General features: G+C 34.6%; 2 protein-coding genes across 5 annotated transcripts; both read left to right on the forward strand.

Annotated features, from left to right (window-relative positions):
- Window positions 1–4,491: 4,491 nt before the first annotated feature.
- LOC147393251 (uncharacterized) lies at window positions 4,492–25,850 on the forward strand. 4 transcript variants are annotated; one of them, XM_086457171.1, is made up of 5 exons: window positions 4,492–4,681; window positions 11,496–12,622; window positions 17,193–17,272; window positions 17,353–17,389; window positions 25,464–25,850. In XM_086457171.1, exons 2-5 carry the CDS (start codon window positions 11,715–11,717, stop codon window positions 25,561–25,563), a joined length of 1,125 nt encoding a protein of 374 aa, XP_086313297.1. In that variant the 5' UTR covers window positions 4,492–4,681; window positions 11,496–11,714; the 3' UTR covers window positions 25,564–25,850. The 4 variants fall into 4 exon arrangements, with proteins under 4 accessions (XP_086313297.1, XP_086313299.1, XP_086313298.1 ...); XM_086457173.1 differs by lacking the exon at window positions 17,193–17,272; XM_086457172.1 differs by lacking the exons at window positions 17,193–17,272; window positions 17,353–17,389.
- Window positions 25,851–38,852: 13,002 nt separating this feature from the next.
- LOC147393252 (P-loop containing nucleoside triphosphate hydrolases superfamily protein) lies at window positions 38,853–54,969 on the forward strand. Its single transcript, XM_086455089.1, has 8 exons — window positions 38,853–40,070; window positions 40,522–40,696; window positions 45,293–45,386; window positions 45,699–45,788; window positions 49,380–50,492; window positions 51,391–51,559; window positions 53,366–53,523; window positions 54,477–54,969. Exons 1-8 carry the CDS (start codon window positions 39,050–39,052, stop codon window positions 54,717–54,719), a joined length of 3,063 nt encoding a protein of 1,020 aa, XP_086311215.1. The 5' UTR covers window positions 38,853–39,049; the 3' UTR covers window positions 54,720–54,969.
- The last annotated feature ends 17,120 nt before the right edge of the window (window positions 54,970–72,089 follow it).

Here is a 72,089-nt window from a genome sequence, read left to right on the forward strand (position 1 = left end):
CTACTGATTGTTTACCATTAATAGTTGATAGAATCATATTGATTTTGTGTGAAAAGAAATAATGGGAACCTACAGCAATAAACATTTTCATTAAAATTATTTATTTGGTAAGTTTATATCAAAATTTGTCGACCCAATCACATATCTTTTTATCGTAGTTTGGTTCACAAATTCGATAAGAACATACCAAACAATAAATATCTGTAACTTGAACGTTTATGCTTAATATCTTCCTACTGATATTTTGCATTCATGTTCGATAGAATCATATCGAGTATGTTAAAGGAAATAGTGGAAACCTACTGAAATAAAAGTATTCATTGAAAGACTTTATTTGGTAGGTTTATATCAAAATTTGTTGACCCAATTACATATTTCCTATTGTGAATTTGTTCACAATGTCTATAGGAACATATCGAACAATACTTTTAAATTAAAATATTTCAGTTGTGTTTGATGAACTCGTAATCGAAGAAAACATAAATAATACTTGTATTTTATAACTCATATCAAAACATCATTCAAATATAAATGCAAAAAAAAAAAAAAAAATTATTCCACTAATCCATATGTAAATACAAAAAGTTTTGTCAACATATCATCTATATGAAAATGCAAAAGTTTTCAACTATGGATATGTGATTACAAAAAGATTTTCACATATTATCTATATATAAATATAAAAAATTGTCTTAAGTATGGATATACAATCACAAAACGATTTTCAAATATCAACATTCACTAGTTATATCTAATGGACTTTCTCGTGATGCAACACTATGTCCAATGATATTTCTGAACAGTTCAATCTGTTGATTGTAGAATGTTTTTCAAACTAAGGCAATACTACTTCGTTACGCTTTCTATACCTCGATAATGGAGGTATTGGATATCCTTCCGACATTATTAGTTGAATGAAATGATTGCCCATAAATCCAATAATTATAAACTTATGGGCTATTCTTGATATTAATGACAATCTCAATAGAAGAAAGGTCAAGTATTGATGCAAAGAGATGTGAACTAATACTACGTTATAACGTGATGCTATAATATGGCCCATGTTGGATGTAACCATCCAATTATCCAACAAAGCAGATTGTTTAAAGAAATTCAAAGATCGAAAGAGATTATCAACCTGTGAAGGATAATTATATAATTTGTTATATTCTTCTCAAAAAAAGATTCAACTCGTTCATCAACTCATGTTTAATAGGAGACCATGACAGATCTCAAGTCATACGAAAAAGGTCAACTATTGCTTAATATCACAATGACCATCACCATGAACATTCTTCACATCCATAATATAAGGTGTTATTGTAGAAGAAATGCATGTTAAATACTTTTCAAGTATATTGGAACTCGTGAAGTGAACCAATATTTTTCGATGGATAGAGAGTTTTTGAAAAATTTGATTCAAAACATAAGGTTGATTCTAAGATAATTTATCTTCTAAGGAAATGACAAGTTTAACATGTTCAAATTTGGAAAGATCTCTCTTTGTAGATGAATCAAACTTCACATGTTTCTTATTGACGAATGGTTGAGGTCTTCTTTAATTCAACCTTTTCCAATGATGTAGATTGTGGCCCATGAAGTTTTTTTAATTTTTGTAAAAGACTTCTTTTTAAAGTCTCAATAACACCTTCATATGCATTCCTAAACTTCAACACATCAAGAAAGCAATCAAGTTCATTTATTACAACTGTGGGGGGATATTAGATAATTTCTTTCAACGTCAGTGAATGCACTTTAGAGGAATCGAACAACCCTCAAATTTGTATAATGAAATCTCATGGGTGTATGGAAGCCCATGTGTACGACATAGTATACACCTACAAGCAAATTCATCATCTATCCCAATATATGAAGATCATTTTTCCTCACTAAGTATAATGTCTGGTGCCTTTTTGGATACAAAACCTCTTAGTTACTTGTACAAGTCGGTCTAAAATTATGCATAACTATATTTAAGCTTCTCTCAAATGACGTTTTAATCTCAGTAAATTACAACAAGAGTAAAAAGTTGATTACATCCTATAATGTAACAAATGTACCTTCCGATGACCCGAGTTGTCTCTTCAATCTTGCATGTGGATTTTTTGCTCTATTTGTCGTAGTGTTCCCAAAGTGGAAGCTTTGGTTGATCTATGCTGCTACAAATGACTTTCTATATGGCATAAACTAAGAATCTTTCACATATAGAATAACAGTAGGAAATCTGAAGAAAAAATCACTCTCAAATATTGTCAATTGCACCTCATACTCCCATTCATACTTGGCTAAGACCAATTAGTTCCGCATGCATATGAGTTTTTTTCCAGTCTTCCTTTTCTTAAAACATCTTATTCTATTTCACCAATATATTCCTTGATATGTGGTATCGGCATAAAAAGTTCTGTGTAGTTGGAAAACTCTTTTGATCATATTCTTTAAGGCAAATTCTCAATCTATCATAATAATGGAAGGAAGCACATTCGAATATCATAATGACTTCACACAGTTCAACTCCCATACATAATTATCTTCCTTTTCAGCATCTAAATACAAAAATTCAATGGAGAATGCCATTTCCATAGAGGTAACACCAACAATCCCTGGCAATGACATCTTATATCTATTCATTTTGTAAGTGCAATCCATAAGAAAAATGTTTGGAAAGCACTAGCCAAACTGGATAGACTCCGAATGAGTCCAAAATAAATTTTTAACCCTGTATATACCCTCATTTGCCCTATGCCACTCCACATACGAAGAATCATACACCTTTAAAAACAGAAATTGCATTTGAGATCTTCCAACTTTTTCTATCCTCCTTACTCTTGCAATAACATTATAAATGATCTTCATAGTAAATGCATTATACCCATCTCTTTTCTTGATTGCTTAGAGAACCTCCCTTGGTTTGACACATGCCTTAGACATTTTTGTCATGAATACTTTTTCATTTGGAGTTAGCTTCCCGGCAAAAAAATGACCTTCAAAATATTATGCAATAGGATAGTTGTGCGAACCACAACCCACTTTAACCTTCCATTCATCATCTTTTTTGCATTTTTATACCTCTCAAAGTAAATGGGCACCTACAATTCTTTGTTCCCTTCCGACGAGTTGATGTCTTATCATCTCCGCCCTTTTTAAACCCTTATATTTGCCATCCCTCTCACAACCAAAAAATATTCTAGCAGACTTACACTATTGATTTAAATCAGAATTTGAAACTACAATAATATAACTATCTTGCCAATTTCTCGAACCTAGTTGTGAAATTCATCAAGATTATGAAAGATCTACAATTCAAGAATATATATGAAAAAAAAAAAATCAATTTCTTGTCAATGAGAAACGCATAGAAAAAAGTAAAAAGTAAAAAATAAAAACTTATAGAATGACTACCTCATTAGTAACAAATGCATGCATGAGATCTTGATTTCTACAAATACATGTTAAAACATTTATGATAAATCAATTCATGACATCCATATAAAAAATCCAAACATCAACTAGCAATGGTGAGAAGTTAAATCCAAATAGAACCTAAAAAAGATATAAATCCAATGTAATTTCAATGGAAGAACAAAGAAATTTAATGGTGAGATATTAAATTCAAGTAAGAATAAGAACTAACCTCTATTTAAAAAAGGGATAAGAAGATAGAAATGATTTTGAAAAATCTTAGACAAAATACTAAAAAAATTAATGAGTTCTTCCTTTGTTGGAGTGCTCAAAACCTGATTCGGGTTATTTTTAGGGTTTGAGAATCAGTAGAATGTAAACGAAGTCGATTAGGGGCTTTTCACTCGATATAACTAAAGGTATGCTTGATTGCATGGAAAGTGACTTTCCTTGAAATTTGAAATCCATGAAAAATTAATGATGAAAAATAGGTATGATTGGAAAATCAAATTTCATTATTTGATTTTACTTGGATAAAATCATGGGAAAAATATATGAGGAAGATGAAGAAGAAGAAGAAGAAGAAAAATTAGAACGAGAGGAGGAGGAGAAAGAAGATGAAAGGAGAGGGAGATGCTTGGGGTGGAGAATGAGGGGGGGAGGGAGGACGTGATGGTGGTGGCGATGGAGGTGAGGGAAGGAGAAGGAGAAGAGAGAGAGAGAGAGAGAGAGAGAGAATGTGGTTGGAGATGGTGATGACAACGATGACGATGGCGAAGTTAATGTGATGGTGGCTATGGTGGTAGTGGTGGTAGGAAAGAAGAAGATATGAGTGAGAAAAAAGAAGATGATATTTTAGAGATGAAAAATATGAATTATTTTGATGGACTTTTTTATCCGGATGAAAAATCAATTTTCATGTGGTTGATTATATTTTTTCATGAAAATTAATTTTCCATCGTATTTTTCATGTGCAATCAAACATTCCCTAAGGAGAAACAATTGTACTTTAAATACCAACTTAAGGGTATTTGTGTAATTTCATTTAATTTTTTTCCTTTTTAAGGATTCTATTTAAGGGGGCGCGGAGAGCGTAGATGGTTGGCGCGAGCAGCACGACTCATTTTTTCACAAAACTGTTTGCTACGTCTCTCAGAATCATGGAACACATGACCACTGTTCTCTTCCCTCACCAACCATTTCTAGGGTTCAACTCTCGGTGATAAGAGGTTAATCAGTCGATGAGGCATCCAAGTTTCGATTCTGTAATATTTGATCACAGGTAGATAATCGAATCATCTCTTCTTAAACTTTTGTTCTCTTTCTCGTATTGTTTTGGATTGGATTATTATCTCAAATCAATTTCGATTTTGACTATTTCGATTTTCAAGAAACCCTAACTGTACGGTTCGTGATTCACTTTTATTAGGATAAATGAATTGGGTTATGCAAGTTTCTTGAAGTTAGATCCATGATTTTTTTTTGGTTGATTCAGTTGTCGGGACGAAGGAGATTTGGGTGCTTAAATAATTTCATCTTTGAGTTTAAATTTTTGTGGTTTTCTTTGATTTTGATTTTTTAAATATTATGGATTTGTTTGTGGTTTGATAGAATTAAATTAAATACCAGTTTCATTTGTTTGATGGAATAATAGGCTTTGTGGTTTTGATATTCTTATCAAATTATTACTTTCATTGAGTGATAATACCGATAGACCTAGGTTCAAAATCAAAGCAGAAGAACCATCAAATTTTTGTGGCGATTTTAAGAAACATGAATCAATAGTTTAGTGAGGGATATAAAAGAAGAAGGAAAGCAGACCCATAGCTCAGTTGGTTTGCCACATTGCAAAGGAACTTTGAGGTTGTGGATTAAAATCCAGCTTACCCCCCCCCCCCCCCCCCACAAAAAAAAAAAAAAAAAAAAATTGGCAGTTGAAGTGCCACACTAAGCTACCTGGACACTTGAAAATGGATGCAGCTCATGCAGTTGTGTGAGTGAGTTCACCTTTTAAGGGCACAATGTCCATATCTTTGTTACCTGATTTGTTGGTTAGCTCGGTTCGAATTTAGGTTCATGATTCGTGGTTCGCCACTCTTGAACGAACCCGATTCGTAGTGGAAATGTAAGTCATTTATGTTAATCTCATAGAAGAAGACTTAGGTCATGGGGGCATATCATCAGTTTAAAAACAAAGGGGTATCTTTAATATTAACCAAATATTAGGATTTCCAAATTAAGGGGTTTTCTCTAATATTGACCAAACCATGGGCTTCTCTAAAATTCATCAAAACAAGGGGGGTCGTTCGGTTTGCTGTTTTGATGAACCCACTACGAACCAGACCTCAAACTGGTTTGTACCAGTTCGCGGTACGCTACTATCTTAGGAACCTGGTAACAGAGGTCCATATTGTACACTGGCCATGTCTTTTCTATATTCAGGTAAGATAGGTGGTAAATGCTTACAAGCATATCCAAGACTATGGATTCAAACTTATGCATAAAACTATCGATTCATGTAATATGAAGCAATAAACACAAAAATCATACCACGATTACGTGAGGACTGAGGTCATAAACACATGGAGCCTTGTTTGGCTTGATAGTACCATATCTATCATGAGAGAAATTTTCCACCCAACAAATTATAAAATTTGGATATAAATTTTATTGACCCATTTATGTTAGTATTAGGAAATCTTGAAACATATGGAATGAGTTTTTCATTTCCCACCACTACATATATGTTTTCATACAACAATATATAATGGGAAGTACCATGGCCAAGAACTTTTTTATGTGGCTAAGTCCATTTTTTGTATGGCTAGGAGCCTTTTTTCCATAAGTTGGCCAAGTGCGCATTGAAGCGTTATTGGGAAGAAGAAAGGGGGAAATGTTTAAAATATCATTCAATTCTTTTGACATGCCCAACACATGTTTATAATGTGCATGGCCATCTCACTTCTCTGTAGAAGTATTGTTTTTCAATTTGAAAAGTTAAATTACTTGAGTATCCAGTCCCATGAAAGAAGTTTCCTCATGGTCCAACTGACCAACCACCCCACCTAAAGAAAAAACATGTTGGCATGTTTCCTTACGCCCTTTTTGTTTTCATACCTGTGGAAGTGTTAGCACTTTTTACCAATATATTTTGATTTTTAAAACCATTTCAAGAGTATCCTCACTAACAAAGCCATGCCATGAGTATCATCATTATCATTTGGGTTTGTCAGTCAGAAACACCGTCACAGAGACACCAATGCGTTGAGGTAGACTACATATTAATGATAATTGATATCTAGTATCAAAACCCTCATGTAATTGGCTCATCATCATCATTATCATCCATGCCTTACCCCAAATGTTGGGCTCAACAACCTCATATAAAGGCCTGCTTAAATGAGATGATTTTGCATTTATAGTTCAAGAATGGTTATCGAAGGGAAGAAATATATGTCTCGTAAGATGGCACTTGTTTGCCTTCGTTTTCTTTGCTTGTTTTATACTTTTTTTCCTGTTTCCTTGCTTCTTGGTGTCTTGACCTCCTTTTCTCTTCTTTCTTCTAATAAATTCACATTCATAAAAAAAATAAAATAAAGGAATGTGTCATACACCACTTGCTTTTATAAATGAGAAAAGTAGATTCTTCTAAAGGGTGTTGCTGCTATGCATCTCCAACAATGTGATTCTCAGTAGCATCACTCTACATCTTGCCAACTTTCATCAAGTAACATGAGGTAAAACATGTCAATATACAAAAGGGTTCATTTGTCAACATAAACACAAACACAGGATTTGAAGTTAAGGGTGTGTTTGATTGTAGGGAAAATATTGTTTGGCAAATCCTTTGCTAGGCAAATGATTTGCACAAGAAAATCCTTTTCCATTATTTGAGCACATAAAAAAAAATTTGCAAAAATTATTTTCGCATAATTCAACAATTGAGGGGTATTGTAATTTGACATATATTTCATACTCCCCTTTTCTATATTAATTTATATTATTATTGATTAAAAAAAAAATCCTAGCACATTGTTGAAGATGGTCACCAAGAAAATCAATAAAAGTAAGACTAAGCTTACTAACTTAGTGAGATTTCAAATCTAACTAAGAGTAGTTGAGCTCACCTTGTGGCATCCAAATACATGATCCGAGGTCACAGGGTTGTAGAGGACACAATTCTATGAATTTAAAAAAAACAAAATTCAAAAACAAGTTAATTTTCACCGTTGAATTTTAATTTTAAATTTGTGGGTTTGGTAGACGTCCATTTTCAACTCCTAATTGGATCAAGCCCAAAATAAACTATTTTTGGAGAAAAAGATTGGATCTGACTTGTTCCATGAAATCAAGAGGACTAAGGTGTTGGATTGCCAATGTGGTAAAGCTAAAGGATTGAGGTGTTGGATGCCACAAGGTGACTGGTGAGTTCAACGACCTTACTTACCAATAATATACAACAACCGATCCTAAAAAAAAAAACAAAAAACACAACAGCGTGTAAAGTTGGAAAATCATCAAGTTATAGCAAGAAATATGTAACTTCCAGAAATAGAGACAAGAAACATGTTAATTCCAAAAAAAGAGATAGTGAAAACCATGGCAAATCGTTTTCTTAGGGGAGGGGTTGAGAAAAGATTTTCCACTTGAAGTGGCAAATCTTAAGCATGAGGAAAATCCTTTTCCCCGCCTTTTTCAATTGATTTTGTTGTCAAACACTAGTGCAATCAAACATGCCCTAAGATACAAAGAATCTCATAGTTGAATGACCACCGTCCAAGATGTCCCCATATATAAGCCAAGAGGACAATGGATTTTGGTTTTCACTCACACTCTTAAGTTGCATGGTTATCTTGAACTAAGTGATGTACTAGTGTCGACAAATGTCATATTTCGGTGTCCCACGAGATTTTTTGAGGCTCTCTGGGATTATGTTTTATTTTTCTTTCCTTACTGGCACATCATATAAAAAAGAGTTTTCATAGGTATTAAATAGTTTTAATTTTCGCTACAACCTTTTATGCGACAAATATGACATTTTTTTTACATTCATTATGCTCTTGCCTATAGGCATGGTACAATAACATATCCCATTGTAGGGTTGCTAAATTTACACTTTGTATATGTTGCAAATTTTAATACTCGTGCCCTTATCAATACAACAAAGTTACTTTTAATGTGGCATTGTTGGGTTTATCACCCAAAAAAGCATGTTCATCAACGATCGGTTGGATTGTAAGACTCTCTCATTTTTATTTTTTTTTGGGAATTATTGGCATTGGAAATTTAGAATCGGAGTAAAATGTCCCCATTCTTCAGTACCTAGTAATGTCTAAGACCAACGAAATGCCTCTAACTTGATTCTTTAGTCTATGGCTATACCTTGACCATTGACACCAGCCATCCATTTATCTAGCATTAACAACGTATGCCAACAATCCTCCCCCCCCCACCCACACATACATTAACAATTTCATTGGGTTTCTTTAACAGTCAGACCAATTAGCTAAATTTCAATCTCTCTTTCCCAACAAAATTATCTTGAAGAATTGAGGATTAGTTTAAGGTTCATTTTTTGAAAAGTTAAGATTGACTTCTCTAACGATCACATGTTGATCGATTTCTTTACAAATAGAATGATTTTTCTTATTTTCTTTCAGATATTCTGTAAACTTTCTTGATTATTTGGTAAACTTTGTTATTTCTTGCTTCACTAAGATAGTAAATTGATTTCTTTTGAATGACCTACTCTCTCTCTCTCTCTCTCTTATTAATATGTATTTGATTCCTAGAATCTATATAGCATTTGGTGATGCCTAGATACATTTGGTGGATTGGGGCAATTGATATGTGAGACCCTTGCTATTGGAAAAAATAATGATTAGGGGTTTCATTTTTTTAAGGTTTGGACTTTGCACTTCTAAAGCTTTTAGTTTTTGATGTTAACTAGGCTTCTGACCGTAAGGACCAAGTTTGAAGGTTTCTTAGTTTAATTGAATAGAAAATTCAAGATGTATCAATTTATATGAATGAATAGATTTTTTTTTAAGGAGTTCTTTCTCTTCCCCTCTCTCTTTACATTTTTCTCTTTTTTTTGGTGTTGAGTTAGTTCAAGCAGACTTAAACCTACAAATACCAATTTCCATTGGATGCCTGCTACCTGTCCAACAATGAGTTGGGAATTGTTGTATCTTGAGATGAACTTTCCTATTAATAGTCTCTATTGTCAAAAGCAGTGTTTTTAGAGGCGCTTGAGGCGTAAGCCTCGAAGCGTGCCTTAAGGAGAGGCACACCAAAAGGTGTTGAGACTTTGGGGTGAGGTGACCAAACATCTAAGGCGTGGTTGAGGTGTATGCCTCAATTGAGATGTGATTGAGGTGCAAGTATTTTTGTTGAGACGTAAGCCTCATATGTAAATCAATTTTTTTTTTTTTTTTTAAATCACTATGAATTTCATGCAAATATTTTTATACACATATTCTTTCAATACTACTAAACAGTTTGTTATGGATGTTTTAGAAAACGATACCACATGATCAAATCAAGAAGAAGACGATATGGATGATGTAGAAGCATTTCATATGGTAGAAGACAGAAAGTGATTGGGTCTTGAGATTATTTTTTAGTGGTGGACGTAAACTTTTTAATTTTATTTATTATAATGGTATTGGCTATCAGCTATTAATTATAAGGGATTGAAACTTTAATTCGAGTTGGGGATTGAAACTTGGAATTTTAAAATTAGAAATATATGTTGCTTATCTTATTTTTTATTTAAATTGTTTATATATTTTATACTATTTATTTTGAAAAAAAATCATGCGCAAGAGGCTTATGCCTCGAGGCATTAGAGATCCCAACGCCTTAGCATCTGAAAACATTGGTCAAAAGCCCCGTCTAGACCTCGCTTAGGCCCTGCTTTGCCCACCTAGACCATCCAAGTGCCTAGGCCTTACCCGTTTTTAGCTGGATTTCAAAAACTAGGGTTACAATGATACTTTTATGAAAGAATTTTGTATAAATTATGTTCTAAAGGGTATTTAATCAATTTTAAAACATAAGTGGTGTCTCAAATATTTAACTAAATTTGTGAGGTGTGTCTAAGATTAAAAATACTAGTTGGTGGCATGTGCAAAGGTACATACATTGCAAAATTTAGGATTTATGCATAATTAAAATTACTTCAAAAAATATATTTTTTTCAAATTTAAAATAGATAATCTTATATTTTCTTATTTTATCATTTAATATATTGTAAAAGGTCTTTTTGTAATTTAAAATATTAACTAAGGCTGATTCGAAGATAACATAATAACATAATATTTTATTAAGGATACTAAATGTTAAGTGGCTATAAAGCCGTGCGATTGTAATTTTATTCATTTTTACAAAGATGACCTTGATAATATTAAGTCAGACGTAAAGGTGGGGGCATTTTTGTTCTTCCAAATTTTGGTGTCAACAAACACTTAATTTTTTTTTCTGATCGATAATCAACAAACACTTATTCAACCATCTCTTATTATAACAACAACGATTTGTGAGGGGAATCAAATTACTTCAATATTTCCAGTTACATTGTTTACATTTTTCTTACATATTAGTTGTGTTGACTTTACATGTTTGCTTAGGAGTTGGTAACTTAGTGTTATTTTGGTAAGACATTCACATTTTTTTGCTCTTTTTTGTATTATTACCTTCATACATATAAAACATTGAAACACATTAATTTTTTTTTTGTCGCTTAAGCCCCAGCTGTACCCTGCTTGCACTTAGTCCCCAAGCGGGTCCACCGCTTAGGCCCCGCCTAACGATTTTAACAACCTTGTTAATAGTATCTTTGTTGTTTTGATTTGTTTCCTATTTGTTTTCTTTGGCATTAGGGATAATGATGCTATCAACTATTTAATCATTCAAAGTTGTTAGTTTATTAGTTTTCCATTAGTTGCATTTCTAGTAAGGCTTATTTTCTAGACCTCGCCCTTAGTTAAGATTAGATAAGCATCTCTCTCTCTCTTTCTCTCTCTCTCTCTCTTTGAGCACATCTTTTGTATTTGTCTCCACCCGTACTTTTATAAACAATTTATCATTTGCAGATGAGGTATTTATGCGAATTCCCACACCAAATCAATTGCCTATTCTATTAGCCTAGCTAAGAAGCTCAGTTTCCATACGCTTGATGTTGCACTAATGAGATCTTATGTTCTAAGCCAACTTGTTATGAAAATGAGGGGTAGAACCAACTTTAGGCTTCCAATCTAGGAAGGGGAAGCTGCATCCTATGTTAATAAGAATTTGTATGCAAGTGATTCCACATGGCTTTCAGTATTTTATATGGGAAGGAACTCCAACCCAACTCATCCAACATGGAGCATGATCACCTGAATACCAACTGGGAAGATGTGATTTGTCCCATCTGTTTGGATTACCCTCACAATGGGGTCCTCCTCCAATGCTCATCTTACGATAAAGGATGTCGGCCATTCATGTGTGACACAGACCACACACACGCTAATTGTCTAGATCGCTTCATAAGGGCATATGGGATGTCATCAACAGTGAAGGATCACTCTACATCAGATACAACATCTATAGAAATCATCCAACCCATCGAACTGCATGAAAATGACCGGCCCACTTGCCCATTGTGTAGAGGAGATGTTACAGGGTGGGTGGTGGTTGATGAAGCTCGTGTGCATTTGAACAAAAAGAAACGTTGTTGTGAAGAGGAACAGTGTGCATACATCGGCAACTACTTGGAGCTCCATAATCATGCTTTGCTTAGACACCCTAATTCTTGTCCATCGAACATAGACCCTGTTCGACAACTTGATTGGGATAATTTTCAGCAGTCCTCCGAGATTATTGATGTTTTGAGTACCATTCATTCAGAAATACCGCATGGAGTAGTGTTGGGGGACTATGTCATTGAGTACGGAGAAGATGCACCACAAGATGAGTACGAGAACTTCCGCGGTAACAGAAATTGGTGGACCTGTTGTATCTTGTATCAGGTCTTTGATAATTTTAGGAAATCAAGAAACCGAAGAAGGTCAAGAGTTAGTGGAACAAGGAGAGGACGTCATCACTCGAGTTATGATGCTTCAAACTCTGATGAGGGCTCTGTGACTTCTGTAGAAATTGCAGAATATAGAATTGATGAGACTGGTGATGAGTACATGGGTGCAAGTGACCCCCCTAGGGCGAGTTCCAGTCACCACAGGTCAGTCAGGCATCATTCCCCCTTGGTCATTCTTAGAATGCAAATTGCTTTCTTCTCGCAATAGAAAAATAGTAACATATTAATACCAGTCGTACACTGAGCGCGAGAAGTAAATTAGTACTTTTTAAATGAATCAGGTCAGGTAAAGTGTCCTATTCCTATAGAATAGGAGCAGTGTCTACATGGCACTTTTTAATTGGATATTCCAACACATTGGGCTCCTAAGCAAACTGTTCTTTATGTGCGCGCAGCCCAATATGTTTTAGTCTCCAATTACAACGTGCCATGAGACATAGGAACGGGGCACCTTACCGGAGTGCAACTCTTTTTAAATAACAATAAAAAAAGGTTACCTTTCTTAGCATCTTTTTCACATTAGTTTGCTTTGCTTCGAAACTTACAAAAATAACTTGGGCCTGACTTGCAACTCTTAATGCTCAGGATGCATTAAATTTAGATGACAATTATTAGATCAGACTGACTAGGGCTGTAAATGGATGTTTATCGAATCGAATGTATGAACATTCGAATCCGAATCCAAAAAAATCCACTGACATCTGAATTCGAATTCGAAATCTGACGGATAGTGTAAAACTATAACCGAATTCGATTAGATTTTCAGATATCAGATATTATCCAATTCGATATCTAAATAAAATTTTCATAACATCCGATTTTTTTTTTTTTGATAATTCATGAAGCAAAGAACAAAAAAGAGGAAACGGAAAGCACAAAAGAAGATGAAACATGAAGCAAACTACACACTGATGCTACACACCCAATCCCATTTGGCTATGAAGTCTTCAAAAAAGACCCCCTTAGACTCGACGAAAATATTGCTCCACAAAAAGATTAATCCCAAAATAGAACAAATAATGTTATGGACCGAGGATTCCTTTCCCTCCAAATTTCCCAACAAATGGCAAAGGGGGTAATGCACCAAAGTTTTCTCTAAAATGCCGAAAAGCACGCCCCTATGCCAAACCATTCGTCCACTAAATTCCGACAAGAACCCGGAGCGCACCACAACTCTAAATTCCGATATTTGAATTTAAATTATAATCCGAAATCCAATACCAAATATTCAGACATCCGAAATTCAATTTTAATCCAATATCAGAAATTTGTTGAGACATCAACCATGTAAAATTAACCCTGTAAAAGATCAATTACAACAGAAGCACACAAAATCTAAAATGCAAAATAACATGCAGCCAAATTGTCACCAACGAAATGGAAACTAAAAGAAATAACTCTATTAGAATGACTTATTATAACTAGTCCGAATAAAATATCAATTTAGTTAAAGAGTTTGAAAGAAAGAAACTTAAAATAAAAACTGCAAATTAAAAGGGGGTCTCTAAATATAAAAATGTAGAGAGAAAAAATAAAGAAATAAAGATTGTTTTCGTTTTCATCTTGTAGTCAAAACATGCTCTTTCGTTTTCAACTTTTTGTATCCAACAGTCCATCTCTTTCGTCTCCAACTCATTCATCTAACTTCGCAACATTTAATATACATCAAAATTCAAACAAAAGAAAAATTAATAAGAAAAATAATGCATATTAAAATATGAAATTATCTAGTTAAATATGTATAAATTTACCATGAAGTGATGGCAATCAATCCTGTATACATATTAATGCCTCTACAATATCCATAGACAATGAAGAACGAGATTCTGTAATAATTCTACCAACAACACTAAACGGAGAATCTGATGCTACTGTGGATATTGGAACAACCAAGATATCACGGGCCATCCTTGCAAGTGTTGGAAATTTGGGGCCGTTGTGCTTCCACTGATGCAATATGTCACATCCCTTTTCATTTTCATCCAATGGGAATAAGTCTTCCTCTAAGTACTTGTCCAATTCCGTTTTTTGAACCTGTTGTGAATTTCCAGCACGTTACTTGATGTAGTTCTTGGACCATTATTGCATTTTGGAGCTCCCATGACTAGAAATTCCACCAATAGATGAATTCATGTCATCACCAAAAGAATTGTCACTACACTCCATAAAAAAATCAGGATTCACTACGAATTTAGAGTCTAATCCATTCATCGAATCTCGAGCCTTTTTGACGTATATTTCAGCATCAAAATCATAAATCAAATCAAGGACATACTCAATAAGCATCATCTTGTAACAAGGATCAAGAACAAGCCCAATGCTCATAAATAAATTGCATGTACTCTTAGTATTTTTCATCCGGCGTGCCATAACACATATATAATCATGGTTAGAAGTCTCCCATTCAAGAATACTGTGAACATCACACATGCCCTTGAAATACAAATTTGCAGTTGGATAATTGACCCAAAAAAATGAAGGGTGACATCATTAAAATTTTCTATCAATCACGAATAACCTTTCTCACTTCCCATTCCTCTGAAAATGGCAAACACTTGTAGTCAGTGGCCAACTCTACCAACCGCTCAAATGCTGGACGTACTTTAATAACACTCTCAAGCATTAGACAAGTCAAATTTCATCTTGTTGGCACATCAGAAGAGACCCCTTTATTAGTTAATCCTGTTTGAGCCAATGCGCTTAAAATTTAACTTCGACCTTGAGAGGAATTTATATATGACACTTTTTCAATTTTTTTCTAGAAGATCATCAATCACCTTTAACACTTCTTGCACAATCAAATCAAAATGTGTGCACTTCAACGTAGTTGAAATAAATCACCATTAAGGGCTAATACCCCTTTACCACAAAGCGATTCTTTAAGATCCCCCACCATCATTAGCATAAGCATTATCCATTATTATATCAAATAACTTCTTATCCATATTCCATGACAATGATATAGATTGGATCACACCACTTAGAGCTTCTCCGGTATGTGGAGCAAGTACCATTTGATAAGCGATAATCTTTTTATTCAACTTCCAATCACTATCTATGTAATGACAAGTTACAACACTATACCCCAACAGTTGATGATTAGGTGTCCTCATATTTGTTGTAATATTGACTTTAGAAGTCAACTAGTCCAACTCCTCTTGCACCCCAACTTTCATTATAGATTTTTAAAACCTCAGTCCATACCATATTCCTCGAATTAAACTTGACCATGGGATTAATATTTCTCATATACACTTGATAATATTCATGTTCCACCATATTAAATTAGTAGTCGTGTTTTGCTATAATTCTAGCAAAATCCATTCGACTTCGGAGTGGATCATATTTCTAGTTTGTTAATCCCTTAGTGGGTTCACTAATTGACTTCGTAACAGACAACAATTGTAGACCCACATCCCTATGTGACTTCCTTATACAAATTTTGGCATGATTTGCCAAATGTGTGGTCCCTTTAGCACTAGAACAATCAAATGATTTTTTGCAATCTAAACATATTGCCTCCATTGACGACGTATCAATCAAACTCTTAGGCTCTCTTGTAGTTTCTGTATTCAAGAGTTCATCACTTGGCCCAACAATATTAGGAGAGGGAGCAGATGCAGCACTAGGAACAAAATCTGACATTTTAAAAATCCTACAAAGGCCAAACATTTATAAAAAATCTAAATGTTAATAACCATAATAATCATCCATTAATTGCACCAATAACAAATCATAGAGAATGAAATAATAATAATAATAATAATTTCTAATTTTCTACAGAAACCTATTTCGTTGATTATTCTTTTTCAAATCCTAAAATCCATCAAAGATAAATGAGAGAAGAGAGAGAGAGAGAGAGAGAGAGAGAGAGAGAGAGAGAGAGAGAGAGAGAGAGAGAGAGAGAGAGAGAGAGGTATGAGAAACTTACTTGAATGGCCGGAAGATTGCTGAGAAGTCACCAGAGAAGAGAGAGATATGTGTTAGAAACCCTAACAGCCTAACCTCAAGTGATAGAGAGGTGAAAAACCTTAACCCATGTTGAGTGAGAGAGGGAGGTGTAAGAATAAGGAACTTACCGGAAAAAAAAATCTCGTCGAGAACATAACCAACAAATCATTGGAGAAGATGGCTCCCCCATCTCCATTCTCACTTCTCCAATTCTCCAATAGACCAAAACCTAATTCGTGTGGAGAGGAGGCGTGACTTGTGAGAAAACAAAATATTTGTTTAAAAAATATAAATATTTTAATAAATTTAATAATTAGTAAATAATTTGAATTGAATATTATCGGATCGGATATAGGGACATCCGTATTTGTATTTGAATCTCATTCGAATATTAAAAAACATCGAATTCAAATCCGAACTCCAAAAATTTCGGATTATATTTGAAAATTCGAATTTGAATTCGGATTTTTGACTATCTGTTGACAGGCCTAAGACTGGCAATGGGGCCACTATTGGGATTCCTTATGATATAAATTATCTCAATCTGGTAGTTTTACCCTTCTGATCAATGGATTGCTTGAACTTTTTTTTAACGAGTCAGGGAAGTTGAAAATGGTTCAAAATAAAGTTTAGGGTTCCATGGAGATTGATGTCAGGGTTAACATGTTTTTTTTTTCTCTTATTCATTTATGTAAAGTCTTTGATGTGATTGGTCATTTCACAAATGGTCAGGATCATCTGATTGGGTGAATTTCTTGCTTAGGAGGTCCTCTTGCTGGGATTCATTGAAATTAAATACCCATGTCAACATGACCATCTGGATTTGTCTATTCTATTTTAGTGGTAATATCGTATCTATTTTATTTCTTCATTTTTTTTATACGTATTTGATGTTATTCTTTCTGTTGTGATGCATGCTGCAGTTCTCGGAGGCGCAATTCCCGCTTCTATGATAATTAGGTATGCCTTGTTAGGCTTCTTTTACTGTATGAAATGTTAACCAAGCGCATATGTATAAACATTGCAACTACTCATTTTCAACTCTGGAACAAACATTAAAGTATTAGCTTAGCTATGTTTGCATCAATGTTGTCATTTTTTACTACACATTTTTTTTTTATTAACTCTGTTGAGTTTATTTTGGCTACATGAGGTTTCCTGATAATCAATCCCATAGGTTTGGGTGAACCCTTTTGCTATTAGTCTTGCCTTGTACCTCTCTATGCTACCATCAACTTTACATTTCACAGTAAAGACCTACTTGCAGCCTACTGTTCTTTTCTCCTTAGGTAAATCAACTATCTCCCACGTACCACTTCTTATAAAAGCATTCATCTTTTCCATCACTGCTAATTTCCAATTTGGATCATCAAGAGCTTGCTGAATGTTTCTCGGGACAAACAAGTGTGAGATTTTTGAGGTAAAAGCCTTATGAGTATGAGAGAGTTTTTCATAAGAAAGGTATTTGGCAATGGGATATTTGGTGCAAGTTCGGGTTCCTTTCCTAACAGCTATAGGAATATCAAGGTCTAATGGTTCTTGGTTAGGAGAAGTGACATGAATTGAAAATGAGTTAAGAACATAAGAGTTAGGAACAAAATTATCTGTGATATCTGGAGGTCTCCTGAAGGTCGAGATTGATCATTTCCAAGAGGAATAGCTGACTTTGACTCTTTTGACGAGGTCTTCTCCGAGTATAAACCAGAGGCTCAGTATTGGGATTTTTTGGACCCGGTTGTAATGATTCTCCCCCTGTTTCAGATATAGTAATGTTCGGCACTATATGACTAGGATTCCCTTAATTGTTTTCATTGATTCTATCACATTGTTCCTGACTTTGAATTTCGGGAATAACAGTAGGATGAGAAGAATGAGATGAAGTAGCCAAAATCATATTTGGTAAAGGAGTAAGAGATAAATCCCAAAAATTCCCTTTCATCACCTCATAAAAATTTTCTTCCATCACCTCATTCTCCCCTTGAAGAGAATTTTTGTGAAAATAAGATTTAGTTTCAAAGAAAGAGACATCCATAGTCACATAAAATTTTCTTGTTTGGGGATTATAGCACTTATATCCTTTTTTATTAGAAACATACCCTATAAAAACACATTTTTTAGCCTGAGGATCAAGTTTGGACCGAGTATTATTGGGTATATGAACAAAAGCAATGCAGCCAAAAACCTTGAGAGGTAAATCCAAGTACATTCTTGATAAGGGAATTTTTTTTTTTTTTTTGAAACATTTTAATGGCGTGCTATATTTTAAAATACGTGTAGGCATTCTGTTAATCAGATAAGAGGCTGTTAAAACAGCTTCCCCCCAAAGATATTTTGAAACATTCATTGAAAACATTAAAGCACAAGCCACTTCAAGTAAATGCTTATTTTTTTTTTTAGAAATTTCATTTGTTGAGGGTATCCACACAAGTAGACTGATGATGTATCCCTTTTTCCTTCAAAAAACTTCCCAAAAGTTCATTAAAATACTCGGTTCCATTATCGGTGTGAAGAATACTAATTTTTGTTTGAAACTGAGTTTCAACCATTGTGTAAAATTCCTTAAAAAGCTTTTCAACCTCAGACTTTTTACTCATTCAAATAAACCCAACACAAACGGGTATGATCATCTATAAAAGTAACAAACTATTTTTTCCTAGAGATAGTAGTGACTCTTGAAGGTCCCCAAACATCACTATGTATTAAATAAAATGGTTTTGAAGAAGTATAATGTTTTGACAAATAAGTAGTACGATGACTCTTAGATAAGTGACAACTTTCACAATAGAACGATAAACAATCCCAATTCTTAAATACGGTAGGAAACAAATGTTTAAGATATGGAAAGCTAGGATGTCCTAGTCTTAATTGCTAAAGCATTATTTGTTCATAAACAGAATTAGAACTGACACTACTAAGACCCTGAGCGTTTTTATTACTAGAGAAGTCACCATCAAAGTTGTAAAGTCCATCTATCATCTTAGCATTGCCAATCTTCTTCCCCGAGCTCCGGTCCTGAAAGTCACAGTAAGAATCACAGAAAATTACATGGCAATTAGATTCTTTGGTTAGTTTACTCACAGAAAAAAGGTTACAGGTTAGTTTAGGGACATGGAGAACATATTTAAGATCTATATTCTCGGATAATTTTATCAAACATTTTCCTTTAATGGGTGAGAAACTACCATTTGCAATTCTAATTTTTTCAAGGTTAGAACATGGCGAGTAAGTGCTAAAAAGATTGGAAAGGCTGGTCATATGACCAGAGGCTCCAAAATTGATGATCTATGGAGTAGAATTTAAACAACAAGAAAGGGCATTAGGTGCACTACCTGTTTGTCCAAGATAAACACTAGGAATACTAGATGAGGAATTATATTTCGGCAGCTTCAGAAGGTGATCCATCTGTTCCTTGTTGAAGGGACTTGTCTCAGCTTCATTGGAGGTGGGAACCGCATGGCTGTTTCTGTCACCAGACTTGCTGTTCTTCCAATTTGCTGGTTTTTCGTGGATTTTCCAACAGGTCTCTTGAGTATGGCGCGGTTTGATGCAGTAGACGCACCAGACCCGTGGCTTCTCATCAGGTTTTCGCTAAAAATTGGTTGCTTTATTAGCAGTAGCCTTGACAACAACAAGGGCAGAACTCTCAACAATCCCGGTAGTAGTCTTTTTCCCCAACATTACATGTCTGCGGCTCTCTTCTCTTCGAACTTCAGCAAACACCTCACCAATTGGAAGAAGTGGAGTCCTACCAATGTTCTATCCCCGTACTTCATCAAATTCCACGTTGAGCCCAACAAGGAATTTGTAAATGCGATGAGCCTCCATGGTTCGTTTGTTGTGATTAGCATCTTCAGTGGATTTCCATTCATAATCATTGAACAGATCCAAGTTTTGCCAAAGGCGCTTCAATGAATTGAAATACTTGGTGACCGAGACTTCCCCCTGCCGAATCTCACCAAGTTTCAAAGTCAATTCGTAGACCTGAGACTGATTTCCTAAATCAGAGTACATCTAATTCACATTGTCCCAGAGTTCTTTGGCCGTGGAGTAGCTCATATAGTTGGAGCTAATATCCTCGTCCATGGAGTTCACGAGCCAAGTCATCACCATTGAATTTTTTGCATGCCAGGTCGCAAACGTTGGGTCCTTTAGTGCTGGTGTCTTTTTGTCTCCCGTTAGGTACCCGATCTTTCCCTGTCCTCTGATGTACATCTGAACGGACTGGGACCACCGTAAATAATTGTCACCATTAAGGCGAATAGTGGTGATCTGAATAAAATTGGTTGGCTGGGTTGTGAGAGACAGGATTGACTCGGAGGAAACGTCAGACATGGCTGACCAACAAAGAAATTATGCAGAAAAGAAACTAGGTTTTTTAAAGGGAGGCTTTGATACCATGAAAATTTTGGGGGTCCAACTCAAAATCAATTGGCAATGAGTGGAGAGGCCCAAGATCTTATAAGGAGAGAGACAAGGCAATTTGTGTCCCATGTGGGACTAAACCCCACAAACTTATTTGTTAAACTATGTAGCTTGTTATGTACCATATATGATACTATGTACCTTTAGGTGGCATGTTTTGATGTTGACTACCTTGCTGATATGCAGTAATCTTAATATGTATTTGGGCAATCAATCAACAAAACCTTATACTGTAAAAACCTTAATATATTTCTCAAAAATCTTTTTTTATTTGCTTGAACTGGAAAGTGCACTATATCACTTTCGCAATACACGAGTTCAGACACCATTGAACTGAGGTTTCATAACTTGTTCTGATTGAGTCTTGTCCAGGAAGTATGTTGTGTGCAGTGACATGAGCAGAAGATACGAGGTGTCTAACTCAACACCTTTGAGAAGCCTGAAATACAAACACTTTCATACATGCACTAACATAATTTGGATAGACCACTGAGCTTTAAACTTTTCTCTAAATCCTTGAAAGTGTTAAAGAGTCTTCACTTGGATTGAGAACTGTGACCCTAAGTTAGTGGAAGTTCAACTTCCATTGGCATCCCTTCATCAAAACACTTGAGGGATTACTAACTGTCAGATTGCGATTGCCTAGGATCCAAGCTAATAAGTATTTAGCAGTTTCTTATTTGAATTGTGGATGCATGAATGTTAGATTTATATTTTTATTACTTTATTGGTTCATTTTATATTTCAGATTCGTCATTTTAGGTTAGGCTTCACCGTCTTGCATCACAACTTATTGAGAAAGACCTTGGTTTGGTAGGGATTTCAATGTGATCAGATTCTCTTACAAGAGAACAGTTGGATCTAGGATTACAAAGGGGCATGAGAGTCTTTTATGAGCTTGTGACCTATTATAATACTTGTCCACTGATTCTGGTATATTACATTTCTTTCTCCTCTTTTTGGTTTTCACCCCTCCCCTGAGCCACATAAGCTTTAGGAAACACATCTGGTCTGCATCGGTGACTAGAGTTTGCCATACCATCTTCATGGCTTCTTTGTCGACGATGGGAATCCAACATGGAACATCAATCTTACCCCCCCCCCCCCCCCCCCCCCCCCCCCCCCCCTCTCTGCCCTTCATGTTTAGGCAGATTGATCTTGATATCTATAAGGTCCTTGGTGCTTTTGTCCCCTTCCGTATAACTGTTGCAGTTGCTGGTAAAAGCTTTGAACACTCCCTAGTTATTGATCCCTAGGTACCGAACATACCTTAACCTTTAGAGCTTCTTCTAAAAGCGCATTAACAGTTGACCACGACTTGAATTCTGGTAAGGCTGAAGGGTGAATGAGGTGGATCACCTTTAAGAACCTTAATGCTTCCACAAGTAGGTGACTTGGTGTATATATTTTTTTTTTCCAGGCAAGCAAAATTAGTGGTCGGTAATTTGTAAGGCGGGTTATGAACCCCGGTCGTGCTATTAACACTTGTAGACTTTAACCAACTTGACAAGCTGGCACCTTTCACTTGGTGTAGCTTTTTTATTAAAAAAAAAGGTAAAGAGAATTATTAATTAGAAAAAAGCGGAGGCCAAGGTGGCTACCTAAAGGAGAATACTGTTAATCAACCAACTACTCCAAAAGACCGATCTGTTGGAGGAGGGGAAAACTATGAATAGAAGAGGGTCAAGGGGCTTTACTGGGTATGACACACCCGGGAGTGGAGGAAAATATGCACTCAACATTCCCCCTCACCCATAAGGGTGGAAAGGTTTGAATCCGTGACCTATACGAACCTAATGCTCTGATACCATGTTAACCAATCTACTTCTCCAAAAGATCGATCTGTTGGAGAAGGGGAGAACTATGAATATAAGAGGGTCACGGGGCTTTATTGGGGTATGATACGCGTGGGAGTGGAGGAAAATATACACTCAACAAATACAAGAAAACAAAAACATCCTCCTTAGTCCACTTCCCAAACATTTCATTGCTTTCTAAATGGTGAGTTCTCTCTTTCGATACCTCCAATCATATCAAAGCAACCAATGATCTGTTCTCCTGATCCCCATGCCTATCCTCCCTGGTTAGGGGCATGATAATTTGGTTCAATCGGATCATCAAATTATGAAGAAAGAGTGAAGGGTTTCCACCGTAGATGACCAACTGAAATAATTTTATTTTTTGATGGGTAAGCTGGACTTGAACCAATGACCCCAAAGTTGTTTTGCAATGTGTCAAACCAACTGAGCTATGGGTCTAAAGCCCTAACTGAAATATTTCCCACTAACAAAGAGATAATTCTCTCTCTTAATTCCTTGTGAAGAGCCTATCGATACCCTTCTTGAAACACTTTTCTTAGAACTCCTCCGCTGCTTAGAGAAGCTCTCCTTGTTAAATGGTACTCGGCTCCTAAAACTAAAACCCCTCTCAATAATGAACAGGTCTTATTCTGTATACAGTAGATTAGTATTTTGCAGCTAGCAGCTCTTTCATTGAAATATATTTTAGGGAACATTTCATTGTGGTTTTAGTTACCAAATTCAGCGATTTATTTAAAAAGTCGTGATTAAATTGCAATTTTTTTCCTTCATCGATTTAATCATGAATTTTTCAATAAATTGTGACCTTTCATTGTAATTGCGGATTTCACCATTAAAACAAAATTTGAAATAAAACCTAACCCTCGTATCTCTCACCTTCTCCTCTTTGTCTTTTAGTTCTCGTCTTTCAATTTTCCTTCACGGTTGCCACCCCACCCCCCTCTCCTCCTCTCAAGACTCAGCCGTTAACCCTCTATCCACTATACTCTCTTCTATTCGTCTCCTTTCTATTAGTGTCTTAGGTAATAGGTGTTTTATTTTTATTTAATTTTAAAAAAATTGGGAGAAGAAAACTAGGATATTAATATGGAATTTGTTGATTTATTATTGGAGTTTAATAAGAGATTTGATGATATAACATGAGAACACTTTATAGGAACATTTTTTCAGTCCTAATCCTAGCCCAAAATATTCTTGATTTTTACCTGATCTTTCCAAAAATTACCCTTGTCGACTTATTTTTGAACCTTGACTCGGTAATTATTCTAGCAAGGGTGATAAGAAATGCATGGACTTGAAAGATTGAAAAAAAATAAGATTGTTGATGAGTGCATGAAACTTAATATGAGTTTATCGTGAATTGATAATGCGTGGTTATAATTTATTTTTCCTAATATTTTATGCTTTTAGAATTCCGAGTTTAGAAATAGTATCTCAATAGCCCATATTGGATTGCAAGTGTTTTTAGACAACTTTGTAATGACATGATGGGTTATGAAGGACTTGGGCATACTATTATTTTACTTTGTAGGCATATTATTAAATGGGTAGCGTTCAACAGACAACGTTGGGAGACAAAATTTGTCCTATATATCTTAAAAGTTTCGGATTGAGCTGATTTTTTGTGAGGATGATCTCTATGGTGAGGAGATCAACCTCACAAAAAAAATCAGCCCAATCAGAAACTTTTAACTCCATCAAAAGTGATTTACAGATTAATGGTAAAAAATCAACGGTCCACAATTCTATATCACTTTTGATGGGGTTAGAAGTTTCAGATTGGGCTGATTTTTTGTTAAGATGATCAAAATCTCCTCACCATAGAGATCATCCTCACAAAAAATCAGCCCATTCCTAAACTTCTAACCCACCTAGGACAAACGTTGTCTGCCGAATGGGACCCTTACTAAATATTACTTTGTATTTGTTATGAACTTGTTAAAAAAACTCCTATAAATCTTACGATCTGAAAACTTAATTCCTGATTTGATTTGAATCCTACCCTTGCGTTTTTCTATGTGATTTGACTTGTAAAACAATAGTTTGAACTCATTCCTGTAGATGATGCACAACAGCACATCACAACATTGTCATATTTTTTTCTCACACCATTGGCTAGTATGTGTTTTTTTCTATTATTATTCTTGCATCTAAGGTTTGGCTCTCTGAGTGTTTTCTTCTTGCGGGTCACTATTGATTTCTAAATGAATTCTGTACACGATACAAATGTCAGACAAAATGCTAAGCCCCTCTGCCAGCTGAATGCCCAAACCATGTTCTTTTATTTATTTATTTATTGTTAGAACATTTCTCTTGTTTGGAAGGGAAGAAAGAATATATATATATATGTGTGTGTGTTTGGGGGGGGGGGGGGGGGACGTGTTTTGGAAATACCATAGAGATCATCCTCACAAAAAATCAGCCCACTGAAACTTCTAACCCCATCAAAAGTGGTTTACAAATAATTGACGATCCACGATTCTTCAATTTGTAAACTGGTGTTAGAAGTTTCGGAATGGGCTGATTTTTTGAGGTCAACCTCACCAAAAATCTTCCCATTCTGAAACTTCTGATCCATATTTACGAAACGCATTGTCAACATTTTTGTTAAAAATTGCCCTAGAACGGTCTCATGTATATATTTTTCTAGTGGTGGTATTAAGAGAGCTCGTGATGCTTGCTTGTTCTTTAAAAATATGTAGTTATTCATTGTTTTTCTTCCTTCTCTATATGATCTTTTTTTCACTTGCTTTACATTTATCTTATTGAGTTCTTATAAATCTGCTGCCCAGGCATAAAGAGGCAAAGAGAAGTTGGGAAAAAGAAGAGTTGGTCCATGAGAAGCCAGCAACTTCTCAAAATCATGATACCTGTGGTAGTCGTAACTTGTAAGACTCTAGGATGGATGGTGTGTCTTGTCAGGATTGTTCATCTTCATGACTGCAGTTCCTTCTTTGAGTTCAGAAGTTCAATCTTCATCGGCATCAGTTCCTTCTCATGGTAGCTTCTTTGCATTTCTGATGAAAAGAAACTGGGGACTGCAATGGTTCACACATACATTTATTCCCATACTTGCCATTTAGAATGGTATGTAAATATGTTAAACTTTATCTTGTTAGATTGTCTTGCAGCTAGCTATCTCCTTTACTATATTGATATAATCTTTTCTTTTGAATCCAGTAACTACTTTCAATTATATTACTGTTTTTATGAAGCTTTGCTTACTATCATTGGCTATTGAACCATCGGGAATGTGAGCCAATGTAGTGAGAATGATCCCAAGGAGATCAATTAGATCAGCAGCAGCCATTGCTTATGGGTGAACCAGCTTTTGAACAGGCCCGGATGCTGCTCTCTGCTCCTAGTCCCCTTGTTTCATACATATCTTCCCATAAGACTTGTGGGATAAAACCATGGTTTCTGTTAGATTCAATTCCTAAAAATTTCAAAAAGTTAAAGAAATTGGGAAAATCGAAAAATAATAAATCATAATCAGTACTTAAAACAATCTTGAATTAACCTAATACATTTCTCCAATGATATTGATTCATTATTTGGTCTTTTTTTTTTTCTCTATAGTAACAATTTTTACATATATTCTAGAACTTAAAAGGAAGATCCTTGTGTCATCTACCATGGTTGGACCTTTACCAAAGTATGAAGCAATTAACAAAATTTAATTTTTTTTCTTTTACAGTTTGATTTCAATTTGAAATTTGGGAAATCGGTGGCTGTCATCTTCAAGTTCTTCCCTGATAAATTATTTTTAACCTATTTATCCTCTTCTTCCATACCTCTTGTATACAATAATTGATGTCTCTAACCAACAATCCATCATCTTCTACTTCAAAAAAATCCTATATTATTCTTGAAATTAGAATGTTGAAGAAGTTTAGGACCTTGAGAATATGATGCATTGTGCAGAAAAATCAAGGGAGAGCATTTAGATTACTTTCTATTAGTCTTTCCATGCAGACTGAATGTCCTCCGTTTGAAATTACTTGGTTATCTCAAATATTCCCTAAAACATGGAGTGGTATGTTTAAGTCATACTACATTTAACCGTTGGGTCGATGTTTTTTATCCTGAAACCATGATTGAACTAAATATATTTATCAAATTGGTTAGACTCATTTCTACCCCTGGTTCAACTCTGCTGCGATTCGTTGTGCGGGCCTTTTTGGTTATTGAACACGTCCTTAAAGAGAGCCAAACATTTTTCAATATATGGGTTTGAAATTTCTGTTTGGGTGGATTTTTGTGAGGATGATCACGTGAGGAGATCATCCTTACAAAAAAATCACCCCATTTTGAAACTTCTAATCCCATCAAAAGTGATTTACAAATAATTGGTGGTCCATAATTCTTCAACTTATAAACTTGGGTTAGAAGATTTAGAATGGCCTGATTTTTTTTATAAAGATGATCTCTTTATCAAAGAAATCATCCTCACAAAAAATCAACATTCCGAAAGTTTTAACTCATATATTGAAAAATGTTTGGCACAATGTTAGGGCCTCATAATGTTTCCCTAGAGATCATCTAAATTAGAAGTTTCAGATTCGACTATTTTTTTCCGAATTTTTAAGATATATATATATATATATATATTATATGGGTAGCGTTCAATCGCCAATGTTACGGAGCCAGTGCTAGATGTCAAAATTTGTCTTACATGGCTTAAAAGTTTTGGATTGGGCTGATTTTTTGTGAGGATGGTCTCTATGGTGAGGAGATAATCCTCACAACGAAGTCCAATTTGAAACTTCTAACCCCATTAAAAATGGTTAACAAATTAACGGTAAGAAATCAACGATTGACAATTTTAAATCACTATGGTGCTAAACATTTTTCAAAATAGGGGTTAGAAGTTTTGGAATGGGCTGATTTTTTGTGAGGATGATCTCTATGAATTGAAAAAATGTTTGGCACAATGTTTGGCTCTCTTTAAGGCCTCCAAACACCACCTTTTATATATATAAATGCCTAGAGGTCCTAAAGATAGCCAAACATTGTGCCAAACATTTTTCAATATATGGGTTAGAAATTTCAGAATTGGTTGTTTTTTTGTAAGGATGATCTCTGTACTGAGGCAATCATCCTCACAAAAAATCAGCCTACTCTGAAACTTCTAAACCTATCAAAAGTGATTTACAAGTAATTGATGGGTCACGATTCTTCAACTTGTAAACTAGGGTTAGAAATTTCAGAATTGACTAATTTTTTGTGAGGATGATCTCTTCATCGTAGAGATCATCCTCACTCAACCCATTAGGAAATTTCAAACCCATATATTGAAAAATGTATGACTTTCTTTAGGGCCTTCTAACACTCCATATATACATCCTCACCAAAAATCAGCACATTCCAAAATTTCTAACCCCATGTAGGACAAAATGTGGTGGCCAAATAGTTGGCATCCGAATGACCATATATATATATATATATATATATATATATATCAGGTTCAAGGGCCATGTGAGAAAACATGTAAGAAAACTTTCGTTTTTCAAAATAAGGGTTAGAGGTTTTGGATTGAGCTGATTTTTTGCAAGGATGGTCACTATGATGAGAAGATCATCCTCACAAAAAATCAGCTCAATCAGAAACCTCTAAATCCATCAAAAGTGATTTACAAATTAATGATAAAAATTGAAAAAAAATCGACGGTCCACATTCTAAATCACTTTTAATGGGGTTAGAAGTTTCAGATTGGGCTGATTTTTTTTTGGATGATCTTCCCATCATAGAGATCATCCTCACAAAAAATCAGCTCAATCTAAAATTTCTAACCCATATTTTAAAATTTTATTTACCGCCGAAAGTTTTCTTACATGTTTTCTCACATGGCCCTTGAACCTGACCCTATATATATAGGGTCCCGTTCGCCACCCTTAGTTTTACCACACACTTTAACAAACGCGTTTTGTCTTACATGGGTTAGAAGTTTCGGAATGAGCTGATTTTTGGTGAGGATGATCTCTATGGTGAGGAGATCATCTTCACCAAAAATCAGCTCATTCCAAAACTTCTAACCCCATCAAAATTGATTTACAAAAAATGGACGGTCCACGATTTTTCAACGTGTAAACATGGGGCTAAACATTTCGGAATGGGCTGATTTTTGGGGAGGATGATCTTTTAATCATAGAGATCATCCTCACCAAAAATCAGCTCATTCCAAAACTTATAACCCATGTAGGACAAAAAACGTTTGTTAAAGTGTGTGGTAAAACTTAGGGTGCTGAACATTTCCCATATATATATATATATATATATACATATATATAGGGTCCCGTTCAGCAACAAACATTTTGGCAAAACATTTTTCAAAACATGAGATAGAAGTTTTGGAATGGGCTGATTTTTGGTGAGGGTGATCTCTACGGTGAGGAGATCATCCTCACCAAAAATCAGCCCATTCCAAAACTTCTAAACCCATCAAAAATGGTTTACAAAAAATGGACAGTCCATGATTTTTCAACTTGTAAACATGGGGCTAGAAATTTCGGAATGGGCTGATTTTTGGTGAGGATGATCTCCTCACTGTAGAGATCATCCTCACCAAAAATCAGCCCATTCCAAAACCTCTAACCCATGTTTTGAAAAATGTTTTGCCAAAATGTTTGTTACTGAACATTTCCCATATATCTATATATATATATATATATATATAGGGTCCCGTTCGCCACCCTTAGTTTTACCACACACTTTAACAAATGCGTTTTGTCTTACATGGGTTAGAAGTTTCGGAATGAGCTGATTTTTGGTGAGGATGATCTCTATGGTGAGGAGATCATCCTCACCAAAAATCAGCTCATTCCAAAACTTCTAACCCCATCAAAATTGATTTACAAAAAATGGACGGTCCACGATTTTTCAACTTGTAAACATGGGGCTAAACATTTCGGAATGGGCTGATTTTTGGGGAGGATGATCTTCTAATCATAGAGATCATCCTCACCAAAAATTAGCTCATTCCAAAACTTCTAACCCATGTAGGACAAAAAACGTTTGTTAAAGTGTGTGGTAAAACTTAGGGTGCTGAACATTTCCCATATATATATATATATAGGGAGCGGTTTGGCAGCCCTAAAGTTTGTCAAGTTTGGTGCCAAACATTTTTTGTAAATCACTTTTGATGGGGTTAGAAGTTTTGGAATAAACTGATTTTTGGTGAGGTTGATCTCCTCATCATAGAGATCATCCTCACAAAAAATCAGCTCATTCCAAAGCTTCTAACCCATAGTTTGAAAAATGTTTGGCACCAAACTTGGCAAACTTTAGGACTGCTAAACCGTCCCCATATATATATATGGGAAATGTTCAACATCCTAAGCTTTACCCTACACTTTAACAAATGTGTTTTGTCCTACATGGATTAGAAGTTTTGGAATGGGCTGATTTTTGGTGAGGATGATCTCTATGATTAGAAGATCATCCTCACCAAAAATCAACCCATTCCGAAATTTTTAGCCCCATGTTTACAAGTTGAAAAATTGTGGACCGTCCATTTTTTGTGAACCATTTTTTATGGGGTTAGAAGTTTTGGAATGGGCTGATTTTTGGTGAGGATGATCTCCTCACCATAGAAATCATCCTCACAAAAAATCAGCTCATTCCAAAACTTCTAACCCATGTAGGACAAAACACGTTTGTTAAAGTGTAGAGTAAAGCTTAGGGTGGGGAACGGGACCCTATATATATATAGGGTCCCGTTCGCTGGCTAACGGTTTGGCAAACTTATATGGGTCGTTCGATATAACACGATCTGACGGTTTGGATTTAATCTCAGCGAAATATAAATTTATACATATATTTGCAACGCCGTCCCTCAAAGTTTTCTAAATTAGTGCTTACTCCCTTTTCTCTTTAAACAGCACAGAATATAACAGAGAGTTCTCTTCGAACTCTCTCACCCTTTTCTCGTTCAAACCTCTTCATCTTCTCTCGCTGAAACCCTCGTCGTCGCTCTCTCTCGCGAACTCTCTCGGTCTCGCCTGAAACATTCCCTCTCTTGCTCTCGCTCTCGTTCTCGCTCTCTTTCCCAAGTGTTATTAAACAAAAACGAAACCCTCTCTCTCACTCTTTCATTCTCTCTCGCTCTCGATCCCTTTTCCCATTTCTCTTTGAACTTAATCGCAGTCGAACCCTTTCTCCTACTCTCTCATTCTCTCTCACTCTCACCCTCGCTGAAACCCTCTCTCTCTCTCTTTCGTTGCAACGCCCTCTCCCTCTCTCTTCGTAGCTTGAAGTAACTGGGAAGAGGTACAAGATCATGCTTAGGGGTTGTAAAATCAGATCTTATAGGGTCATTGATAAGGCATTCTGGATTTGTTGAGACTCAAGACAAGGCTTTTGATTTGGAGAACATGGAAAATGATGATTTGTTTTGTAAGATGAGTCAAGCTAATTTCTTCATCACATTCTTCTTCTCTATGGCTCTAGCAAACTTAATGATCTTGATGGCTTTGTGTTTTTATTTTTTATTTTTTATGATCGGTAGTTGGCTTCTTGTGTCGTTGGGTTCGAGACGTACTCAACATAAAATGTCGGTGCATGATAATAGGCTTTTTGTTCAACTCTTTTTGATATTTCAGTAGTAGACCTGTTGTTAATAATTTGAATTCTCCGTGTGTTGATAATTAATTGAAAGACTTGATGACTTTCTTTCTAAATCCTATCCTCTTCTTGGTATTTGAATGTTGACAAAATAAAAATTTTGGATGTGAAGGTAAAAGTGTCATCATAGTCCCAAATTGGGAGTCTTCTACGAAATTTTTTAAAAAATTCAGAGAATTGTGTGACTATGCTTTCAATGATTTGGAAATGGGTTTATTTTTTGAGTGATGCATGACTTGGTGTTTGAGTTGATTTAGTTTATACTTTATAGCCTTTAGTCTCAATGTTTTGTATGCTTGCTCTTACACCTAACACATATAGGCACAGAACAATCTTCACACACCAAATGAAGATAACTATCGACATCACAAAACTATGCTGTGTAAGTTTTTACAATTTATGTCTTCATGGTGTGTACATGAGATTTTCATAGCTATGACATGACATGAATAAGTATGATAGATTTAAAATAATGGGGATCATGCATGGGGAACATTGAAACCTTGTGTTTTTAGAGGGCTATTGTAAGTTGGATCTTCCTTTGATGCTTGAGTGCTTTGTATGTTGCTAATTTGTCTTTTGTTGTTTTTTCTTTTAATAAAATGTCTATCTATTCAGAAAAAAATATGTATTGCATGTGTACTTGGACTGGTTGTGTTTTCTTTTTTTTCTTTCCCTCTTGTTTTATTTTGCTTTAGGAATCAGTTTTAGCTTTGCATCAGTGTCGTCAAAGGCACTGGGGTCTCTTAATGTCAATATTAAGCAAAGGGGTCGCTTTATGTAAGAAGTAAAATTACATTGATTTGTCAGCATCTTCATAAGCAAAGTAGGTAGCATTGAAGCTTGATCTCATCACCACACACACACACATTACTTCCCTAAACCCATACATCTTACAAGATCTAACAAATGGAAAACAGACCCATATTTGTTCATAACCTCATGCACACTAAAAACGTCCACTATATCCATTCCATGCATCCATGCGGATGATGCACTGAAGGCTATCGCCGTCCAGCATATACTTGAAGGCCTCATTGATTTCAATGAAAGAGACTTCATGTGTGATAAATTTCTCCACTTCAAGCTCTTGTGCATCACCACAGAAAATAAATAAATTGTTTTTAGATCATTGCACTAATACTCCTGTGCATTCAATGTTGCGGTCCGTACCTCCATCCGTCATCTCAGCGATTACCTGATGATGATGATGAAATCATAAATCAAATATCGATCTTTATAAAATAATTGGATAGAATCACTTCTAATAATGGTTTAAAACTAACCTCTTGAACTGGTTTTTTACATTCTTTAGGGTTCACAAACTAAGTAACACCGAACTTCTTAGCTGTTAGAATGCATAAGCGGGCGATATCAGTCCAAGACCCAAAATACCAATCTCCACATCTATTACAATAAAGTTTTACGAGGTTAAGATTTAAATCCCTGAAAGATGAGATGTTGACATATCAATGTAATTTTACTTCTTACATAAAGCGACCCCTTTGCTTAATATTGACATTAAGAGACCCCAGCGCCTTTGACAACGCTGATGCAAAGCTAAAATTGATTCCTAAAGCAAAATAAAACAAGAGGGAAAAGAAAAAAAAAGAAAACACAACCAGTCCAAGTACACATGCAGTATATATTTTTTTCTGAATAGATAGATATTTTATTAAAAGAAAAAACAACAAAAGACAAATTAGCAACATACAAAGCACTCAAGCATCAAAGGAAGATCCAACTTACAATAGCCCTCTAAAAACACAAGGTTTCAATGTTCCTCATGCATGATCCCCATTATTTTAAATCTATCATACTTATTCATGTCATGTCATAGCTATGAAAATCTCATGTACACACCATGAAGACATAAATTGTAAAAACTTACACAACATAGTTTTGTGATGTCGATAGCTATCTTCATTTGGTGTGTGAAGATTTTTCTGTGCCTATATGTGTTAAGTTTAAGAGCAAGCATACAAAAGATTGAGACTAAAGGCTATAAAGTATAAACTAAATCAACTCAAACACCAAGTCATGCATCACTCAAAAAATAAACCCATTTCCAAATCATTGAAAGCATAGTCACACAATTCTCTGAATTTTTTAAAAAATTTCGTAGAAGACTCCCAATTTGGGACTATGATGACACTTTTACCTTCACATCCAAAATTTTATTTTGTCAACATTCAAATACCAAGAAGAGGATAGGATTTAGAAAGAAAGTCATCAAGTCTTTCAATTAATCATCAACACACGGAGAATTCAAATTATTAACAACAGGTCTACTACTGAAATATCAAAAAGAGTTGAACAAAAAGCCTATTATCATGCACCGACATTTTATGTTGAGTACGTCTCGAACCCAACGACACAAGAAGCCAACTACCGATCATAAAAAATAAAAAATAAAAACACAAAGCCATCAAGATCATTAAGTTTGCTAGAGCCATAGAGAAGAAGAATGTGATGAAGAAATTAGCTTGACTCATCTTACAAAACAAATCATCATTTTCCATGTTCTCCAAATCAAAAGCCTTGTCTTGAGTCTCAACAAATCCAGAATGCCTTATCAATGACCCTATAAGATCTGATTTTACAACCCCTAAGCATGATCTTGTACCTCTTCCCAGTTACTTCAAGCTACGAAGAGAGAGGGAGAGGGCGTTGCAACGAAAGAGAGAGAGAGAGGGTTTCAGCGAGGGTGAGAGTGAGAGAGAATGAGAGAGTGGGAGAGAGGGTTCGGCTACGATTATGTTCGAAGAGAAATGGGAAAAGGGATCGAGAGCGAGAGAGAATGAAAGAGTGAGAGAGAGGGTTTCGTTTCTGTTTAATAACACTTGGGAAAGAGAGTGAGAACAAGAGTGAGAGAGGGAGTGTTTCAGACGAGAGTGAGAGCGAGACCGAGAGAGAGCGACGACAAGGGTTTCAGTGAGAGAAGATGAAGAGGTTTGAACGAGAAAAGGGTGAGAGAGTTCGAAGAGAACTCTTTGTTATGTTCTGTGCTGTTTAAAGAGAAGAAGGAGTAAGCACTAAGTTAGAAAACCTTGAGGGACGGCGCTGCAAATATATGTATAAATTTATATTTCGCTGATATTAAATCCAAATCGTCAGATCGCGTTATATCGAACGACCCATATAAGTTTGCCAAACCGTTTGCTAGCGAACGGGACTCATATATATATAGGGAAATGTTCAACAACAAACATTTTGGCAAAACATTTTTCAAAACATGGGTTAGAGGTTTTGGAATGGGCTGATTTTTCGTGAGGATAATCTCTATGGTGAGGAGATCATCATCACCAAAAATCAGCCCATTCCAAAACTTCTAACCCCATCAAAAATGGTTTACAAAAAGTGGACGGTCCACGAATTTTCAACTTGTAAACTGGGGCTAGATGTTTTTGAATGGGCTGATTTTTGGTGAGGATGATCTCCTCACCAAAAATCAGCCCATTCCAAAATCTCTAACCCATGTTTTGAAAAATGTTTTGCCAAATTGTTTGCTAAAATGTTTGTTGCTGAACGGGACCTATATATATATATATATGGTCCCGTTCACCACCCTACGCTTTACCAAACGTGATTTGTCCTACATGGGTTAGAAGTTTTGGAATAGGCTGATTTTTGGTGAGGAAGATCTCTAACAGCCCATTCCAAAACTTCTAACCCCATAAAAAATGGTTTACAAAAAATGGACGGTCCACAATTTTTCAACTTGTAAACATGGGGCTAAAATTTTTGGAATGGACTGATTTTTGGTGAGGATGATCTCCTCACCATAGAGATCACCCTCACAAAAAATCAGCCCATTCCAAAACTTCTAACCCATGTAGGAAAAACACACATTTGGTAAAGCGTAGGGTAAAGTGTTGTTGAACATTTCCCATATATATATATATATATATATAGGGTCTCGTTCGGCACCCTACGCTTTACCCTATGTGTTTTGTCCTACATGGGTTAGAAGTTTTGGAATAGGCTAATTTTTGGTGAGGATGATCTCTATGGTGGGGAGATCATCCTCACCAAAAATCAGTCCATTCTGAAATTTTTAGCCCCATGTTTACAAGTTGAAAAATCGTGGACCGTCTACTTTTTGTAAACCATTTTTTATGGGTTTAGAAGTTTTAGAATGGGTTGTTAGAGATCATACTCACCAAAAATCAGCCTATTCCAAAACTTCTAACCCATGTAGGACAAAACACGTTTGGTAAAGCGTAGGGTGGTGAACGGGACCCTATATATATATATATATATATATATATATATATATATATATATATATATATAGGTCCCGTTCAGCAACAAACATTTTGGTATACAAAAAATGGAGGGTCCACGATTTTTCAACTTGTAAACATGAGGTTGGAAATTTCAGAATGGGTTGATTTTTGGTGAGGATGATTTTCTAACCATAGAGATCATCCTCACCAAAAATCAGCCCATTCCAAAAATTTTAACCCATGTAGGACAAAACACGTAGGGTTTAGGGTGCTGAACATTTCCCATATATATATATGGGTGGTGTTTGGAGGCCTTAAAGAGAGCCAAATATTTTTTTCAATGTATGGGTTAGAAGTTTTGGAATGGGTTGATTTTTTGTGAGGAAGATCTCTACGATGAGGAGATCATTCTCACCCAAAATTAGCCCATGTCGAAACTTCGAACCCCATCAAAAGTGGTTTATAAAAATCGGACAATCCATGATTCTTCAACTTGTAAATTAGGGTTAGAAATTTTGGAATAAGTTGATTTTTTGTGAGAATGATCTCTTCATCATAGAAATCATCCTCACAAAAAATCAACCAATTCCGAAACTTCTAACTCGTATTTTGAAAAATGTTTAGCATAATGTTTGACTATCTAAGGCCTCCAAACAATTCCTTATATATATATCAAATAGAGTTCAATAGACAACATTCTAGATAAAGTTTTGTCTTATATGACTAAAAAGTTTTAGAATGGGCTGATTTTTTGTGCGAATGATCTTTATGGTGAGGAGATCATCTTCAAAAAAAAAAAAAAAACCAGCCCATTATGAAACTCCAAACCCTATGAAAAGAGGTTACAAACTAATGATAAAAATTAACGATCCACTATTCTTCATCTTATAAACTATGGTTACAAATTCTAGAATGGCCTGTTTTTTGTGAGGATAATTTCCTCACCATAGAGATCATCCTAAAAAAATCAGTCCATTATGAAACTTTTAGACCATATAGGATAAAATACATTGTCTATGGAACTCGACCCATATATATATATATATATATATAATATATATATATATCTATATATATATATATATATATATATGCATTTTTCTTAACTTACCTTTACCACATGAATCAATATGGTTTATTAGTAATTTAAAATATTTACAAGAAGTATATTTTTGTAATTTTGAAAACTAATCATCGTGATTATTGGGTTGTAGATTACAATTTTCTTGATTTTTTTTAAACAAAAAATGGCCTTGAATATATTAAACATAAATATAAAAGTGGGGGCATTATGATCACACAAATTTTGGAGTCGAACCACTTCTACTCCGCCTTCTCACAATATAATAGCAAAGATGAAAGAAGGCAGAGTAGAAGTGGTTTCCATACCAAAATTTGAGTGGTCATAAATGCCCCTACTTTTATATTTAAATTTATTATAAGTAGGATCATTTTAGTGAAATATCAAGAAAATTTCTATTTATGTAGTTCAAAATTACAAAAGTATTCTTTTGCTGTATAATCTTAAGAACCCTTTGCTTACTATCTTAAATTATAAATAAATGCCGATCAGTTTATTTGCACATACCAAATTGGCACAATGCACCCACTTAAGTGACTTTAAGAAAAAAAGAAAATTATATTTTTACCCATTTGTGTTTACTTATTGCACATACTACAACCCACCAAACAAAAAACCCTCTTTTTCTTACCTCTCTCTCTCTCTCTCTCTTTCTCTCTCTTTATATTCATCTCTTTTTGAGTTTTGTGAAATGTTGAATCAATAGAGATTAGGTTTTAAGATTTCTTTTCTTCCAAGTTATCATATTTCTTAGAATTATTTTTAGTGTGCATTTAATCACCAAGAAAGATGAAGAAACCACTATTAAAACATCTAAAACAATGATTTTCAATCAAAGAACTCGAAGATTTTTTGACAAATATATTTGATAGATTATCAGTATGTATCTATCGAACAGTACAAAAATCGATTCGATAGGTACCTACCGAACAAAGCTTTCTCGTGTGAAGGATTTCGACTCGATTGGAAGTGTTAGGATAATAAAAAAAACAAGTAAAATCAAAGCTAAAACCCTCATTGAAACATTTTTAAATGTGAAGAAGAAGAAGAAGATGTATGTAGATAATTATTATAAGGAAAAATTATTGAAGGACTCCCGCGGAGGGATTTCTTTCTAAATAGTTCTTAAATTTTTTATGGTAGCTTGGTAGGACATTTAGTAAACTTTTTCTTTCTAAATGGTCCCTCATTATTGGTGAACACATTGCCTTTTTATTTATTGTCGAGTTCACCACTTTTTATTTATTGTCGAACTAGATTTTTTTAATTTCTATCAAGTTCATAATTTTTACTGTCGAACTCAACACTAGTAAAATCAATCCATTTTCAATTTTTGAATTTTTTTTTACTAAAAATACGTGGAAAGACCAATTAAAAACTTGAGAAAATAATTTATTTAGATGATTTCAATAAAAAAGAATCATTCTTGATCAATTTTCATATAAAACTAAGAAAAATAAGTAAAAAAGTCCTAATATTTTTCATGCATCTTAAAAATCCTTGAAAATGGTTTATTCTTCTTTCTTAAATCATTTCCGACGGAATGGAATCTTCGAAACTCAATTGAGATGTTAAAAATTCAATTTTTTTGACTGAAAATGATGAATTCGAATAGTTAGGACATTCAATTATGAGAAATGTGGGAGATGAAGTCCAGGGTCTACTATTAAAAGACCGTCCAAAACTTATAAATTATTTAGAAAGAAATCCCTTTGTCTGGTCCTCCGACTAATTTTTCCTTATTTTAAAGTTAAAGTAGGTAAACGAGGGGGTAAAATGCCCTATTTTTTTATATGTGTGCAAATAGACTGGTCCCGTTAATGCCACGTTCATAAAAGAAAGATGCTATAGAAAAAAAAAAAATCTCTAAAATCCGGTCCGGTTTTTAAACACGGGTATTCTGTTAACGTCAACGAAAAGGTCATAGTTACATTATTTTAGAATCAAACCCTAATTTTTGGAAGGAAATAAAAAAGGAGGAATCTGTTATATGGATGGGAACTGAACACGTTGCATCTGTACTACCTCTGATACTGTGAGCAAAGTTATTTGGAATCTCTCACTTTTTCCGCCACACAAATGGAGAATCTAGCCACGTAATCCTATCTACCCAATCAAAATCAAGTTTCTCTTCTCATTTCCTTATTCTCTCCTATCTCTCATTCTCTCTCTCCTCTTGTTTTGGAGAAAAATACAAGTAACAAGTTCTCCTCTACTTTTTCTCTCTTTTTTTTTTTTTTTTTTTTTTTTTCAAACAAAATAATTGTTGCCTTATCCACCACCACAAATCTTACTTTTGTTCTAAATCCAAAGTTATAGAAAAAAAAAAAAAAAAAGGGTAAATCTCTCTTAGTTCTACCACCATCACCACCATACCAATCTCTCCGTATCATCTCCCCTTGGAGGTGGTGGGTTGGTGGGTGTGGTTTGAAAAGTGGGGGTGCAAATGGAGGCATCTTCATCTTTCTTCGGTTGTTGTATCATCTCTTCTTCTTCACAGTCCAACTTTCTTCTCCGTAATAAGAACAAAAAGAAAAATGTTCTTCCTTACTTATCTTCTTTCCCCTCAATCAATCATTCTCTCTTCTCGTCCCCATCCTTCTCCTCATCTTCTTCTTCTTCGTACCCTTTTCGATTCCCATTCTTACAATTAATCTGCAACAACACCCTCAACACCAACACCAACACCAATACCCAATCTATATCTATAAAGAACAAGAACAATAAGAAGAAACAACAACAACAACCACCACCACCACCACCACCACCCGTAAGCGTTCGAACTCTCCATCAAAATGGGGACCCATTAGGGTGGAGAGATTTGGGCAAAGATGTTGTCAAATGGATATCCCAAGGAATGAGAACCATGGCTAGTGATTTCGCCTCCGCCGAGATCCAAGGTGAATTCTTGGAGATCAGTCAAAGAATGGGTCCTGGCCTAACCTTTGTAATTCAATCCCAACCTTACTTCAATGCAATTCCGATGCCTCTCGGTCTCGAATCCCTTTGTTTGAAAGCTTGCACCCATTACCCCACACTCTTTGATCACTTCCAGAGAGAATTGAGAGATGTTCTTCAAGACCTTCAACGTAAATCTGTTATTGACGATTGGCGCGAGACAGATTCGTGGAAACTCCTCAAAGAACTTGCCAATTCAGCTCAGCATCGAGCAATTGTGCGAAAGGTTCCCCAGCCGAAGTCCGTGCTTAGGGGATTAGGAATGGATCTCAAGAAGGTGAAGGCGATACAGAGCAGGATCGATGAGTTTGCGAAACACATGTCTGATCTTCTTCGGATTGAGAGGGATGCGGAATTGGAATTTACACAAGAGGAATTGGATGCTGTTCCTATGCCCGATGTGAATTCTGATTCATCGAAACCAATTGAGTACTTGGTTAGTCGTGGTCAGGATCAACAAGAGCTTTGTGACACCATTTGCAATTTGAGTGCAGTTAGCTCTTCTACGGGTAAGAATTCAATTACTCGCTTTGCATTTAGTAGTGGGTTATTAGTTCTTGATTGAGTTAGTGCTCTTCAATTGATGATTATATGAACCCATTACATATGTTTCAGCATAGTGACAGAAATCTGTGATTTTTTTTTAATTTTAAATCACGATGTTAATAGTTGATTAAATATCAATTTTTTCAAAAAATCATAAGTTTTGAATCAAATCTTTGAGTTTTCAAAAATATAATGATTTAATGGAGGATTTTTTTAAAGAAATCACAGATTATTTTTATTTTTAGTTTTTTAAAGTGTTATTTTATCATTAAGTACATGAAATACGTTTTTATACTTATTTTTTTTCTTCTTTTTTTAACTTATCCAATGTTTTCCTGACATTCATCAACTTTTTCCGTGGCTTTCTCTTGCCAAATTATTCCTGAACCCTGACTTTTTTACTATGGTTTACAGGATTAGGGGGGATGCATTTGGTTTTGTTCAAGGTTGAAGGGAGCCATCGATTACCGCCTACCACACTCTCTCCCGGTGACATGGTTTGTGTTAGAACGTGTGATAGTAGGGGTGCTGGTGCAACATCTTGCATGCAGGGATTTGTTAACAATTTAGGAGAGGATGGGTTCCTCACGTAGTATAACAGACGTGTTCTGGTATCCCACATGGCTACAAGTTTCAGACACATTGACCCCCACAAGTCTAGTATGCTTACAAGCCTGTGTGCTTCATTTTATATGTTCAGAGGCATATTTTTTGTATACTTCAGTTCATGTAAGGTATACAATATTGAAAGGATGCATTTTGAAATGTCGTCATACATTAAAACCAAATAAACAGTAACGGAATTAATTATTTCTTTGGTCAGTATTGTTGGTGTGTGTCTAACACATGGGTACAAAATGGAGTGTCCTTGTTTCATATGATGCTTGCTCACTGTTAGTGACAAATCATATATTTTTTTTATAAGTATACTAAAGGAAAAAAAAAAGATTCGTGAAGTATGTTGAGGGCAGTTCCCAATCGGTCCAACCGTTGGCTCAAACTGTTCTGACCCAAAATGTAAACAATGAATATATGCTTCCCAATACCTAACTTCTTCCATCATCTTCAACATCTTGAGTAATTTATTTACCCTAATCTTCAATTCTTACTACTTAAGCTTCAAAATTTTTACCTTCAATCATAAGATTCTATCTACTTTAAACCTCATGAATAGGATAGGATTTTGAAGTAGAAGATGATTGAATTTTGGATTGAAAATCTTAATCTTCAGTCTTAAGATTCTATCTACTTAACCTTCACAAATTTTTTATCATTTTCTTCAATCCTAAGATTCTATCGTCTTCAACCTTCAAACCTCATTAGCATGAGCTTTGGAAATGAGAACGAGGCACTTTGGAGGAAGATAATTGTAGCTAAGTACGGTGAGGATCCAATGGGTTGGGAGAGCAGACCGTGCAGACTTCCTTATGGGTGTAGTGTGTGGAGCTATGTTACTTGGTTTGAGGGTTCAATCAGTTCGAATTCGGGTTCGCGGTTGGTGGTTCATCACTTGAGTATGAACCCAGTTCGTAGGGGTAGACAGAAATGAGGGCATTTGAAGGTTGATGTGATGAATAGGGTAACAAGATGAATGTATTTTGGTCATTTTTCATCAGTTTATAATAAAGACCAAGGTCAAAGGGGTATTCTATCTCTTTAAAATATTTAGGATATCTCAATATATCAACATGTGATGAATAGGGTAACAAGATGAATGTATTTGGTCATTTTTCATCAGTTTATTAATAAAGACCAAGGTCAAAGGGGTATTCTATCTCTTTAAATATTTAGGGGATATCTCAATATATCAACATGTGAAGGGGGTGTGGAGAAATTAAAGAAAAATAAGCAATTCGTTTGGTTTGTTAACTTCCACGTACTAAGAGTGAATTGTACTGTGAACATGTTCGGATCAAACCGGTTCATAGTTCGGTACCACTTTAACGAATTCGATAACCTAGGTGTGGAGAGGTATTTCTAGATTGAGGCCAGCCATGGGAGAGCATATTTGCTATGAAGTGGGGAGAGGATTGTTCGTGTTGTGATACTTCTAGGGCTGTACTCTTTGTCTATAAGGAAAAGAGTGATTGTCTCTGCCTTTTTGATTTCCAACGAAAGGGGTGTATCCTGGGATCTTGGTTTTAGAAGAAGATTTAACGATTGGGAGATAAATGACAAAACTTCTATCATAGGTCTATTATCCTCTTGCATTCTTTCCCTATATACGGACGATCACAAGGTCCAGAAAGGTAATAGTGATGGTCAGTTCTCAGTTAAGTCGTTTCATTCATTCTTTGAAAGTAATCATGACATCAGCTTTCCTTCCTCCTTTATTTGGTCTAGAAAAGTGCCCACAAAAGTGCCTTTTTTCATGTGATTGACGGCTTTGAACAAACTTCCTACTGTCGGTCTTCTTAAGAGTAATGGGTTTTATTGGTGGCTTTGAACAAACTTCCTATGGTAGATCTTCTTAAGAATAATGGGTTTTGTTTGGTGGACTTTTGTTGTATGTGTAAGGTGAACGGGGAACGTGTTGATAATCTTCTCTTACATTGTGGGTTAGGTCCCATTTCCTTTCCTCCTTTCTTTCTTTAGGGTCTCTTGGTGTCATTCTCGTTCAATCAACTCTCTTTTGCGTGGTTGGAAGTCTCCATCCTTTTCTAGCAAGTTAATGATTCTTTGGAAGTTCATCCCCTTTGCTATTTGTGGGGGCTTATGGAAAGAAAGGATTGAGTGCACGTTCGATGGGAAAGAAATTTTTTTGTAGAGTTGATCATTACCACGCTTGGGTTGTTTTTTTTTTTGGTATAAACAACTTAAAGAGTTTAGAGGGTTGTTTTTTGAAGATTTATTGTTTAGGTGGGAAATGTAATTGAGGAGAGAAGTTAGCTTTTATTTTTCTTGATTTGTCCTATTATCAAAAATTTGACTTATTAAAAAAAAAAAATATTGGATGGAAATATTCAAGGGTTTTCTACAAAGGATTATGTTGAAGTTCAAGACGATGGATTGAAGATGAGTTTCAAGAGATTAAAAATACTTTACCTTCGAGCTTGAAAAGCTTGAAAGTGATTTGTTTTGGGAAGAAAAATCAATGATTTTTTTTGTTATAGGTAATAGGTTAAAGATGAGTACATATATATTATTTTTCAGAAGACCTTAGGTCAATGGGGCATGTCATTAGTTTCCAAACATGGGGCATCTCAAATATTAAAAAAAAAACGTGAAAGGGCATGTTTAAACAATAATTTTTTTTAATCTGGGTCTTCATTGACCCGTTTGGGTCAACTAAGTCACCGGTCCAACCAATTAAATAGACCTGTCATTTGGTTTTTTCAAAAATGGTTTTTTTTTAATTTGACTCGATCCATGAAAAGTTACATGTCTGGTTGATGCAGGACGGTGGGGGAAGAAGAGGGAATTTGGGAAATTAGGGAATTTGGTTTAGGATTGGGTTAAGGATTTGGGTTGGATAGCGGAAAATAAGGGGGTTTAGGGAAATCTGATTGGGGATTGAGTTAAGGATTTGGGCTAGGATAGGGTAAACCTAAAAGTAAAATAATTTTTTTTGCAATTACCACATTTTCAGTAGAATAGATAAAAAGGGTTAAAGGTTAAGGTTTGTAAGGTAAGGAAATGATTGAGGGTTAAGATTTGGAAAACAGATTAATGAAATAAGGGTTAAAGAAAATGGGGAAGGATTAAGGGTAAAATAAAATGGGATTCTAGAAATCAAGATCAAGACTTTAAGAATTCAATAATCAAGAGAATCAAGAACAATAAGGATTTAAAGAAAATCAAGAAAATACGATTCTTGATGGATTCAAGAATTCAAAATTTCAAGAAAATCAAGAAAAAAAAGAAAAAAAATGGAAGATGGGAGGAAGATAGAATCTTGGAACCAAGGGTTTCTTGGAATGACACTCAGAATGGTAAAGAACTCATTTCACTCCATGAAAGAAACTCATTCTTGATTCATCAAATTCTTCTTTTTACAAAACCCTAATACAATCTATATGAAGAAAATAAATCTCTGAAAATCTTAATCAAACTAAAATACCAAATAAATAACCTAATTTTCAAAACTTTCTTTCTCCTAATTTTTTCAACCTTAATAAACTTAAATAAAAGACAATCTAAAGTTACTAAACTACCCCTAAATATTTTACTAAGACCATGGGCAATTAAAACATCAAAATAAGCCCCAAAAAATATAAAATTAAAATCCTAAAACAGAAACTAAATAGATAACTAATCTAAAATAATCTCGAACGATAAAACGATAAATCTAGACCCAAATAAGTGACAATCTAAATAATTATTAATTTTTAGTCGGAACCCTTGATCGTTGACTTGATTTGCGTTCCGCATTATAGGTCCAGGTTTTAAAACATTGGATGCTACATAGGCAAAAAAATAAGCCATATCTAAGAATCCTCCCCAATTACAATATCCACCTATAGTGGATATCTTCAAAGAAAAACCTGAAATTCTTTGACAGGGTTATACCAGTGACAAACTTTAAAGAAGTAGTTCTGAAAACAATTTGGTTATATTTAATTTTAGAGCGAGTGTTGGAAACTTTTAAGTAATCCCAAATAGTTCGGACAAGGTTATGATGTTGATAAGTAGTGAATATTTTGGAATTTACAGCATTTTGTAAGAAAATTTGGCTAAATTGTTGGGGATTCAAAAGCTTATAATATATGTGATTCAACAAACACTATTGAAGGCTCCTCTCAATGGCTTTGGGAAAGATTGATGGTTTGCAAGCACTACACTTGAGCTCTTAAAGGGTTTTCAAGAATGGGTGATAATGCATAGATGGAGAAAAGTAAACAAGCCAGCTGATTTTATGTATTTTTTGTTATATGAGTGCTTTTTTGTTTTATATCCTCAATACCCTCATGCATTAGCCAATATTTTTTAGGACAGTGCTAGGGGTTTTAAGTATATCCAATTGTAGAATATCTTGCTTTTGGTGTTATTAGAAACAATTACCTTAAAGTCCTGTGGTTTTCTTGTTTCTTTCTTAACTACATAACATGGAAGGAGTGGGGAGGATTAAGGGTGTTGGAAATGTTGGTCCTGAAAAGCCAGATTCTTGAGCAGCTATTAAATACATATCATATGAAAGATTTGGAAAATGCTAGATGGGAATTATTTACTGGTTGTTTAAATATAGAGAAGTGCTTTTGGCATACCATACTATGTTTCCCATATACAAGAAGGAAACAGAGCTGATAAGTGTGGATACCAAATTTACTTTTGAACTTGAAGTATGCAGTATAAATAGGGCAATCATTTTGATTTGATATATCCAGGTAACATAGGTTTATGTGGTTGATTTATAGAGATCAGACTTAAGGTAATCTTGTATGAAATAAGACTACGGCTGGTTATGCTTTAAGTAGTAGAAAGTTTGTTGCACAAGTGAGAAATAACATGAATGAGCTTTGCTGATATGCAGATGTTGAGGTGGATGAGTAGAAAGACAAGGAAAGAGAGATTAGGAAATGAACACATTTGAGGAATCTGAGAGTAGCTCCAATAGGTATTAAGGTAAATGAACATTGGGTTATATGCAATAGTTGCCTTTTGATGACACCGGTGAAAAGGAGATTGTTGGTGCAATTCAAGGATCTGAAAGAGGAGGGAAGGCCAAAAGAGGGCAGTTTGAGGTAATAGTTGATATTAAGGCATCAAATCGATGTAGGAAATGGCCTTGAACTTAATTGAATGATCTAAAGTTGTGCAAGGCTTTGATGATGATTATGAAGTGTTGGCTAGATCCATAGCAGCATTTACTGGTGGTGTTGGGGATCTTGAGATCCTATAGAAGCACTGAATGAAAAGCAACCTGCTTATAAGCTTCATGGAAGTAAGGTTTGTTAAAAGCAATTTGAGTATTTCCATGGTTTGCAAGTTTAGATATATTTGAAATGTTTTTCCCCTATCATGGTTTCCTTAGGAATTCCTATTTACATCTTCCCTGTCATGCGACTTGGTAGTAGACAAGAATAGTTGGCATAGTCAATGTAAGTTCCCATTGAGGCTTTTAAAAGAAAACTTGCTTTTGGGGGTTGAACAACATATTAGTCTCTTTACATGCATAAAAAAGATGGGCATAGATGTTGTTGATTTTTGAGGAACATAACTTTTTATTCATGTATTTGATTGAGAAGCCGTCATAAGCGTTGGGAAGCTCATTCAAAGCTCTATGACTACTTCATGATTTTCATGGATATTCTAATGTTTTGGGGTAAATAATGTTGAAAGTTTTGCTGTGATAGAAATGATGAAAAATTAGGGTCTTTTTTAGTCATTACTGTATCCATAGAATGATTAATTTTAGTTAATTAAGTTGAATTGAATGAAGGAACATGATTCACTTAGCTGACCCAAAATCTTTTGGATAATGTTTCAATGATGATGACATAGTTAATTAAGTAATGTAGAATCTAGAATGTAGGTTTGTGTAGCAGCTGATACATTTCGAGAGGATGCAATATGTTGAACCATGCATTTTGCCACTCTTCAATGTGTCATACATTATCTTACCCAAAGATGCCTTAAAGCTCATAAGCTCCAAAAGCTCAAGTTCCTCTGAAGTAGACAGAAGAAATTGAGCACCTAGTGGTTGTTGAGACCTTAATGCCCGTTTGCTTTGGAATCTTGCTCCCGCTTCCAGGCATAAAATAGTTCAATTTCTAATTTTTGAGGATGCTCTCACTTCTTAAATAGACCCACTTGTTGACGCTTTGAGTAACTCAAGTTGAGACATTGTAGGCACGTCGTATGTCGAGGATAGTATAAATGATTTTTAGTGAAGTGGAAGAATCATTTAAGTTCACAGAATACACGGGAGAATAAGTACAAGTTACAATGACAATATGATTATAATATTATATGGTAAATTTACATGGTTAGACCAACTTGATGTGGTCGAATTCTTTACAATTGGGGGAGATGATGCATTTAAGACCCATTTCAAGGTCCAGATTCTCAATCTCATTTGGCCTAGATTTCGTTAATGTTTAGGAAACAACTTTTCACTCGTATATTTGATTGAAAAGCCATCAAATATGCAACAACAATTTAAGGACTTTGTGGGGATACTAATGTTTTGGGAGTCAAAAGTAAGTTGAAAGTTTTTGTATGAAAGAAGTGACAAAAAATAAAGGTCTTTTAGTGATTATTGAAAATCTAGTTAAGTAATCTATAAATTCAATTATAAGATTAGTTTAGGTTTATATATATGTTTCGTGTGCTAAAATAGTTTTCTTTTTGACTTCTGTTCCTTATCTCTATTTTATTTTACCTATTTGTATATTTTATTTCATAAAGAGATTTTTTTGTTCCCTTATAGGGGAAATCATTATATTTGTAAGTGGGACCCAACAACGGTGGAGGCTTTTGCTAGTAGGTGGGACTCAAAAATAGTGGAGGCTTTTGCTTAAATGGTTGTGCTAGACTAGTGGATCACCTATTAATTGCAAGATATCAAAGGAATTATGAACTTCATTTCCCTTGTATGATTTGTTGAATAGTGTGGAAAGCACAGAAATTTTGCATCTTTAAAAACAAATGTTGGTCCATGGAGCACCTAAACAAAGTTCAGCAGAGATTAGTGGTAGGGTATACACTTATTTGTAGGAACTTCAGTTGTTAAATGTGGACCTTCAAGCAATTTGGGAGAACATTGTTCAAAGTGTAATATCTCTTAGTACTACTTGGAGAAACTAAGTACGTAAAATTTTAAGATTTTATGAGGCCCAACAGGTGAAGCATATGCTAAGAAGGTGGAAGAGAAAGCGCTTCTTTAATGTCTTAAATCTTGTCAAGGGCTCTTTTATTGAAGGCAGTTCAAAGAATGCATTTAATTGGGAAAAGGATAATAAGGGACTGGTTAGAGGTTGGACTTTATTTTTGACAGACTTCTGGGATGCTAATACGTCCCTAATTCTATAGCTAAAGTTGGTGCATATGGATATTCCATGTACATAAGGAACTCTCTGCCTTATCTTTGCATTTACTTTTCTTTTTTATATATTTTAAGAATTTTTATTTTTTCCCTTTTTTTCCTCCACCTGTTACGGGCTTTTCACCATGATAATTTTTTTGTCGTGATTCTAGAGTGAATTTCTAATTGCTCCTGTTTGTGGGAGTTACATGCATAGTAGATAAAACCCTGGAAATTCAAGGTTGGCGAGGAAGACAGAAATGAAGGGCTCATTCGCTGGTTGAAAGTCCCAAAGTCTGGTCAATTTGTTCCTATTCTGCTTGTACCGTGCACCTACAATATTGGCTCCAATTGGGGAAATCTTCTGCCACAACTAGAAATTAAGTTCAAAATTTCTGTCGTTGAAATTCTTGCTTAAACAAGTACAGAAAATAAGAATGTGCAGAGATAACTTTGAGGAGAAAAGAGCACCAATTCCTTAAAACAGATAATCAAATAGCAAAACCGTTCATGGTCATTATGGTGTTACACTGGATTCATTAGGTAATTCTTGGCCTCCAGTTCACATGATGAGGTTTTCCATTTCTAGAAAATATCTGTCTGACCTTTATATGGTCTTCCATGTGTTAGCAGATCATTTCATCTACTGAATCCTTATGGTAAGAGAAACTTTTACTTTTAATTTTTTGAAGTTTTTCTAGAAGAGAGTTTTTTCCCAAACCACTTTGAACCCCATTCGCTCGGTTAGTTATGTATGATTGTACATATCCAAGGCTTTTGACTGCACTCTCGCCCAACTCACCTAGATGACCAGAAGGTAAAAAAAGGATGGCGTCCAGTTATAAGCCAAACAATTTGTTGACCTCAGCCAACAACGAACCTCTTTCCTTCTAGACTAGTTTCATTTCTGAACCCTTTAAGAAAGTGGATTCACACCAGATATCAAGACCTTGCAACCTGAACTCTATAGAAGCCTAGAGAAAGAAGTCTAGAGAAGTAAAAGTACTAACTAGTGGCCCTAGGACTGTTCATAGTAATCTTTGGGTTGGTATTCTGATACGGGTATGGCATTAAGAGCCCCTCGGGACCTCCTCGGGGGAGCTGTGTCCTAATCTAAGCAATTAATAAATAATTAGGCTTCAGCAGCAGCTTTGGGTCCATTTAAACCTTTGAAGGTTCTCTCTTTTGGTTAACTTATCTTTTTCACGATGATATATGGATACCCTTTTTTTTTTAAATATTGTTATTAGGAGAAGAAGAACGTGTTATTTAATTCTAACTTGAATGAGATGGGTAAGGAGGAAGTTAACCATTGTATGTGTGCATGTGTGAGAAATCTCTACTGTTTGCACTGGAATTTATGTTGTCTGGTTATTGTCTTCTTTTGCAGCGGAATTGTGAAGCCCTAATGTTACTCCAGAAGAATGGTTTACAAAAGAAAAATCCTTCAATTGCTATAGTAGCCACTTTATTTGGGGACGATGAAGATGTCACATGGCTAGAGCAGAATCATTTGGTGGATTGGAGCGTAACAGAGTTGGATGGAGTACTAGAGCGTGGACTCTACGATGATTCTCAACTAAAAGCAATCGCCTTAGGCTTGAACAAGAAGAGACCTGTTCTTATAGTCCAAGGGCCTCCTGGTACCGGAAAGACAGGTTTACTTACAGAACTAATAGCACTTTCGGTTAAACAAGGCGAAAGAGTGCTTGTTACAGCACCTACTAATGCAGCTGTTGACAACGTGGTAGAAAAGCTTTCCAATATTGGACTAAACATTGTACGTGTTGGAAACCCGGCACGAATATCTTCGGCTGTAGCTTCTAAGTCTTTAGGGGAAATTGTTAATTCTAAGCTTTCAACTTTTCGGAAAGAGTATGAAAGGAAGAAAGCAGATCTAAGAAAGGACTTAAGGCAGTGTTTGAAGGATGATTCTTTAGCCGCTGGAATACGCCAGCTTCTTAAACAACTTGGAAAGACATTGAAGAAGAAAGAGAAGGAGACTGTGAAGGAAGTATTATCAAGTGCTCAAGTTGTACTCTGCACTAATACCGGAGCAGCGGATCCTTTGATTCGAAGGCTTGGAACGTTTGATTTGGTTGTTATAGATGAAGCAAGCCAAGCAATTGAACCGTCTTGTTGGATCCCAATTTTACAAGGAAAGCGTTGTATTCTTGCAGGGGATCAATGCCAGCTAGCTCCGGTGGTTCTTTCTAGAAGAGCGTTGGAGGGTGGACTTGGAATATCTCTTCTGGAGAGAGCTTCAACTTTGCAAGAAGGGGTTCTCGCAACCATGTTGATGACACAATACCGAATGAATGATGCAATAGCATGTTGGGCTTCAAAAGAGATGTATAATGGTTTATTGCTGTCTTCTCCAAGAGTATCCTCACATCTTCTCATAGATTCTCCATTTGTCAAGGTATACTTAAATCTCATAAATCATTTTTTGATAAGCTTAAATTTTATTTGAAAAAAGGGTCGAGGTGACCCTGAATTTACAAGAACCTACCAAAAGCAAGCAAAGAAAGGAAAAGAAAAAGGGAAGAGCGATCAGTTTGCCTTTACAAACTACATCCCAACGGAAAACAAAGTCCTCAAATGACTAAATGGTTGAAGGGTCTTAGACTTTTGTAAAGGGATGAGAAAGTTTTGTAAGGCTATCCCGAATTGATTGTGTTTCATCTCTATTATTGAACCATCTGGCTTTTAGTATATGGAAATTCTTTTCCTTCTCTAGTTCTTTTATTTATTTATTGCATTTTTATTGTCTTGAAAATATAGAACAAATAGTACGTACAATATCAACTAATGAAAAATTATTGGACACTTAGATCCAGTGGTTTTCATCTAGTAATTGGCATACTCCCTACTCCGATATAGCATCTCAAAGTTCTGATATTTTTGCTTTTCCCTTCTTCAAACATCCTCTATTTTATCGTTTTATTTACATCATTTGTCTTATTTATTACTGTATTCCTTAGTTACAGGTCCAGATTTTTCGATTTTAGGTAATGACGAGTTGGGCAATCAGTGAATTTTTAGCACATGATACACACTTACTATATTCTATGTAAAAAAATTTATAATTTGGTAATAATGTCTGCATGGATTTTTTGTTTTGCTTTGTGCACTATTCAAACATGAAATATCATATTAACCAAATCATTTTTCCGTCATTACAGAGATGGGAGAACTTGGATATCTGTTAACCTTAGAATATCAAATATATTACAGCTAGTTATTTTCTTACTATTTGTGCTCTTTTTCATTATAAGTGTGCAAAGCATTATTTTAACACGGCCCATACATAATTGCAGGCCACATGGATAACTCAGTGCCCGTTTCTATTGCTTGATACGCGAAAGCCATATGGCAGCTTGTCCGTTGGCTGTGAGGAGCATCTAGACCCAGCTGGCACGGGTTCCTTTTATAATGAAGGGGAAGCAGATATTGTTGTACAACATGTCTTTTCTTTGATTTGTGCTGGTATGTGCTCTTAGCAGTTTGAATATTATTTATTCATTACTAAAAAATGCTGCAATCTCATTGGTAATATGAAAGAGTGGTGAATTGTAGTATGGATCAAGGTTGCACATGTTTGACAAATTTGATTGAAAATATTATGCTAGTTTAATCAGTTAGATCAGTACAAAAGCATATTTCATCTCTATATGAGGTAAGTCGTTTTGAATCTCGACCTCCTTCGTTCTTCTCTGACGTTATATAGTAATAATGGCGCCTTCATAAAATGGGTAGCTGAGATTAGGATGCAAAATGGATGAGTGTAAGACCAGGAAAGACAAAGATATAAATATAAGTTCGAGTGAAACTGGGAATTACCCCTATTGGAGATAAAATGAAGGAAATTCAACTGAGATGGTTTAGGCATGTACGTCAAGGAAAAATGATGTTAGTATTAAGAAGCAATGTTTATAAATGCATTGGAAAGCATTAGCCTTGAGAATGGGTTCAAGGTGAGGCTCTCAAAAAGGCCTTGAGGCATTATGGAAAGGCCCCCCACCGCGTTTTTTTAGGTTTTTAAAGGCTTATGCCTTATTCAAGAAGGTATTGGAAAAGCTTATATCCTATGGGAGACGACACCTTTTTGGTGCCTTTTTAAGTATCGTTACGTAATAGCTTTATAATAAAACTAGAAAGTGGCATGTGCAAACACACATGTATCAAAAGGGCTAGTTTGTAATTTAAAATATTTATTGTAGGGTTTGTGAAGATTACCTAGTAAAAAGGATATTTTTGTAATTTTGAAAACTAACCAACGTGATTGTACGGTCATAATTACAGTAGGTTGCAATTTTCTTGGTTTTGGATCAAAATGACCCTAATTATATTAGGTTCAAATGTAAAAGCGGGGGTATCTATGGGTTCCAAAATTTGGTGTCAAACCACTTCTACTCCGCCTTCTCTCATTATAGTAGATAAAGTTGTCCATGTAATAAATTTTAATCTATGTAAAAGTCCTTGACATAGTACATCTTTTTTTTTTCGGTCTAATCTTTACAATCATGACCGGATTTGTAATGCCATTAATTTCTGTTTCTTCTTCTTCCATTTCTTTTTATGCTCCTTCCCTATTTACATTTCTCTCTCTATTTTGAATATACTTCTGTGCTTTTTCATTTTTTGATTAGTAGCTACTTCCATTCTTCTTCTTCTTCTCTTAGAGTAGAATGAATCCAAATACAATTTTTCCATCTCTATGTGGGCCCTACAGACCTGTGTAAAAAAACATGTCCAAATATCTTTCCCATCATATTCATCATTTCTTAGTGTAAACTGGGGTCAAGTTCTAAAATCATGCTTTTGTTGATCCTAACGTAGATTAGGCTAAGGTCTTATTTTCTTTCCCAGTTGAACAAATATGGTAAGATTATGTTAATCCATGAATGTAAAACCACAGATACGTCTTGATTGTGATAGACATCCATTAACTTTATTTAGTTTCCAAAACTATGAAATATGTTTCAGTTTGATTTTCCATACTTCCGATACTTTTCATTGATCAAAAACTTTTGTTGGCCTGCAATATTAACTCTGTAGACTATGCAGATTGATAACCGGTTCGTAAATAGAGTAGAATTGGAAAAATTGATTCCATTTGATTTTACCTCCACATTTGTTATATTTTGATTGGGAATTCTGCTGCCGGAAAGTATCATTTTTTTTTTCTTTTATGCTTGCTAAATGTACTTTTGATGGTACTCTACTCAATTGATTAGTTTTTCTAGATCCATTCACTTTCAATGCCAATTTAATTTAGAAGTCAATTTCCAGGAGTTAGCCCGACTGCCATTGCAGTGCAATCTCCTTATGTTGCTCAAGTTCAACTCTTAAGGAATAGGCTTGATGAGGTGCCAGAAGCAGTAGGCGTAGAGGTTGCAACTGTGGACAGCTTTCAAGGTCGAGAGGCAGATGCTGTAATCATATCAATGGTATTCTTCTTAAGTAATTGTGTATTTTTTCTTCAATTTATACATCTTTCAGCATTCAATGCATTTTTTGAACCAAAAGATTTTATTACTAGGAATAATCTTGAGAGCTGATATTGGCACCCCAACTTTTACTTATTACACCCCAATTAAAAATAAAGAAAATAAGTAAATGGTTGAGAATAAGTAAAAGTTGGGGTGCCAATAGAAGCTCTCTTTCATTTTTTTAGAGGGGAGGGGGGTTTAAGTTTTATATGAGCTTAATCATAATTGTAAACAACTACTGAAATTGTTTGAAGGAGTGCTAATATTGTGTACCGTTGAGATAATAATTTGAGTCAAGCCTTTGTATTAGTTTGAATGGTGTGCTTTAATCTTTAATTGGGATATGTTAAATAATTTGACAAATCAGGGTGTAATAAGTAAAAGTTGGGGTGCCAATAGCAGCTTTCATAATCTTTCTTTCACTAGGATGGAGATTCTACTCAATACCTGATTAGTGAGTAAATATTTTTCCATGAACTTGAAAGAGTTTGTCTCTCAAGCTTGAAGTGGAAGAATTTCTTATAAATCTCTAAAACATCTGCAGAAGGGTTTATACACTTTAAAAATAGTCATTCTCAGCATCAAAGCATTGTTCCATTAGTCTTTGATGTTTAACAATTGTAGGGGATTATTTTTTGAAGATCTTGTATGTAAATGGGGTTTGGTATTTTAGTTCTAAGTTCTAACCCATAATAGTAATTCATTTTTTTTTTCTTTGGTTGCATGCTGTCAGCGTTTTTAGTTAGGTTATCCGGACCTCGCTCATGTCATTATTTCTCTTTCAATAAAATCTTTATATTTATCAAAATATCTTATGTAAATAATTACTATGTAACATAAGCGTTTTTCTTCCAACATTATTATTATTTTTTTTGGTTCGATATTTAAAAGAAGTTTGTTATGTTTTGTAGGTTCGATCAAACACACTCGGAGCTGTTGGATTCTTGGGTGATAGTAGGCGAACGAACGTTGCTATAACCAGAGCTCGCAAACATGTAGCGGTTGTGTGTGATAGCTCGACCATAGGTCACAACACGTTCTTGGCTAGGCTTTTGCGTCATATACGACACTTTGGAAGAGTAAGGCATGCTGACCCTGATACTTTTGGTGGATCTGGACTTAGCATGAACCCGTTGTTGCCCTCCATCCCTTGATAGACAAGATTGATGGAGCTGAAAAAAAAATACCATTATATATTTTACCAAAATTTGGTGATTATTTCGGAGGACAGTTGTAAGTATATGCTTTGTTCCTCTGTACACAGCCATTTGTATACATGCCTTTCAATTTGTAAAAAGAAAAATTCTGAAAGAAGTGTATATAACAACCATTGGATCAGTTTCATCCAGAAACAAGGATGTTGTTTCTATCCATTTTAAAGTGAAATTGAAATATTTCTCTCTCTCTCTCTCTTAACCAGTCCTGTCAGAGCTGAAGGAGCTTTTCTCACTCTGAGTAGAAACCCAACTCAAAGTAGGAGAAATGAAAATTGGGTACATTCTTTAAAACTGTTATTACCACCCCAGACATCAAACTTAATTTCCTGTTTGGTTGGTTATTGTCTTATAGGAAGACTTTTGTGTGCGATATAAATTCCCTAATGACAATAGTAACTCTCTTTTTCTCTTTCTTATTTTGGGTCTCCCCACTCTTTGGGTGAGACTAATCTGTAGATTTGCACGCCTCAGGATACACAGTTCCCTCGGGGTACAATTTTTTTAAATGGGGAAGTGCAGTTTTGTATCCCGAGGCATACAGATCTATGGTTCCCAAACTTGTCATGTCAAGAGAGTCGATTGTGGGGTAGTCAGATTATCACGATTCCGAAGATAATAATAATAATAATAAGCGAAGAGTCTTATTTGCATTAACCTCATGTGAAGTGATGCAAAGCCCATGTAATCCAACACATCATGAGAGGTTTGAATTTGTTATTTTATTTGTAGAAATAATTTGATTTTCTCCCAAGGAAAATGGCTTTTGGGATGCTCAATTGGCCCAATAATCTTACAGGGGCCTTAGTGGATACATAGACATAATTTTATTATTGGATTTGATACTATTTTAGATTTGATTCATAGTCCTTGATCTGAATTTATTTTATTATAATAGTTATATATTCTTAATCAAATTATTTATAGGTCAAATAAGAGAAATATCAAGGGCCCATGGGCCAGATTGAATGTGCCATCAGTTTTAGAGGGAATGTATCCAACTTTTTTTTTTTATGTTAATGAGAATAACAATTACCATGTACTGAAGCTGCGTGTCTGTCCCTTAGAGTGGGATAGTGGGACTATGGGAGAACATGGATCTCTAAATTTGGTGATTTATAAGATAAGAAACAATGAGAACAAAAGTGCATCCGAGAGAGAACAAAAGAGAGGAAGTGAGAGATCAGAACTCGGTTATGTCTTTTACACACTAGGGCATGGCGCATGCCCACTTTAATATACAAAAGCCCAACGGTTTTAGACAACTCCAATCAATGGCTTGAGTCTTAAAATGACCTGTTTTTGAATATTGGAGAACCCCAACCATCCAAAAGACATTAAAAACGGTTGAAGAATATTAATGGTTGAAATTGAATAAAATAATAATAAAATTTTGGGTAAAAAGATCCTTAAAAAAGACACAAAGTCAAATCCAAACCCGATTTGTTGTCCACGCGCGTGTGTGTGTGTGTGTGTGTGTGTGTGTTATTGCGTGCGCACGTGCACGCATTAAGAATTTCAGGCAGGTTGTACTGAAGCCTAGCTCAATGAGCTGCAGTACCATATGGTACCTAAGGCCATTGTTTGCACAAGGCCTACTTTATTTCTCAGTCACATTCAAACAAGAGGGAGAGTGATTACCTTTATAAGTTTTTATTTATTTATTTATGTGTTTTTGCTTATCGTGAGTATCCTTACCCTTTGGGTGAGACTAATCCCATAATCACACGCACCACCTCCTTGAAAAGTCCTGTGTGCAACTAGTTGAATCAAGGGTTGATCAAACCCTAGAGGGTGGTCCTAAGGAATTCATTGTTTTGTGGGAATTCGAACACTTAACCTAGCCTTCTTGAGGAACTTATCAAGGCTTGGCTTGCCACTAGGCCAACCCCTTGAGGTCGGTTGCCTTTATAAGTTGAACACAACTTTCACTTTTATTCGATGTGAGAGTAAAGAAAAAGAAAAGCAAAATAATTTTTGTGTCTTTTCTACAAACAGAAAAAAGGAAAAAAGTCTTTTAACTTCCGAGTTTCATAGAAAAAGGAACACCTACACAACTATGAATCAAAATATGATTAAGGAATTATAAATTGAAATTAAGGAATTACAACAACTTAATGTTAATGGGCCCTAGTCGGCCGAAGGTTGTCGAATGGCTCTTAGTTGACCAATGGGTTTCGAAGAAGGATCAACACCCAAAGTGTTGGAGCAGTATTTAAGAGTGGCAGTGACACCCCTAATCAAAGGATCTGATTTGTTGGAACTTCACCTATCTTCTTTTATTATTATTATTAATTTTTTTTTTAAATTTTATAGAATTTTTGTGGGAAGAGCTTGCATCAACCATTTATAAGAAGGTGAAGGGCCCTACAAACCGGGTGTTGGGTGGCAAGATCCTGACTTGTCAAGAAATTCTCTTTAACTTTACACTGCACCCAGTTTTGTCAAATCATGGTGAGTTAAAGAAATTGGATTAAACTAACTAACCAACCACGCACTACATATTAACTATGTGATGTCGACTAATTAATCAACTTTAAATACATGATAAAAAAGGACAAATAATACATTAGACAACATTGGATCGTGGGCCTAAGGTACATAAGTGTTAGATTTACCTTTCATTCTTCTTTTTAAGCTGTTATTATTCTATTTTGATGAATCGTACCCAATGGACAAAACATATCATCATCATCGAAACTTTATCTCAAAGATTCGGGATTAGTTAAATGCGTCGTGTTTTGTCATTCAATTCTCTCTAAAGTCATATTTTTGGTTAAATTTGTTTATGACTTTTTTTTTTTTTTTTTTTTTTTGAACTAAGGTATCAGGGCATCTGCTTCCTGAGGTGTGGTTTTAGCTATCTCACCAATTCTTAAGAGTTTTTTTTTTTATAACCGTTTTCATTATCTCTATTCATGTTATTTTCAACATGCCTCAATAATGATGAAGAGATAGGATAAGCCAAATTACCAATGTATCCCTTAGAATGGTAAATTTTGAGCATTATATTATAAATAATTTTAAAAATAGTGTTCTAAAATGAATTTTAAACCTAGGAAAATAAATACAAATAACATTCCTTACCTTTTTAACGATCCAAATAAATGTAGTTATTTGAATTTGAAATTCATATATATATATATATATATATTATTATTTTTTTGCGTTGTAAAAAAATAGAACATTTATGTCGAAATCAATTGCTTCTTTTGAAAGTGTGTTTTCTATGTTCTTACTTTTTTTGGTGGGTAATTTTTATTTTTGAATAATACAATAATACTAAACTGACTAAAAAAATACACTCAACTGACGCAATGTGCACAAAACCATAGATTTTTTCCTTGTGTATCTTGAGGAAAAAAATCTATGGTTCCTTGCACATTCCATGTCGGTTGAGTGTATTTAAGTTTTTTTTTTTATTTAATACGACTTTTTTATTTTTTTATTATCAATGTTTTTATTATTTATTCGCATTATATTATGGTTATTGTAAATCATGAGCTATGGTGATTTAGACAATAACCTTGGTCTTGCCTGAGAATAGGGTTGTCAATGGATCAGGTTTGATTTGATACCAATCCAATGGGGTTTGGTTTGGATTCCAGCTAAATTGATCGATCCGATAAGCACCGGATCGAATTCTTACCAGATCTTAGTATTAATCAGGATCCAAACCTGATCCAATAACAACTTGATTGGGCCAAACCTGATGTAATATACAAAATCTAGATAAACTTCATATATTTAGATCAATCAAATAAATAAATATACCTTCTCACATTTTGTTGGATCAGAAGTGGCTGATCTAGAACTAAACAGATAAGACATCAGATCAAAAATCCAAATCTCGATCCAGACCTGTAATTATCGGTTTGGAATGGATCAGATTCCGAGCCCAATCAAACCCATTGACAGCCCTACTTGAGAGTAAGAGAAAATGACCTAAATGTCTTCATCTTTGTTGGGGCCAAGCCTGATGCTGGGAATTTGATTGATTGAAATCAAATACCATAATCTAAGAATAAATATGCTCCAAAAATAAAAGAAAATTCAAGAATTTTGTATAGGTCAAAAATATCAAAAGTTTTGCATGTGTTGACAAAACTACCACATACTCAGGACGGAGCTAGTAAGGAGTTGGTGAGGGCAATTGCCCCCACAAAACTTTGAGACACCCCTATATTTTCAACTAATTACATGCCTCATTTGTCCCCACTCCCTCACCCCTCTCCCCATTTTGCCCCACACCCTCACCGCCATCCAATTTTTACCCCCCTTTCAATTTTTTGTTGATGACATTGCCTCTTGACCGAGCCTTCTCATATACTAATTGGAAATGACTTAAATATCCTTTTCTTCAACTTCTAATAAAAAAAACATCTGAATTTCTCCCTAAAACTATTAATCTTCAAGTTCTTCAACTATACAACTAAACATAGTTTGCCCCCACTACAAGAAAATCCTGGCTCCGTCCTGCACATACTATTGACAAATTATTCTCAAAGTATCAATACTATATCATAGCTTTGTCAACATTTGTAACACTCTTGGAATAAACAAAATGCATGTAATTATTTGAAGATTTCTTTAGAAACTTTATCCTTTATAGTAAATCATAATTTTATTTTTGAAAAAAAAAAATCTTTCTAAAATACCTATTCTTAAACCCGAAGAAGAGAAAAGAAATATATGATGATTTTATATCATCAAACTCAACATCATGCTCCCAACTTTAAGATTCCACCACCTTCAACCTTCAAATCTCAAGAACAAGATAGGATATATGGGAGAAAACTAAAAAAGACGAAGACAAATAGGTTAAAAATACTTGACACTAGAGCTTGGAGAGAGCTTGAAGATGATGGATTTTTTGGAGAAATATCACGGGTTTTACTAGTAGTTGAAGATGCATGCACGAGAGCATTTAAGTCATTTTCTAGTTATCTTCCAAAGTAGACCAAGATCATAAAGTGGTATCTTGGCATTTTATAAACATAAGGGGTATATCAAATATTCGCCAAAACAATGGGGTGGTTGGGGGGGGGGGGGAACGAACTATATATTCATCATCCCAGGCAAATATGCAAAGATTCACGTGGTGTCGTTTAGTGGAACCTCATGCTTACGCTAGAGTGAAGTGCACTCGCGTGCTCTTTAACTAATATATAAAACATAGTTTTTTCTACAAAGAGATAATAATGGGAACTATCATACTTCCCCCACTCACAACAACCTAATTAGAGCTGGTGCAAGTACAATTGCAACACCTTATATTCTTAGGTTTTTTCCTTTATCCAAATAAACCACCAGGTTTCTCATGTCATACGTGTGTAATAACCATTGTTATTCTTTTGAGTGGTTGAGTTCTTCCCCTCGCATCATTATCCAATTCAAATGCTACTAGTGGATTCAAGGTGAAGGTCGAATTATATCATCAACATAAACAAGAATGAAAAGTGATCATATTACCGAGACACTTAAGCATGATAAGGCTGGTGATCCACCAAAACTTAATACGATTACTTAGCCTTACATGTGGAATTCGATGTTGACCAGACATTGATAGTCACGAGATAGAAACAAGTAATATGAAGGTAAGTAGAAGCAAATAAAAGATATGGAGTTTGATGAAAACGACAAGCGTGGGTGCAAATGATGGCAATAATGAAAGTGATAGCGGTAGTGGTGTTCAGTATAATGATGTATAATGTGTCCTACACTTAGTCATGAAAACATTATTTCGACCATAGTTTTCTAATTCTTCAAATCGTCTGAATATTTCGACCATAGTTTTAAAACTCTTCGAATTGATTGAAAACTTGATTGAATAAACTATTTGATCAATTCAAGGGGACTTGGCCCCATGAGTAGAGCGAGGTGACGAGTGCCATAAAATGTAGAATTAATATTAGATTAATAATGCACTATCAGAATTTTCAACCTAAAGTATTGTTTTTAATAAATAAATAAATCCTTAAAGTAGGTTTTTAATTCAACTTAATGCTTTTTAGGTTAATTAGGATGTTTTGCCTATGTTAAATTTAACTTTTGTGTAATATCTATTTTGTAGATAATCACGGAGACCAAGTCAATATATGAGAGTCCAAAAGCAGATAAGACAAAATATTGGAGTCAAATACAAAAATTCAACATCAAATGCATCAAGTTGATCGCGAAGCAATGAACCCTACCCATGGCGTAGTGAAGGTAGCATACTACACGATGCAATTTCATGCACATATCTAATCAACAAGAATCGTGGCAAAGGAACGTCTGATCATTATCCAAATTATTTAGAGAAGGTGTGAGTCTATAAATAGAGACAACTCCCAAGAAATCAAGAATCTTGTCCTCTTTCTCTGATTTATCTTTCTTTTCTCTCTCTTCTTTTTCTGTTTTATTTTTAGGATAGGTTTATTCAATAAAGATAAGTTTTTTATTACAATAATTTTTTTAATTATTGTATTTTAGAATGCTTCTTGGCTAATCTCCAAATCTAAGGAGATTAATGAAGCTAAGGTAATGAATTTTAAATTTTAGTTTATTTTTCTTGTTCTTAAATATTTCAATCATTTTAATAGATTTATCTTTACAAACCTTGGTTCTTTAATTTAATTTAATTATTTTTCTTTATCCTTCATCTCGACGTGATCCTTTACTATTGGGGAGAGCCCATTGTATTAGATGCTCGCTGTGACGTTGGATCATTGGGTAATAATACTTTTTAAGGGAATGAGATCTTAACCAACTAACATAAATTACAATAATCAGATTCTTATTGTTATATTTTTCGAATAAAGAATCTTTGTCGATTTCTTGATTTGAGTTATCCAAAAGAGCTTGAAAATAAATTAAATTAAATTAATTATCTTGGTAGATTAATTTTTCTTAGATATTTTTCAATTAAGAAAATTTTCAGTTAATTTAGCTAGATTTTCAATCTTATTTTTTCTAAAATCCCTTTCAAAAAATTAGTGTTTAAAAAAAAAAGAAAAAATGGTTTGGATAATTTTCTTATGTTTAGAAAATTTTGTCGTATTTTCCTTGAAGATTGATCCTTACTTCTCCTCTTAAGTTAAGGCTTTATAATTTTTATTTGTTCGGACAACCCTAACGAACTACAAAAGACTATTTCATCAATATCATTGCGAGTACGACGAAAAAATTGGCATCACTACCGGGAAAATAGAGCGTCACGATTTTAAACAAAAACCTTAGGATTAATATCTTTATCTTTTTAGTTAGTTTCATTAATTTAGTATTTTTAATTTTTTTTTGTCCACTGCTAATTAAGGGATCAAAATTGATTTCTAGTGTAAAAATAGAGAATAACATCTTTTATTTCTCTGGTGTGGAATTTATTTTCTACAATTTATATTTTATTTTTTAGTACTTTTTGTACAAAAAATAAATAAAAAATCAAAAAAATAAAAAAAATCAAAAATAAAAAAATCGAAAAATAGCATTTTTGCAAAAGCTCAACTCATTTGTCCAAGACTTGTTAGAAAACTCCCGTTTCAAAGTTTTTCTCCAAACTATCACAAATCCGAGACTTCACACGAGCTCTGCGTCACGAGGTCGAGGAAATCAAAAGGCTCACCCTGTCAGACCCCGTGCTTGGGTAGCCACTTCTTACCATCAAATTTGTCAAATCAAATCAGTGTTTTCAAACTTGTCTGAGCAAAATCCTCGGACCCGTACAAATCAGGATTTCGTCTATTCTTTGTAGTTCTTTGCACGCAATTCCTGTAAAGAGGGACAGCTGTAGACACCCAAATTTGATCGGGCCCTCGACGCAAAATGCCCCAAAAATCGTAAAAATTGGAATGGGCTCCGAAGCCTAAACTTACAAATATCTAATAAACTTTATCATCTTAATTTCAATAAACGGCCCAAGGCTTCCCACGTGGCCCATGGACCAAAAATTCCTCACTACCTTCTCAACCCAATACAAATTCAAATTCATTCTTATTCTACACTTCCCAACCCAAACTAAACCCATCACCTAAGCCCATTTAAATTAACCCTACCAGTCAAAACACCAAAGCCCAACCTACAACCTAAAATCCAACCATTCTTTAATCCAATCCATTACCAAAGCCCAAAGTCCAACTCATTACCCAAATCCAACTCAACCCAATCCAATATCACAACCAATCACCACAATCATCAAGGTCTGACACATGTCATCACCCCATCTCACCTCCCTCATCTAACCACCAACTCCCATCACCATAACTATCTCATACTTTCCTTTAAATATCATCTACCCATACTTACAACCTACACGTCTCCCCTAACCTATTCTTTCAAATCAAACACTTATAACCTACATCTCCCCCTAATCTACCCCCATCATTTCCTACAAAACCTACATCTACAATCTAAACCTACATTCATCCTCTCAAATCAAACACTCATCCTTTCCCATCAACTCATCTCAACCCTTTATCTCCACCCACTTTGACACATGTCATCACCTCCCTCACCCTCCCAAAATATCATCAACCACCTCATTAAATCATCCATTCTCTTAAACCAAACACCTATTTAATCATAACCACCATCTTAAACTCACCTCACCAAATACTTCACCCAAATGGGTTGGGTAGGATCCAAACCATTTGGGTCAAAACTCACCCATTTGACCCCCCCTTCCCAAATACGCTCCAATCTCCTCTAAATTATACCTACTTCTTTTCTACACTTATAACTATTCTATCATTTTTCTTCATTTTACCCAACTTTACCCCTAAAATAACTCTCCAACTTCTATAAAAATCCATCCATTCTCCCCTTACAACAACTAATGAAAATTTGACAAAAAATCCTCTAAAAAAGATAACTTACCTTACTACTCTCAACTCTCAACTCTTTACTCTCAACACCCAACTCTCAACTCTCAACCTTCTTTTAAACAAATCAAGAAAAGAAAAAGAAGACATCAATGAGATATCTTTGAAGATAAAAGAAGATCAAGATTGGGTCAAGGTGGGTTTGAACAAAAGGAACACCCCCCAACCTCCCTCTTCTACTCTCCATTTCTCTACACATTTACACACACCACTATGGTCTAAATCACCAAAGGGCCGTTTCTTCATAAGGGTGCCCTCAATGATTTGAACCGAAATCGAAAGCCCCTCATACTTGAGGACACACATAGAATTGATTTTCGATTTCATTTTCTTCTTTATTTAAAAAAAAAATCGAATCCGAGGTTACCAAATTACGTGGATGAAGTAGGGTGCCTAACACCTTCCCTACTCCATAAATGGACCCCCTTACCTTGAATCAAGGTTGGACCATGCACCTTATCTTACGAGAGTCATCAAAAAATGTCAAAATGATATGTTTTTCAAAAATACAACTTCGGGTGACCATTCACACCCATTTCCGAAAATGAATGGTGGCGACTTCAAAACACCCCAAAGTGGAGGGATGTTTCCAAAAATGATGCAAATCCCATGTCCACAAGGGAGAAGAGGTGTGGGGGTGGCTTGTGATGAGAGATTTGGAAATAATAACGAAGACAAGTTATGACATCGTTGTGGATTTGTTAGATTTAAGAGAATGGTGATGGGGGTAGGTAGATGGATTAGGAAGGTAGGTTGTGTGGTGACATGCGTCTCATTTGGATGATCTTTATCTTTGTAGTGATTGGTGGGGATCATTGGGCCTGGATTGCATTTGGGCTTAAGATAGGGTGGTGGTTTTGTATTCGGTTAATAGGTGAGGTGGTTTAGGTCCAATGGGCTTAGGGTTTGGGTTGGATTTGATTAGATTAGGGTATGTATATGATTAAGTTGGGTTGAGAGGTGTAGTGGTGATGATTTAAAAGGGGGGAATGGGGGAATTCTTAGCCCATGGGCCAAGCAAAAGGGGCCTAGGCCATTTATTTGGAAATAAGTTTTTTTTTTTTTTTTTTGGTTTGGGCTTTTAAGCCTATTCCGTTCTTTAGGTATTTTTGAACATTTTTGCATGGGGGCCTATTTAAATTGGGATGTCTACACATTTGATTTAAATTTTAAATCTGGAAGTTCAGTGGGCGTTCATTTTCAAACTCAAGATCTAGCCTAAAATTTTTGTTTAAACCCAATCTAGACCACAAATCAAGAAGGATGAAGTGTCATTGGGGCCAATGTTTTAAAAATCAAATAGGTCATTAACCCATAAGACTATATAGTTTGGTCCAAATTGGTCGAACCAATGGGTCAAATCGGTTGGACCCAAAATGAGATATTAATTAAGTTTTTTGGATTCCTTCCCAAAATCTAGTTTATTCAACTTTAAAAACATGATCCAATGCCGTTGGGATGAATTATAAGATTTCTTTTTTAAAGGAATGTAGATATTTTAAAATTTTAAAAAAAATTAAAAAGCTAATTTTTACTATTGGAATTGAATTTGAAATTTAAGAGATACTTTTTCACTATTGGTTTTGAATTGAAATTTAAGAGTTGCATAGATCAAGCAAAATATATATATATATATATATATATATATATATATATATATATATATATATATATATATATATATATATATATATATATATATATATATATTTTTTTTTGTGTTTTATTTATATGTTTCGATTTGGTTTGGGCATGAATTTTAGATTGTTGTAGTACTATTTTTCCAATGCGGCAATTCATGTGGGTCAAAAAATTAAAATCTTACTAAATTAGACTATTTTCCATTAGTTTACAAGAGTAGACCTTAGGTAAAGGGGCATGTCATCAATTGCAAAACACAAGGGGCAACTCAAATAGTCACCAAATTGTGGAGGGGTATGTTAAAAATCACCCAAAAATTGAACCAGTACTTTTACATACCTGATCGGGTCACCGATCCAACCGGTTGAACCGGGCGGGCCAATTCATTTTTATAAAATTGGATTTTGTTTATTTTTTTTCAATCGACTTGACCACTAAATGCTAGCGGTTATGGTCCAACCTGATCCAACCGGCCGGTCTGATTTTTAAAATACTAATTGGGATAAACATGACAATCCACATGACTCTAATGTGGACTTTGGTTCATGCTCTATATGGCAGTCAATGCAACCTTTTCCCATACATATTTGAAAATATGTGAGGTCTATAGTGGCAAAAAAATCTGCCTCTAGTAGACTATTTTTTTTTCACAATAATATTCAATTAGCAGGGTCGACGAGAACTATATTGCAAATTTAGTATCTTTTTTTCAAACTTCAGTGGTGATTTCACCCCTAATTGCAGTAACATATAAATCCTTATAGTTTTTAAAACTTCTTGTGGAGGCAAGTATCCCCATTGCCTTTGTTGTAAATTTGCCCTTGCTTGGCCCCCAAACTCAATAGAATCAACTTGTAATGTCGATGCAATAAATCTTCAAGTTAACCTTGTTCGAGTCAGTTTGATAATTCATTGAGTTAGACTTTAAACTTGACTGAGATATTTGGTTACATTTTATATTTTTGAGGAGAAGAAAAGATAAATAATTTTATTTAGATTAGGAGAATTGTGGGATTCATGGATTATTGAAAAAAGACTCATATATAGATATTCAATCTTGATTTTAAAAATGCAAAATCCAATGGTCAATATAAGATATGCATCCAATGGATTTATAAAGTATGTATATAGGATTTTTCTTAATGATTGGGATTGTGTTGTGTGGTTATAATTATATGAGTCCATGGATTACAACCAATTTTAAAATATCAAAGTTATATTTTAAATATTTATAAAATTGATATTTTTTAAGTTATTGAAACTTGTTTGAATTTAACATAAGAAATGAGTAGTGTTTTTTCATCAGTGGGTACTCAAAAGAAAGATTTGTTTGATTGTTGATGTACATCCATTGATAATAGCATTGTCTTAAGAATGATTTCTAATAGTTGTATTTAAACTTTTTTTCAAGAGCTTAGATGTAGTAGATACAAATTATCAAACACTATGATTTTTGGTACATAAGTTCACCAAGGGATGATCACATATCCAGAAGCGGATCCTCTGTAACACTTTCTCCACGGATGAGAGAGAGCCATAGAACGAAAATCTAACATCTCACAGCCATCTTGAGATCGAGGTTTATATATATATATATATATATATATATATATATATATATAATTTCTTTTTTATTCACGTCTCTAAAAATGAACAACAATCAAACTCACAATTTTTTAAAAGTGAGATCTTATTGTATCGCTGATGTGGCACTCTTTCACCTGTTCAAACATAGCTAAAGGGTGCTACAAAGGATCTACTTCCCAAATATCCGTGGAGTCGGTGGATCTCCAAAAAAAAAATGCCATGTGACATAAAAATGGGGTGCCAACTGACCTTGGTTAGGAACAAGACACTGTTTTGGATCCCTACTCTAGAAGAAAACCTATGGTCAAATGGCATTAAACATATTGTAGCTAGGCACAACCAATAAAAATCCACTCATCTCTCTCTCTCTCTCTCTCCCTCCCGACAAATGTAGGTCGGCCAGGTTCTTAAGATGGTTCGGCTGAGCTCAATCATTAGATAGGCTAGGGTTTTAGGCTCGACTAATGCTAGTCCATCAATGGATTAGCCCACCCCACTAATAGCCACCCACTTTACATACATGGTTTTAGAGATAATCTTAAGGTTACTTTTGAAAGAAATTATTCATAAATCATATTTGGAAAGCATGCAAGCATCAAAATGGAAAACATGTAGAAAGGTCCTGATATCTCATGAAACAAACAAGTGGATCTGACTGACCCAAATTGGGTCCTACAACTATCTAGGATTCGGTTTTAAGTTTCACCAATAAAACGTGTGGCCCCAATTTGTCCTAATCATTGATGCTAGCGATTGGACCCACACACTCAATAAGATGGATTGGCCATCATTAGCCAACAAATCATCAAAAAAGAATCACTTAGTATCCAAGTTGCAGGTTGTGGGTCACAACCAATTTTGGATTGGTTGAGTGCCAACAAAAGTACCTAAAATCACCAAAATTAGAATGGATCCAATTTGTCTATTATTGCAAATCCTACTTCATTTCTTTTCAGACAACTTCATTAGATTCTAATTCTAAATAAAATCATTTAAAAATTATTATCAAGAAGACTTGGCTTCTAATTTTAAAGGAGGTTAACTTGACAAATTCTTCTAAAAACAAAATCTTTAGAGAAGATCAAACTCACAAGATTTCTTTAAAGATAAACTATCTTTAAAATTAGTCATGATAATTTGACACCTCCATCACAGAATCGTAGATCATTTGCCTCGAGATACACAAGTAAAATATTTTTGATTCTAAGCATTCCAAGGCAAATAATTTACGGTGCTATGATGGGGGCGTCAGAAAATCATTATTCTTATAATTATATAAATCTAAAATTTTTGCCATTAGCAAAGTCTCTTTCTTAACTAGATAAAGCATGAAGTTTGGAAAGAAAAAAGAGTTACAAAAAGTCTCTAATGAAGAATAAGCACCACAAGCCTTCTTCAAAGAAAATAAATTCTCATTCTCAATTGATAAAGCGCACAACACTAAGACAAGAAAAATATTGACAAAGGAAATCACAATCTATTCTTTAGAAGAAATGCATCATTTCATTGGATAAAAGAAAATGCAAGTCATTCTTGGGATAAAACAAAACACCAATCTCATCAGAGACAAGAAATCAAGAGTCATGCTCTAAGATAAGAACAAATCATCATTCTCACTAGAGAGAAGAAACCACACGCAAGATCTACATCAAGATTGAGGACATGTTGATCAACCATCATTTTCCTTATAAAGTTTGATTGTTAATCAGAAGAGTATGCTCCCCCTAAGCTAGTGCAAGTTTTCTCACTATTCTCAATATTTTTCTATTATCTCAAAAAAAAAAAAAAAAAAAAAAATTATACATTTAAACTAAAAATCATACATTAATTACTTTTCAAAATAAAATATATATATATATATATATATATATAGGGTCCCTATCCGTGGCCAACAGTTTGGCAAACATTTTGGCAAACACTTTTTCAAAACATGGGTTAGAGGTCTTGGAATGGGATGATTTTTGGTGAGGATGATCTCTACGGTGAGGAGATCATCCTCACCAAAAATCAGCTCATTCCAAAACTTCTAGCCCCATTTTACAAGTTGAAAAATCCTGAACCGTCCATTTTTAGTAAACCATTTTTGATGAGGTTAGAAGTTTTGGAATGAGCTGATTTTTGGTGAGGATGATCTCCTCACCGTAGAGATCATCCTCACCAAAAATCAGCCCATTCCAAGACCTCTAACCCATGTTTTGAAAAATGTGTTTGCCAAAATGTTTGCCAAACTGTTGGCCATGGATCGCTACCCATATATATATATATATATATATATAATTAAGTAAATTCTCAAATAATTACTGAAATTTTAAAAATATCAAAACTGATACATATGTTGACACAATTAACATGTAATATTGATAAAATATTATTAAATTATCAATATTACGTGATAACTTTACCAACACTAGCAATATTTTGTAAATATGAAAAACATTTGTAATTATTTGAGAATTTACCTAAAAAACTTCTCATGTAATTTAAATAATTTAAGAAATAATACAATAATATTTGAGAAAGAATAAAAATAAATAAATAAATAAATTTAAAAAGTAAGGTTGTTATCATTGAACTGCACACATCTATCATTGTTTCAACAATAATTAGAGATACTCACTTCAAGTTGGAGTACACCAAATCAAAAGAGGCACACGCGTGAGCATGTGGGATCTCTTGTCTAGGAATCTTAAAAGATTTGGCCCTTTTATTGCTGACGTGTCTCTTCCACATCATCATCCCACTATCCATAGTGTGTCACCCTCATCGATCCCTTTCACTTAAATTTAAAAAATGTGGATCAGTAGCCTAGATCAAGTACTACATCAGGTACCAAAGTCTCTTACACAAACTAACTGTAAACACCACAACCCTTGATTTTTTATGAATAATCCTTAAAAAATTATTTACTATTTTATTGAGTCATGCTACACTCACTTTATTGCACACTATGTTTAAGACTGTACTGACGTGACAATGCATAAATAATCATAAATTTCTTTCCTCGAGATACAAGTAAAATAAAAAAATTATGATTCTATATGCATTGCAACATCAGTGCAATGTTGAATGCAGTGTCCAACAAATTCTGTTCAGCATTTTTCAATTTTATTTTCTAATGTAAAAAGTTTGGATTATATTGATATTTTGCAATGATATTTTTATAAATAATTTTTGAAGGTTTATCTATATTTAAAAAATTAGCATTTTACATGATAATGACAATCTTTCTTTTGTACACTACAAAATAAAATAATAAATATTTTTAAGAATATTTATAAATAATAAAATTATAAATTTGTTAATGTCCCCACAAAGCCTTGGATGTTATTCTTCCCCTTCTTTAAAACTCTATGATAAAATTTTAATGACTGAAAAACAACGATCACCCATTGATGAAGAAGTAGGGATGTCAATTATCTAGGTTAGAGATTAGGCGACAATCCTTATTTAACAATCTAGTTGGCAACCCTACGTCTTATAGGGGTTAGAAATTTTGGAATGGGTTAATTTTTTGTGAGAATTATCTATATGGTAAGGAGATCGTCCTCTCAAAAAATTAACTCATTTAAAGTTGCTTATAAGTTAACGATAAAAATTGACGATCAATAATACTTCAAATTGTAAACCGCTTTTGTTGGGATTATAATTTTTACAATGAGTTGATTTTTTGTAAGGATGCTCTCCACCATAAAGATTATCCTCACAAAAATCAATATTTTTTAAAACTTCTAGTCCTATGAGACAAAGGGTTGTGACAAAAATATTTCAAATATATTATAAAATAATAAATTTACCCTTATTTCTAATTATTTTTTGGTAAGATGAAGATAAAACAACATAAAATAGATCTAAGCGACTTATTAATATTTATAAAATCCGAAAAACGATTTGAACTCAATCCAAATCTACTAAACCTAAGCATGAACTTAACCAATTGAGGTTTGATGAGAGTTTATGGTTGATTTAAGGTACGATACACCTCTTTAGGACAAGGTTATGACTTATCCAAATCCGACTTGAACCCATCCATTGATAATCCTATACTTGCAAAAGTTTAATATAAGAATTTGTTTTCTTCTTTTCAATAGATGTATTTGAATTTCTTAGTGCACTCAACTAATCCTTACGATCTGTATTGTCTCAACCCCTCACACATGCCATGTATTTTCTAGGATAAATTCTTTTTTCATTGGGTGGGGGGAGGGGGGCTATCAAACTCAAGACCTCTGCTTCCTTAGTTGTTTAATAGTCCAAAATATAAGGTCGGCCAAAACATTCAAGGATGATTGGGGAAAGAAAAAAAGGAGTGGTCACGTGGTGCATAAAAGATGTTGAGTGTAGTCAAATTCTTGGAGTAGTGGGAGTAGAGGATATAAATTACTGACTCTGACAATTTAGTACGAAAAACACTTGAGTGGTGTTGTCATATTAGACGAGGTTAGTGGGATGGGTGTTGGGTAACAATCACATGGGTGCGCTTCAGTCTCACTTTGTTGGAACCCTATTTCTGGTGACAAGTCCTATACCCCTAGTAACTAGCATTTTCCTTTTTTTTTGCCGCTCTTAAAGAGTGTTTTCTTTTACCTAAATGGTCATCTAAACAGGTTCACTCAACGTCCCATTTCAGGAGATTTTCTCCATCATTTTCACCTTTTTAAATCTTGCCCCACGCATCCTTATCGTGTAGAGAATAGATTGCCTAAATCTTAAGCTATCCTCCTCATGGTTTAATGAAAATTACCTCCCCCCCCCCCTCCCCAATTCCTATATTGATAATCAAGATATAAAATATATAAAATAAGGATAGATCAATTTTTGACGAATTCAAGATTCCAGCTCACTGTTCATTTTAATTATCAAAACGTGAATGATAATAAATTTGAAGGTTTTTAAAGTGATATTTCACAAGTTGAATTCATTGCCATTCTGAATTTTTTTATAGCAAAAACGTGATCGAGGATGTTTTGATAATTAAAATGAACAATTAGTCGAAATCGTAAATAATTCATTTTCAGCTCACGAAATCGTAATTCACCCTACAAAATACAATACCAAAACTATTTCAAGACAATCTAATATATATATATATATATATATATATTTTTAGAATCAACGTTTCATTTTGGTCAGGATTGAAATCAGAATGTTTTGTTGAAATATTATGAAATAGTACGAAACTCTAAACCATTTTGATACTCTTGATGATCAAGTCTTTTTGTTAGGG

This window comes from Akebia trifoliata, chromosome 10, assembly GCF_017979445.1.
Source record: "Akebia trifoliata isolate Shusen 1 chromosome 10, ASM1797944v1, whole genome shotgun sequence".
Lineage (NCBI taxonomy): Eukaryota > Viridiplantae > Streptophyta > Magnoliopsida > Ranunculales > Lardizabalaceae > Akebia > Akebia trifoliata.

Bases quoted from the DNA above. Each gene is read 5' to 3' on its own strand.
- LOC147393252 (XM_086455089.1), top strand. From the start codon at position 39,050: ATGGAGGCATCTTCATCTTTCTTCGGTTGTTGTATCATCTCTTCTTCT. The intron at 40,697-45,292 runs GTAGTATAACAG...GTTTAAATATAG, and splicing joins GGAGAGGATGGGTTCCTCAC to AGAAGTGCTTTTGGCATACC. The intron at 50,493-51,390 runs GTATACTTAAAT...ACATAATTGCAG, and splicing joins TAGATTCTCCATTTGTCAAG to GCCACATGGATAACTCAGTG.
- LOC147393251 (XM_086457171.1), top strand. From the start codon at position 11,715: ATGGCTTTCAGTATTTTATATGGGAAGGAACTCCAACCCAACTCATCC. The intron at 12,623-17,192 runs GTCAGTCAGGCA...TTTCTTGCTTAG, and splicing joins GCGAGTTCCAGTCACCACAG to GAGGTCCTCTTGCTGGGATT. The intron at 17,390-25,463 runs GTATGCCTTGTT...TCTGCTGCCCAG, and splicing joins CCCGCTTCTATGATAATTAG to GCATAAAGAGGCAAAGAGAA.